At 35.4% G+C, this 72,089-nt stretch overlaps 4 protein-coding genes across 12 annotated transcripts in view; all 4 read left to right on the forward strand.

Moving 5' to 3' along the window:
* The window catches only part of LOC128230221 (carbohydrate sulfotransferase 1-like), an 8,304-nt gene extending 6,300 nt beyond the window's left edge, over positions 1-2,004 (forward strand). For all 4 annotated transcript variants that reach the window (XM_052942312.1, XM_052942309.1, XM_052942310.1 and 1 more), the window contains exon 6: positions 1-2,004. This exon is cut by the window's left edge and continues 28 nt beyond it. In XM_052942312.1, the coding sequence (XP_052798272.1) occupies positions 1-807 (807 nt within the window). In that variant the 3' untranslated portion in view covers positions 808-2,004.
* An 8,386-nt stretch (positions 2,005-10,390) lies between these two features.
* LOC128230222 (uncharacterized) lies at positions 10,391-16,040 on the forward strand. The gene is made up of 6 exons (XM_052942313.1): positions 10,391-10,635; positions 11,064-11,146; positions 12,065-12,172; positions 12,379-12,465; positions 13,590-13,806; positions 15,497-16,040. Exons 1-6 carry the CDS (start codon positions 10,616-10,618, stop codon positions 15,792-15,794), a joined length of 813 nt encoding a protein of 270 aa, XP_052798273.1. The 5' UTR covers positions 10,391-10,615; the 3' UTR covers positions 15,795-16,040.
* Positions 16,041-24,377: 8,337 nt separating this feature from the next.
* Positions 24,378-51,919, forward strand: LOC128230223 (protein mono-ADP-ribosyltransferase PARP14-like). Of its 4 annotated transcripts, none has more exons than XM_052942314.1 (25): positions 24,378-24,676; positions 27,641-27,973; positions 29,481-29,636; positions 30,482-30,814; positions 31,029-31,286; positions 31,491-31,727; positions 31,941-32,094; positions 33,898-34,168; positions 34,631-34,960; positions 35,225-35,315; positions 36,015-36,603; positions 36,920-37,269; positions 38,203-38,631; positions 39,574-39,656; positions 39,866-40,105; positions 40,221-40,442; positions 40,973-41,075; positions 41,285-41,470; positions 41,631-41,816; positions 42,498-42,698; positions 42,795-42,964; positions 43,656-43,806; positions 43,965-44,098; positions 48,428-48,599; positions 49,132-51,919. In XM_052942314.1, exons 1-25 carry the CDS (start codon positions 24,568-24,570, stop codon positions 49,341-49,343), a joined length of 5,700 nt encoding a protein of 1,899 aa, XP_052798274.1. In that variant the 5' UTR covers positions 24,378-24,567; the 3' UTR covers positions 49,344-51,919. The 4 variants fall into 4 exon arrangements, with proteins under 4 accessions (XP_052798274.1, XP_052798275.1, XP_052798276.1 ...); XM_052942315.1 differs by having other exon boundaries at positions 43,977-44,098; XM_052942316.1 differs by having other exon boundaries at positions 42,795-42,940.
* A 14,249-nt stretch (positions 51,920-66,168) lies between these two features.
* LOC128230225 (carbohydrate sulfotransferase 5-like) lies at positions 66,169-71,955 on the forward strand. 3 transcript variants are annotated; one of them, XM_052942319.1, is made up of 6 exons: positions 66,169-66,468; positions 66,904-67,422; positions 67,992-68,074; positions 68,270-68,377; positions 69,340-69,556; positions 70,818-71,955. In XM_052942319.1, the coding sequence occupies exons 2-6, from the start codon at positions 67,355-67,357 to the stop codon at positions 71,701-71,703; spliced, it is 1,362 nt and encodes a 453-aa protein (XP_052798279.1). In that variant the 5' UTR covers positions 66,169-66,468; positions 66,904-67,354; the 3' UTR covers positions 71,704-71,955. The 3 variants fall into 3 exon arrangements, with proteins under 3 accessions (XP_052798279.1, XP_052798281.1, XP_052798278.1); XM_052942321.1 differs by having other exon boundaries at positions 66,946-67,422; XM_052942318.1 differs by having other exon boundaries at positions 66,169-67,422.
* Positions 71,956-72,089: the final 134 nt, after the last annotated feature.

Below are 72,089 nucleotides of genomic sequence, written 5' to 3' on the forward strand. Positions count from 1 at the left end.
CCCCAGTCTCTGTTCCGAGAGTGTTTGGACCCCTGGTTTCATTGTGCATTCCGGAAAGTCGACACCGCTAGTATTTTGGACAAATTCCATTTATACTACTCAAAATCCATGAAACCATTTTTATTGTGCGTTAAACAAATCAAATTCTTAAACCCTCTCACGAGATATTCAATCAATCACTGCATTGGTCAAACGGAAAGGAAGTGCAATTCAGCTCATTTGAGGGTTATAAAAACAATACGTCTTTCCATGGAGATGGCTCACTCATTGATGAAAGAAAATGAGAATATGAAAATCGTACACCTTGTTCGGGACCCCAGAGCAATGTTTTTGTCACAGAGTAACTACAAGCTTATTAAAGGCAATAACAAAACCAGTCAATTTGAAAGATTGTGCTCACGCATACGTGATGACGTTTATTTCACGCGCCAACTTTTAGAGACCGGAAACAAAAATGTGAAACTTGTTCGCTATGAGGATATTGCTTTCAATCCAATAAAAATGACAAAAGAATTGTACAAATTTATAGGTGAACCACTTACCAAAGAGGTGCTAAAATATGTGACTCAAAGTACTTCTCTCAACCTGAAAGACGGTTGTCCGTTTTGCACACGGCGCGGAAATTCTTCACTAACAGCAAGCAAATGGAGATCTAGGATTCAGCCATCTTTTCTGAAACTTGTGGACGAACATTGTAAGGACCTTTTACAACCCCTGGGATACCATATTACAGAGGATATCAATTATTTAAGAAACACTTCATTACCAATTTTCCAAGAGCACATTCCTTTACTAGAACAAATATAAACCTAAGTCTTTTACAGCACCAAAATGTGATTATTGAAACATTCCAGTCAGCAAATTTGATTTTTGGAATATTAGATTTGTCGTGTACGAAGATTTATATCTGATAATTAATCCTCAGGCTAACTAACCAATTATTAATTAGCTTCGTTCAGGCCAATGGCCAGAATTCCTGATGACTTCGCTTTTTTCGTCAGTGCATATGTGTGTAGGTTAATGGAGATCTGTTCGTTAATTTGAAATTTCTAAAGTAATTATATTCTAATTTTGTCAGACTTCTTTTTTAAGTTCTGCCCAGAAAACAAGAACAAATTGTGTCGTTTTTATTTTTTCTGAATGAAAATGTACAATTGTGTGCGAAAACAGTAGAATGGACATAGCTACGCACGCCCGTAGCGGATGTTCATTTATATAGCAAAATACGTCATAATAGTTGGTGAATAAGTGACTGAGATGGTTTGATTGCATAATTGCAGTACCAAGCAACACCATCGCCATTCTTGCGTCATCAATTCCATGTCACTGTTTAATACTGCATTATATTGTAATTTCCGTTTTGTTTAGCTATTTTTTATCTCTTTAATCAGTGCTACTGTGGCTGTGAACTCTAAGAAAATGGATATGTCTACTAACATATTGTGGTCTCATGTATTTAGTAACACATACATTTGATGGTATTTTTCAATATTGTGTTTTGTTATAATAGTAAAACCTTTTATTAGTCTAATTGAAGATCGATGTCATTTGGAAACAGAGCGTGTGACGCACACTAAAAACAAGCATAAACCATACGTATTCACGTTGTTTCCTATCTGTTAAACAAGAATTGAAGCAGCTCGATGGGAAACGAATAAGGAGTTTTCGTGACTCGAAGTCGCTTGTTTCTTTTTTTATTTGGCTAGAAGTGTACATGTATTCATTTTTAACATTTAATATCTCAGATGAAGTACCTCTACCGATAACTCAAAGGTCAACTGTCCAGTATGATGTACATTATGGCATCACTTTTACTTAGAGTCTTGAACTTTGCTTTTATTATTCACGGAACTGCGTGAGAATACGTTGGTAGGTGCGTTTGATAGAACACCCGTCAACATCCGAATGGTCAAGGTCATAATTTAAGGTCAAAGCATCCGTAAAAAGACTCAGTCAAATAATGCATAAAATATAACGTTGTAAATAAATAAAAAGTGAAGCGACGTAACATAAAAATTTACTATTGTATGTGACACAATCCAAACATCCAGGCCACGGGTTAAAATGACTTGAAGATAGAAATCACGTTTTATTTCAACATGATGATGGGTTAAGCGTGGCAGTGATTAAAGCCTTACTGTAAATTAACGATGTTGCTGTAAATAATAAAACATGTTACATTATTTCTCACGTTGTTGCATTTTTACCCTTGGCATGGTGTTAGCAGATCGCGTCAATTATGTAAAATTGTTGGTCATTTGGTCGAACACATATATAAGGTTTTGCAGGCCCCTCCCGTTCACTTATAGGTCAAGGTCACACTTAAAGCAATAGTTGTTCCTCTTTCATTATGGGTCACTCCTGTAGAGGGATGAATGAAATTTAACTTCACAAGGTTATTTTATTACTTCAACTCATGTTTGCACCATGGTATGCGTGTAGCGCAGGTCACTCATACTCGTTATCAGCGGTCAAGGTTTCACTTGGTGGTCAATGCCATCTGAATTCGTCGCTCTTTTCTGGGTGCAGGGCTACTTTTTACTATATATGTCTATAATTTGTCCCATTTTTAAAAAAAAAAGTACGAAACAACATTTCGATCAGATACCATATGTCATTTTATGTATGCAAGGAGGTGCTATAAAACACATGGTACCTTTCTGCATAAAATTATTGTTACACATTAGATATTTTGTACGCAAATAGGTACCTTATGGCATGTGGTACCTTCTTCCATAAACTGATATAAACTTAATAAGTTTAAAAAGTGTGCACTAAGTGCCAAAGTGGCATATGGATCGTTTTTGTGTTAATGATTTAGACTAGGATGTTAAGATTTTACAATATAACATATGTGTACACGGTACCGTCATGTACCGCAATGCACAACTTTCTACTAGTTAAAACTGATAGCTGTAATATCAAGTAATACGTGTTCTAATGGTAGTTACCACTTTCTGTAGGATATGATTACACCATATTTTTTGTACCGGAAAATGCTAGTTACTTAAGTAGAACTATTATAATTATAATCGTGATGTATAAGTGGTTATGTTCGCTGGTCAAAAACTCTTTGAATTGAAGATTTCCGACGTTTCTCTGGCAGAAATGTTCGCGAATCCCATAATATGACTCTGCGTAATATTTACACGTTGTGAAAATCGTGAGACGATGCTCGAGTTTATGGATTCGAAAGTGATTTCCTACATTAAGTCCGTAAGAGAAATTATGCCAATTAAAAGGTATGTTCTCAATTTTTAGTAATCGGTTACTTTGGTTTATAAATAATTATAATTATCTAAATATAAAGGTATAGCAATCTCAGTTTGATAACAGTTATTTTGTGCAGTTCAAAACAATACTGAACAATACACATTTCATTTAAAGCCGATATGTGGTAACAAAGAAACAAACTAATCTGTAGCTTTTGTTTGTTTGTACAGATGTGATCAAGCTGCTCTGGCTGTATTTGACGTTTTCACGGCACACCGCAGTGAGAGGGTTAGGGTTAGAGAAACTCAAGACAAATAACGTCAATGTTGTTTTCGTCCCACCGTCATGTACAGCCTCTCGATGTCATTTCAAACAAAATCTTCATGAAATCAATATTTCAGAATTATTATTCTGAGCAGTTGCCGTCAAAGTCAAACACAACCAGTCTGTGAATGACATTGACTTATTTACAAGTTCAATAAAGCCTATTCATGCAAAGTGGCTCATGAAAGCACACGATACACTACACGAAAAAACAGAAATGATTAAATCATCTTTTGAAAATTTTGGGAATTTGAAATTTTGATCAATATTTTGCATTTTGCATTTATTCAACAATTAAACATATTTGCATACATAATGTGATAAAAGTAATAAAATGAGTTAACTAATTTGAATTTATTTGTATTTGGTCAACATCTGATAGCATGGATATTTACGCTTGTCAATGTATTCGCGAATTTTGTCAATTCGCGAAATTCGCAAACATTTCCACGTTGCGAACTTAACCACATATACAGTATGATTTATGTGCAGAACACAGTGAGCACTATCTTGTGTCTACCAATAATTAGTGTGCAGTGCAAACCGTTTACATGTTAAACGATTAAGATAAACGTTGGCATTTTCACTCATTTGGATTTAATAATCATGATACATAACCTTGTTCTTTGTAATTGGTTCAATCTGTTGCACCATGAATTATGATACTATTTTCTAATATAATAATTAAATATATACCATCACTTATATTAATAATTTGACAACGTGTACCAAATGTTGCAATATTAAAGATTAATGAGCATCGCTGATGTTTTGTGTTTGACATTTGTGCCTAAAAGCAATGACGTAATTAACCCAAATATCGTCGATCTTTGTACTTTGTGCATTGTACACCCAAACATCGGCAGGTTTTGTTCCATGTTGCCTATTCAACCCAAGTATCGATGACCTTTTGTTTGTGTCCATGTTGAACAAAATATCTGCGGCCAGTGTAGCTTATTACCAACTGTGACTTTTGTATAATGCTGTTGGAAAGACAAATTACGATATCGATTTCTATATTTTGTTTTATTACGGGTGTCATCAGAAACATTGACCAAATTATCGGTAGTTTGTATTATATGACCGATTGGATACAAATATGGAGAATATTTTGCCGCCTATTGAATCCATATATGGTAGATATTTGTACTTGGCTGTCAAGTTGATTCATATACAATGAGGCGGTTGATTGTGCATAACAGTCTATATTGATACTTGATGATTTGCTTTCTCTAACAAAACCGTTATTTCCTTTATTAGTTCGCATTGTCAAGTTGTTAAATTGGCTGTGATGTATAAAACCTCGATAAAACAAATATTTATGACTCGATAAGGAACTTGTCGCCCAAAGTTCCCAGAGAAGTTAGTGACAGCTAACTGGCAACAAATGTGTTCGTATGGATCCTTTCTGTTCGTTTCGAATTAGAACGAGGATCTTGAAATGTTATTTTCTGTACGCAAGGATAAATCTCTCTGGCTGATTGCTTAATTTGCCATTCATACGAAAGAGCATGTTTATGGAAAAAAAACTCACGCTTAACGGGACGGTAAATGAAATGCTTAATGTACTTTTAATTTGGCAAATGAATCGTACAGAACTTGAAACATTCATTTCAAACTAAAACATAGATTTTTTTCTAGTCCAAATTTGTCAATGATCACCTTTCAGTTAACTGACTCATGTCCGGCACTTGAGACGGTCATAAATTCTGCTTTTGTATTCGGTTAACAATAACTTCAACTGAGTTAGTACTGTTTAAGCGATCGGAAGTTCTCTGACATTTTCCATCAGAAAACAACATATGTATAATGGACGGTATACAATGGCACATTTCATAACATTTAACTACGATGCAAGTAGATCGCAAAGTAATTTCAATTCGGCAGGTAAACTTTAAGGACTTTACTCCTAGGACTATAAATTATCTATGAAATGGTGCACATCAAATGGAAACAAGTTGAACATAGTTATACACTGTTCACGTTAAATTTCTACAATTAATTAATTTTTTTTTATATATATATATATTTGATTTTATGGACCAGTTCAATTGATGTTCCAGCATACAACATCCGAGGGTGTTTTTTTTGATAGTAAAAGACCGATTTCCGATTGTTGTCAAAGGTGTCGTTTTAAAATCATAATGATTTTCACCCGGTATATATCAGGGAACATGACATAATGTAACTTTAAATTTCCTCGCGACATTGATATTATCGTATATAACTACTATTTAAGCCTTCAAAATTGTCCTTTGATTAAGTAATTTCATTTTCCATTCATTTCATGGTTTCCTTGGTGAATGAAACAACTTCAGATTGAAACTATTACTTGATTCCTATAAATGTTGTGATCGTTCATATTGGTGCTAGTCGAACCATTTGACATCAACAATACCAACATCTTAAAAAGGGCACGTTAATTAACCTGTATACGCAACGAGTGTACACTCAGTTGATTGAATTAAAATTGTCAGTCCAAATTATTTCAAACCGGAATAGCTCGTGTTTCGATATAATTATTTTCCGTTTAAGATCCGATCTATATGCATCCAAATATTGCACAAGAGATGACTTGTTTTATTTGTGTATTTAAGATTTAGTGTTTTGATGTATGAATGGAATTCTGTAGTGGGTACAGCATTTTTTGAAGGAAATTCTAATACTGAATTTAGAACTGGTATGGTTATAGTTTTTACTTAATTTTTACCTCGGTTGTGACGAAAGATGATAGTCTGGTTGGTATCGATTCCACAGCCATTTGGGTATGAGGCGGATACCTTTTTCACTGCGCACTTTTCACTTTAGTCGGGACCGGACCGACAACCTCTTGGGTGATAGTCGGACACCTTTACCACTAAACCATTCTCATCCTGGTTTACGAACGAACCGACAACCTCTTGGGTGATAGTCGGACACCTTTACCACTAAACCATTCTCATCCTGGTTTACGAACGAACCGACAACCTCTTGGGTGATAGTCGGACACCTTTACCACTAAACCATTCTCATCCTGGTTTACGAACGAACCAACAACTTGATGTGTGAAAGGCAGACATCTATACCGCTTCACCGCTCTCGCACTTTCGTGTATGGCACGGTGTTAATATTCAGTTGGTAAAAAGACTCAGACGCGATCACAATGACATAGGTCATCTTGAGGGAATATGCCCCGTTTTCTTCAGTTATGAATTTCGTTTGATTCTTAAATTAGTTTTCCTGATTATTACTGCGTCAGCTCATTTCTATCATTTGTTATCCAATATCAACATGTGACAAACCTCCCAGGGGAAGAATATAACAGTTTTCCCAAAGTAGATTGTTTTTACCGACTTACCCTATTGTATTGCCCAAAACTAAACAATGTAATTGCCTAGAGAAAAATTTGAAAACAAAGAAAGTTAAGTTATTGATTTAAATTAAAATTTGGATTTGGATTTAAGCAATACAAGTGATGCTAAAAGTGATTGTATAGATATTCTTAAGCATATACTAAATATATGTATATAAACAGAAAGTTCTACAGAAACAATATGCCTACAAAAAATCGATTTATCTACCCTATATTCTTGTGCATGAAACCGGGAGCAAAAATTTTTCTACGCCAAGTTGCTTAGTGAATTCGAACCAAACTGATGATTCATTTGCGTTTTACGTTTCCTGTTCCAGCTGGTCGAGCGATCTATTGCCCTTTAATGACCCTACAGAACATACATTGAAAACATAAAAAAGACTTATTTATTAATACTAAATAATTACATTCATTATTATTCAGAAAATTGAATGATAACAGGGACTGAAATCAATTGTTATCACAATCTTTAGCTTGAGTTGCCTGTCCTGATTAATTTATATCGTAAAATTATTATACAAAGTAAAGCATTTTTTTCCGTTTTTTTGGCAGCATTTACATAAATCCGGAAGTGTGTTACCGTAAGTGCGCATCGGTAAATGCCTATATATCCGTAACTGCGCATAAGTAAACGCGCTTACATACGAAAAAACGCATAAACAAACGCGTAACCATCCGTAAATACGCATCAGAAAACGCGTCTACATACGAAAACACGCATAAGCAAACGTGTAACCATCCGTAAATGCGCATCAGCAAACGCATCTACATCCGTTATTACGCATGATCAAACGCTTATACATACGTAGTAAATGCGTGTCAGCAAACGCGAATACATCCGTAATTGCTCACCAGCAAACGCACAAGGGAATGTCCGCACGAGTCTTCCATATGTTAGTTTGTGCAAACGCATTCTTTTCTTATTAGCTCTTTTTAGAAAAGCATGTCCACTCAAACTCCTCAGTAAATAATAATTTGTTGAACAATTGTTATTTTTTAGGGATTTATCTTGTTTATCTTGTTATAACAACGATCGGCTCATAATGGCAGAGGTGTGAATGTGATGAAAATAAACTATCCAAGCGCCATATGTCATTTAGGGACATATATTTTGGTTCTATAAACATTCCCTGTAAATTTGCAATAACTGCCGAGACAAGTGACATTAAACAAGTTTGAAGAATTTTCGGTAAATTTAAATGACCATGTCAACTTAGGATTTAAGGAATCGGCCTTCACATGTGTTGTCTTCTCCTTCTTCCAATAAAGTGCATCACCAATTAATAGGTATCATCGCACTGTTAACTGTCTTGGATGCATATTAAGCTGTGCAACATTGCTCAAATCGCCGTAATGATATGAATGACATGTGTACAATAATGTTATAACATGCATGTGCTTTAAACTGTTTTCAATGTTTCGATACAATGTTTGTGATTTAAAATGTAACTGTATAGTATAGCGTTTTAAGATATATTTCCTTATTGATGTACACTAGAAGAGCCCACATCCTCTTTAATATTCGTTTAATCGTTTTACTAGTTTCCGCGTTTTTCTTATAGTTATTTTCAGTAGAGGTCAATCACAGAACGAGGCTTCTTGTCCTACGGAAAGATCCTCCATTGGCGCATAACGCCATTTGACCAGGAATCCATCTAATAACAAATTGTTTAAAAATATGAAGACAACGTAATTGAAATTATTCGATTTTGATTTTTGTTTGTTCCTAATGTAACTTTTTTTTTCTTTCTGAAAATGGGGAATTCAAGAGACTCATTTAGGGAAATGCCGCGCGTACTAGATTCGACAAAGTATGGTTAAATTCCCCGGCTATTACTTATTATATTATAATAATTGTTTATCACACCTTCTAAAAGATATGTTTTAGTAATCGAGTATTCGAATATTCGATCGAAAGAGTCAACGAATATTCAAATATCAATTTTGCCATTCGTTTGCATCCCTATTAATTTTGGATTTCCATGTATTTCTCACTACAACAGTGTCCTTGTACTATGGCAATTTAGCATCATATACAATAGGGTTATGTCTCATTAGTTGGAACAGTTTTTGCTAGTTTCTGTAAAGTGGTATTTTCTTTCTGGCATCTTATAAATATGACCCGTCCTCAGCTTGTCCGCATCGGTCAAAAATGACGCACTGACCAGTTGATCACGTACGCATGGAAAAACTTTCTACTTTGTGGACACGGGTGCGAATACGGAAGTGCGGTTGCAGACTTCTTGAAAAGCGGCACCAAATTGATATCGGTTTTGGTAGATCAGTGCCAGTCCAGGGATGAAACGCGTGACAGAGTCAACATAATGGAAAATAGTTGTTGCTGAAATACTAGGTTCATTTTTGGACTAAAGGGACATAAATGTACCGACATTTTGATTGTGCTCGGAACCAATATTGTTTTAACGCAATTGTAATAACTTAAGATTTCATAAGCTTTACACACATTTATTCTCGACAAGCATCACAGTACAACTGAATACATTTAGACAATGCAAACCATAAGTAATATCAACCTATAGTCTATTTAACATTACTGCAGCAATCTTCATGACCATAGTTGCATGTTGCAATCATAAATCAATGTGCTATCAACAACCAGGAAGAATGGAATAGGTCGCCAAGTAAAGTGTTTAACAACTTTTGTCTTTAAACTGAATATTTTATTATAAAATAGCACAAAGAGGACATGAAAGTATAAATTAATTTCAGTGAATATAGAAAACATCTAAAATTAAAATACGGAATGATAATTATTATCAACAGATAATTGCTCACTTTTTAAACTGGAGTCTGGTGCGTTATATATGCTTACCAAATTTAAACGGGTAACAGGACTATATAAACCTCCAGGTGGCGCTGGGGCAAGCTTTTGTATAATTTTATGCATGTTTCACATCAGGGACACTTTTTCCAAATTTATGCAATGCTTGCAAAAAGTTGAGACATGAAACTTTGCAGGCATGTAGAATGAAGGTTAAACAAATAAAAAATCCTTAATCTGTTTTTGAAACATTACTAGAAACATGACTTTAAGAAAAATCCAACTGTCAGATTGAAAATTTGAATTTGCCGGGGGAGTGGCTAATTGGTGTTCTGGGGGTTATGAACTCTCTGATGTAAACATTACCACGTGCTGGTGTTTACATCCCTAGCAGCTTGCTTGTAGCAGACGACATGCCTCACTATCAAATACTGTAGTAACAAAAGTGAACAAACCTTGATAAGTTTTTATTCCACCTGAATATCCCAAAATTATTGATAGATATCATCAGCTTCATATGCTACTTTTTCCTTTTAAAGCGTTACGTAATTAATAAGTCTGGTGAATCATTCCCGGGTTTAAATATGTAACATTGTTTTCATATTTGTCGTTTAAAAAAAAATAATTATGAACCTCATTGTTTAAATGTTAGCTGCTCCTTCGCTTTCTATCAAAAGCTCGGTCATCATTAATATTTATATATATATTGGTAAGCAAACATTATTGCAGGAGAAATGTGTAGCGATTGTTCATTGCCAGAAATACCGTTACTAGGATTTCAAGGTTTGCTTCAATAATTTGAGACCTGTAAACTCTGGATTATTACGTCTGCTTGAGAGACACGTTCCATTACTAGACTCAACTCCACAGGGAATGTATGCTTAGCTGTAAATGCAGTCTGCACGCTTTCTAAGAAACATGTGCACATTCATTAAGACAAATACATGGATAAACGCAAAATGAGGTCAGTGTGCTAAGTTTTTGATACAACTCTGTCATTATTTTCAGATTTCTTTTACATAAGTTTATATCGTATGTATAAATAATGCACTTATCATGCTTCTCTCAGATGTAATAGAATCGTCGTTCACTTTGTATTAGGCAAACAGCGTGTACAATAAGATCTGCAAATGTTCGATATAGAAATATCAAGTTGTTATCCTTATTCTTATCATAAACTTTTCAGAATCACTCTAAATTTCTGGTGCAATTAACTAAGCAGTACATGTTAATGCGCCTACTGTAGGTAAGTTTGTTGGTATATGTATAATTATAAAGGTTCGAAAATAATATACAGATGTGCATTTCATTACTTGATTTTCCATAGTGTGTACGCCATAAAAATATCTGCTTACTTTATGCTTCCAATAATGCATGTTTAACGTTTTTCAGACAGAGAAAATTAGCTACCATAGGTCTGACGATTCTGGTTGTCACGGCAACAGTTTTTTATTTCACACCAGGAGAAATACCAGGTTTGATTGACAAATTTTGTATTACAGTTTCTTCATTGCAATATTACTGATTTACTGACGAGTCCTGTTAAATGAAAAATGGTAATGTCATAGACGTGCAACCTTTAGATATGAGTAAATAAGTAAAGGAAGTCGTCAATAGTTCGCAACAGATATTAACAAAAGCATTTAGCACCTCAATTTGGATGTAAATCTAAATTGCAGTTCAAAGAGGTCTGACTATTTGAAACATTAGTATTGATTTGAAGAAATGTGTGACATATATAACAAACTAAAATCTTCGTTCGTAACAACTTGCTACTGAGAATATCTATAATAAAATCTAGCCTTTTGCGACATTTAAGACTGGATTTAGTAATGATAGAAATCGGCGCTTGTAACCAACTAGCTATGCCAAAGGCCAAAATTTGTAATTAAACGGTGACTCACAGCAGTTTGTTTGAACCTTTGGCACATATTTGCCTTATTGTTCAGGCCTTTGTTAAGTTAACAACGTTGTTAACGTCATCGTTGTTAACTTCCAAATCTGAATTGCTCTGAAAGTTTCATTGATACACTTGTGATATACAGTATTCCTTATAAATATTTAGTTCTTTGAGACAAATGTTAAGCTGTACTTGTTTCATTTAAATATGTGTGCACATCATAATTAGTTCACGTTTAAAAGTTAATAACGATGCCCTTAATTTCGGTTTTAATTTTCAAAGTTCTGAAAATTATGGCCACTTTTTTCAAAATATTGCTTTATTTTATTAATATATGGGGTGATTTAATGGGGTCATTTAAGGAGACTCACAGACGCATGAATCTCGAATTCTTAAGTACGAGTATATATAAAATAATATTGTATGTTTATAAATATTATACTGTGCTTTAATGAAGCATTTTGACCAAAGCTTAATGTTTTCTACATTTTAGCCAGCATGCTCATCAAGAATGTCAACAAGTGGCAAGTAAAAGAAACGCGTAACACTGAAGTAAAACTGAAACGAGGTGGGATCCCATGGCAACATAATGGTGCTTCCGGTGAGGATTTAAATTACAATTATTGTTTCCGGTCTTTCATAATTCTTTCAAGTGAATAATTTGTTGCTGATATACTAGTAGTATTCTGTCAACAGCCATCAATTCCCACTGAAAACAATACACATACATAGACCTGTCTATAAACTGTAAGGTTATAATAATAAAACATGTGAGGTTTTGCCATTCATGAATTGTGTCATTTACAGGTCAGAATCATTCATCGCAAACGTTGACAGAAACGTCCATGGAAAAATATCCACCTTTTTCAAGAGGAATGGATACTGAAACAATTGGTACAACTATAAGTAGCTACTAAGTATAATGATGTAAGAGTGTTGCAATAAACAGTAATATATAATTGTCATACTGATAACAATCGTGCGAACATACACGCGTATTTGTCAGTATTAAAACGTATGTAATTTTAGCTTTGAGCTCTGCAATTGGTGAGAAATCTGAGTTTTATGATATCTACTCATGTATGATACATGTATAATATGTGTTGTTTCAATGTATTTCTTAAACTAAGTAATGCCTACACTTACCTATTCCCCAAACGCCTTTATGGTTATGGTAAGCATAGTTTGCTTGTTCAAACTCGACCAATGTTTACAAAAGATATAAGTATAACCTAACCTCACGAAGTTGCATTCTCTAAATGATTATGGTAATGATTTATGGGTCATGAGGAGTCTCTGGGTCAATATTGCTTGTACAACTCAAGGCCAAAACTTTTTCATGATTGTATGAACATTTGGAAAAACCAAGATTTATATTTATGTTTATTGTGATTTGAATATAAAGTGGTTATGAGTTATAACTACTCTTTGTACAATGAAAAATCAATTTGATATTTAAAAGTCATTATTTAATGTAATGATTCTCACTCATTCACCCAATACTCTTTTAACACAATTTCACTGCGCTTAAACATATTAAGCTTACACAGCGTTAACTTACCTTTCTGGGAGAACATGGAGCATTTTCTGTCCCATTTTCTAATGATCATTAACACTTCCCGCTTATTTGAGCATTATTTTTTAGTGATGTTTTATAGGTTCCATTACGTTTCTGACGCTTGTTAGCTGCTATACTGTTAAGTCTCAAATTCATTATATATGACATATAATTTTGCAAATTAACTGAGTGTTAATAACCTAATTTGTGTACGTTTGAATAATTTGGATAACAATTGCTATACTTTTGCAGAAACAACAGATGTACTTGTTCCAGACGATATATAAACTATTATGGCAATTATGATAAACTGTATTACTGCCATTTATCTAATCGATTTGTATCATGCCATTTATAGAACATTTGGCTAATGGGCTTTGACTGTCGTCGACATCGTTTAAATAATTAATTTATTTTTGAAGACAACTGAACTGAAATAAGGTCATACTCGTTATTTTAGGTTCTCTTCCAACAAGCCAGATAAAAGGAGGCCTCAAACCAACCCCGGGGAAGCCAAAGCTGCTGCTGATTGTAGCCTACCTTCGCAGTGGTTCTACCTTCACATCGAGCCTGTTTACCCAGCAACCAGACTCATTCTATGTTTTCGAGCCTCTGCATATGGTTGTCGAAACAGTCAAAAAGCACATGGCTCTGCGATATGTCAATGGAACGGTCAGGTATGAATGTTGAAGCTGATGTTGTTTTTAGGAAGACTAGCTCGAGGTAAATCCAAAGTCTTCGTTATTGATAAGTTTCCTCAAGTGAATGCATACTTTGATAAGATTTACCTTTTGCGTTTTATCTTTATTAAGGATTGTTGGGATAAGAGTGAGGTTTGTGCATATAAACTGGTTTAAACCCCCAGTAAATTAACATTTTACTGACCGTTCCAAGGCGGTTCCTAACAATTCTTGATAAAGATACCAAATATATATATATATAGTATTTATGCACTGTGCTGTTTGTAGAGTGTTGTGCTGTTCTATGTTTCTTATTTGTGATTTTGTGTTCTATGTCTTTGGCGTTTGCCCATTGCCACTAAACCGGGTTTATGTTTAAACTTTTTGCTACTGAGCATGTTTCTGTAGCTTTTTTGCATAAATATTGGTGTCGACGGCGGAGTTGTGGCAGTTCTTTGACCTTTTGCCATCACTAAAATCCTTACCAAATCTGGCTACCGTATCACAAAAAAAACTTTAAAAAAAAGTTAAATCTCAATCTGAACTATTTTTGGGTCATTTTATTTTGGGTCACCAAAATACACTATTTTGGACCGAGCCTTTGTCTAGGAAAGAAAATTCGAACCGCCCTACCATTATTTAAACCATATTAAGTTCGGTTTTGAGGGAGGAGCATGTCTAAATTTGGATCCGCTCCAGAAAATAGTTATTGAGTTACTGCCCTTGACCTAAAATGTTTCAATGTTTCATCCGATTAATTTTAAGGGAGTAGAGGGCGGTTTGAATACAGAATATTAGTAGGAACTTCAATTATCTTTAATCTGTATAAAAGAACGTTACACATTTCATGTTTTTTCCTCATCTTTAGGTTTATTTTCAATAATGGTAAATATGTAGCCAAATAGCAAAAATAAGACACTACGATAATTTCAATGACGACTTAAATCGACCAAGATCTTTATCTAATCGAGCTCTTGTTGTTTTACACGTGTTTGCATACGAACATTAGTTCCGAGGTTGTTTCTTTAATGCTTCATGGTTGTATCGTTATTTAAACCCGTACAGTGTATTCATGTATTAACCATTGATATTAAGAATCAAAAATGGAATTAACGGCGCTTGCTATTCATACGCTAGTGATAACTTCTGGCAATCAGACAATATGTTTCACATTGTTATGTCTGGTTTTGAAAGATGTCTGTCCTGGGTTTGTTTGTTACCTTTAATTTCCATGACATTTTGGCATATCTACTGGTATCGGTTATTTAGACAAATGAAAAAAAAGTTAATCTATATAACTGTTTAACTTTTCATCGAAATTTAGCTGTACTAGTCTAGAAGAATATGTAGCACAATTTACTGGTTTCAGTGAGTTATGTGGATGTTGTACCAATCGAAACTTTAGTCTTATTTAAACACATACACTTGTTGTGATGTAAATATTCGCAAATGTGTACAAGAAGTCAACTCCAACGTTATAACGAAGATGGCACGAATAATCAACTGACATTTTAATTATATTTTCAAATGCAGGACTAATAGTCTATATGATAATTTTATTTATTATTTTCAGAAATTTTGTGACCAATTAGAAACGTTATTTAGTGAATGACATCACTAGACAAATTGTTTATGTTTTGAAATATCCAATACATTTTCCTTAATTGCAATGTGTATTTTGTTCCAGGCGTTTCCCTAAGGGTATTACAGACGACCCCCAGTCTCTGTTCCGAGAGTGTATGGCCCCTTGGCTTCGTTGTGCGTTTCATGAAGTCGACATCGCTAGTCTTTTGGACAAATTCCATTTATACTACTCAAAATCCATGGAACCTTTTTTATTGTGCGTTAAACATATCAAATTCTTAAACCCTCTTACGAGATATTCAATCAACCATTGCATTGGCGAAACGGAAATGAAGTGCAATTCAGCTAATTTGAGGGTTATTAAAACGATACGTCTTTCCATGGAGATGGCCAGTCATTGATGACAAAACATGAGAATATGAAAATCGTGCACCTTGTTCGGGACCCCAGAGCAATGTTTTTGTCGCAGAATAATAACAAACTTATTAAAGGCAATAACAAAACCAGTCAATTTGAAAGATTGTGCTCACGCATGCGCGATGACATTTATTTCACACGACAACTTTTAGAGGCCGGAAACAAAAATGTGAAACTTGTTCGTTACGAGGACATTGCTTTCAATCCAATAGAAATGACAAAAGAATTGTACAAATTTATAGGTGAACCACTTACCAAAGAGGTGCTAACATATGTGGCTCAAAGTACTTCTCTCAACCTCAAAGACGCTTGTCCTTTTTGCACACGGCGCGGAAATTCTACACTTACAGCAAGCAAATGGAGATCTAAAATTCATCCATCTTTTCTGAAACTTGTGGACCAACATTGTAAGGACCTTTTGCAACCTCTGGGATACCATTTCACAGACTACATCAATTATTTAAGAGACACTTCATTGCCAATTTTTCAAGAGCACATTCCTTTATTGGAACGCATAAACCTTAATCTACTTAATGCGCCAAAAACATGATAACGAAAACATTTCGGCAGATTTGATTTTCGGAATAATATATTTGTCGCGAATGTAGATTTATATCTGACAATGAATCCCTATGCTTCCAAATCAAGTTAAATATATATATATATACATATCCACTGACAAAAAATGAGAAGTCAACGGGCATACGTTAGCCTGAACGAAGGTAATTTATAAATGTTTTATATATTAAGTTATACTTTGTACTCATTGTTTTTTGAATTTCTTAACAGAAATTGTCACATAAGTTTATTGTACCGTTAAAACTGCCACTATTGAAAGATATTCTGTTCTGATTTGTTTGTTCAATTGAAGATGGCTGTCATTTGAAAACTAACATGTGACACACAATAAAACAAATATATGTCATTTCTTTCTTATATTATTTATAGAACTTTTATTAAAATAAAATAAGTTTGTAGGTGCGTTTGTCATATGGTAAGGTCGAAGCAGCCTAGAATTGACTCGGTCAACCCTCATTGTATAAATAAGTAAATGTATAAATAAACGACGTAACATAAACTTTTTAATGTATGTGACACAAACTGCGATATCCAGGCTACAGATTAAAACGACATGAAGATAGGAGTCACGTTTAATTTGACATGATGTTTAAGATCGACAGTGATTTAATTCTTACTGTAAATTTCCAAAGATACATTAAAACTAAAAATATGTTACGTTGTTGAAAAAGCAAGATTTTTTTATGGCATTTCATCCTTACCCTGGTTTTCACGGATTGCGTCACATATGTATAATATGAATTCAATTTTTGCCCGTGCAGATTATTTCTGCCATCAACGTTCACCTTTAAGCCAAGGGCAAGGTCACGCTTGGAGCAATAGTTTGCGCCTCTGTCAATATTGTTCACATATAGAGAGCGATGTATTGAATTTCAAATACTCTTCACACGTTTTTAATTACTTCTTCTCGTCATATCACCATGGTAAACCTGTAGTGCATGACACTAAAGCTCTGAAATCAGCGGTCAATGTTTCACTTAGTGGTCAATGCCAACTAATTTTGCCTCCCTGTTGTGATTAACTGATCACATCAAATTTAAATTAAGCCATTTTGTATCACGATGGAACACATGTTCTATCAGTTGTTTAAACACAAAGTGCTCATAGTGAGTTGCTTTTATGATCACATTTTTGTCCGTCAAACATCGATCGTCTTCAACTTCCGCTTTAAATAGTTACTAATCATATTCCCCTTCTTCAATTTCAATTGAATAGAATGTTTCTTAATTGACCCTCCTTGAAATTCCTTTAATTAAAATGGTATAAAGATACGCATTGATTCAGAATTTGCCAGACAGATTACAAAATGGTTTTACAGAAAATATCTTTGAGTGACCCTCACTACTAAATGAAGGTATATGCGGTCCTAAAAGGCCCAAATGACCATTTCCTTCGTAGTTTCTGGCTTAGTGTACTCAAACATACTTGGCCTTTGTACTAAACTGCTTAGTTGGCCTAACTGTCTGTGGCTTTTATACTTATTGGCCTATTGAACCCATACATCAATAGCCTTAATATTTTCTAGTCAAGTGAACCAAAGTATCAGTTGCATTTGTAATTTCTGGCCTAGTGGACCCAAGTATCAGTAGCCTTTGTACTATGTTGCCTAGTGAACCGTATGGCTTTTGTATTTCATGGCCTTTTTACTATCATACCTAGCGGACACAATATCGATATTCTTTGTTATATGTTACCTAGATGACATGTGGTCTTCATAAGTCGTTGCCGTGTGTATCCAAAATTCGGTGATCTTTAAACTATAGTGCTTATTGGATCCCAACAACAGTGTTATTTCTACTCTCTGACCTAGTGGACCCATATATCCATGAGTTTTTGTTCTTCATGGCCTTGTAGAACAAAAACTATTTTTGAAATTATGAGAAAAGCTACGTGTTCTTCAATTCCTGAAGGTTTAGTGACTTCTTACTAGCATAAAATGTGTTCACGTGGATCCTAGTTGTTTTATTCGATCTAGCTTGAAAAATTATTCTTCACGCGAGCACAAAACTCTCAGTTTAATTGATTAAATAATAATCTGCATAAAATACGGAAACCAGGCGGTATATGTACTGCTTGATATACCTTTAAAGAGACAAATGAATCATTCAAAACTTGAAACATACATTTCATACTGAAACATATATTTCAATTCAGTCAGACTTCGTCATTGCTGACCTTTCTGTCAACCGTCTTATTTCTGGCACGTTGTCAGAGCAAATTGATATCCTCGGCAATTTTCCATCGAAAACAGCTTCGGATGCATAAGGAACGGTTTACAATGTCAGATTTTTTTATATTGAACTTTACCGCAAGTTGATCGCGAAGAAATTTTAATTTAGTAAGTAAACCTATGAACTTCACTCCTTCGAATATATTTATTATTTATGCAATAATTCCTTTCACTGAGACACAAATTGTACTTATACACATGTCACGTTAAATCTCTACAAATGATTAATAGTTTTATTATTCATTTTACGAAAATACATCCGAGCTTGTTTTCGAAAATGAAACAAAAATGACCGAAAATGACCGAGGAATTTCGACTGTTGTCAAAGTTGTAGTTTTGAAACCATTGTGTTTTTTATATGTTTAATTAGTTTTATATCCTCACTCTATATATCAGTGTAAATGGCATGATGTACCTTTAAGTTGCAATCAGATTGTATGTTACTTCGATTAAAGCAATCAAACTTGTCCTTTGAACAAATACTAGTACAGTAAAACTGCGATCGCTCTAGGACGCCAGGTCCGAGCTGAAACCTCGAGGGAACCGATGTTTCGAACTCCGTCAGTTTACCACGCATGTTGGTAACGAAAGTTTATTGCAAGAGAAATGTGAAGCGAATATTCATTACCAGAAATATCGTTTTCAGAATTTCAAGGCTTGCTTCAATAATTTGAGACGTGTAAACTCTGGATTGTTTACGGCTGCTTGAGAGATACGTTCCACTAGCAGGCTAAACTCCACACGGAATGGATGCTTATCTGTGAATGCAGTCTACAGTCTTTCTAAGAAACATTTGCACACTCATGAAGAACTATATCACTTGGAGTCTAACAACCTTGGCGGAATGTTTATTAAGGTGGTAAAGTTGTGCACACGTGTTTTCGTTCTCTGCACCAGAGATATGAGAGATGGATAGATCTTTTATGCTCTGGCCCGGAACAAAGCCGACCGTCTTATTGTCACAATGATGATACTTTACAATTTTATGGTTAAAAATTTCCTTAGCCAAATATTTGGGCGGAGTCGACATAATTGACCCAAAGATTCCTATAGTTTATAAACACTTCAAAAGGTTGACGTATTAGTGCACTTAATGCACTTAATGCAAAGGTATTACTTGTGTTCAGCTTTATTTTCTGCATATGTTTAATGCAATACCTATCAGCTGTTTCGAGCTTTTGTATGTCTGCTTTTAAATAATAATACCATGTCTCGCAACTATACAAAGATTTAGGCAATATGACACTCTTATAAACAGTCTTCAAAGTTAATGGAGACATCGACTTCGGATGGATTCCACTGTTGTAGATTTTGAGGTTCGAAGCTTGATAAACGCGGCATTCATGGAGCTTGTCGATAACAATTTGGAATTTCAAATTATTCCCAAATGTGTATACGCATCACATTCACTGATGAGTTCATTATCAGATGGAATATGACATTGCTGTAAACGGTTGTTGAATGTTAAGACAACACATTCGTTTGCACTGTATTAAACTCTCCATTTTCGGAAGTAATCACAACAAATGATCTTCATAGTGTCCATTCCATGTTTCTATAGTGACAACAACACCATATAATTGGCTACCGTTGGCGATCATATGGAAATATAATAAATGCATAGAACACATCCTCTGTCTTGCAACTCCTTTATAAAGTACATTATGGGTGACGTATTTCGGTCTTGGGGATTTCCTTGTAGGACGTCGAAGTTCCCGGACGATAAACCCTTAAATCTAACATGACTTTGAACTACTGTATACATCTCTTTTACTTATATGGTCCATGGCGGCTTGCAGAAATTTGTAGAAAATTGCCAGACGCGGTCAAAAGCTTGGCACCCATCCAGAAAACAAAGATATACAGTTAAGGAATGTTCCAGGGAGAATCATAAGCTTTCACGTAGCGCAAAAACACCAACTGTTCCTGAAAACCACCCTGTTGATTGTCACTTGGTTGCAAAATAACTGTTTCACAAACCTTTAAAATAACCGACGATAGAGTGATGGCTCGATAGTTGTTGGGGTCGTCTTTTATCTTATTGCCTCACTTATGTACAGTAGTTATTGTACATATCTTCATAAACACCGGGATATGGGACAACCTTAACATAGAAGTAAACATGTAAGCCAATAAGTGAGGGTTGACTGACTTTCCATAAATGAGATGTTCTTATAAAATCCCGTCACTTCTGTCTGTTTTGCACTAAGGTAACGTTTGAATGGCACCGTCATTTTTGACACAAAAACATCTGGGTCAGATTTTATGTTGTCAAATGCATTTTGGACAGTTCGTGATACGTGCTTCTTTTAATCATGGTCAAGGTCTTTAGAATGTGATGGAGAATAAATGTCTTAGAAATAATCATCATTCCCTGACTAGGTCGTTCCTGTCCCGTTAAACTGTTCCATTAAAATTAATTTCTGTCCCGCTACTTGTGATTGATATTTTTTTCGTTTTTAATTGATCGTTTTCCAAAATCTGCTTTAATCAATCCTTGCTGTATGTTCTAGGGTGTTGAATACTGTGTCCAGATATTCCTCGATACACCGTCTCAGTGCAAAACGGAATTTACTTTTGGCGCTCTTGTATGCAACGAACATTACATCGGTCGGCACTCTTGGTCTTCCCGCACGGCTACACAGTCTGCAAGCATCCCACATCGACCTGTGTTCACTCGTCATAGTCTCCGACTAGTACGATTTCAAAAACCTTTTAAAACGCTTCTTTGCATGGCCCCATTGCGTGGCCAAAAGTCATAGCCGAGCACAAGATCCGCCTCATTATTGGCGACTAAAACTAATTTTCAAAGACACTTGTTTGGATTTCTGTTCAATGGTACCACTTTGATATTAACCAGTGTTGGACCCTTGCTTTTTATTACATTAGAAATAATTTTCACGTTAACGTTTCTGTTTAAGCCTAACACACAAAAGCTGTGTTTGTTTTGTTGAGCAACAAAACCTTCGTCACTTTCACTATTAAGATCCTTTTGATACCGCAGTGATGGGATAACAGGTTGTTTATCTCGCATTAGACAGCTAATTCCCATAAGTACATTCACGCCGTTCCGGGTGGCTCGCCACATAGGAGCATCCACCCCTCGCATATCCTCAGTCGCGTCCTTCATCGGTAGCCGCGACGCGTATGGTATGCGTCTACGCCACGCTGGTCGCCGGATATATTATCAATCGCGTTACTGTGGTGCATATGATAAGCATTCACTCCATGCTGATCGCCGATCAAGTCTTCCTTATCGTGCCCGTTAAGAATATGGCAAGCTCCCATGCTACACTGATTGTTAATCACAACCTCCATCTGAAAGCCTTTGGGTGTATGATAAGCCTCTATGGCATGCTGGTTGCCGGTCACGTCCTTTGCCGAATGGCTGTGACACATATAGTCAGTGACCATGCTATACTGAACGCCTGTCACTCCAAACCACTCAGCCGGGGCGCATATGAAGAGCGCCTCTAGGACGTGTCCTACCGATAAAGCCCTCCACTTCGTCACCGAGTTGTCCATGAGTATCGTCTTTGCTACATCTTTGACGCATCGTTTTATGTAATGAGGGGTTGAATATTAGTAATACTCATGTCGCACTTTCTTCCGGATGAACTCCCTTTCGCTCTAACGGGTCATACGTTAAAAACATTCTCATGAGTAGTACATGTATCAGGGAATTTACTTTCAGGCAAGCCATTTTGCCACTTGGATGCGTTTTCACATTGCGTATCTTTAATGTCGTGGTAGTCTTGATGTTTTTGACAAGCTTCCCCATATTACTGGTCATCTTGGTTCTCCTAGTCACATAACTCTTCACATATTTTAGCAATAGAAACAATGTCTTGTGTGTCTAGAAACACTTCTAAATGTATAAAATATCCTCAAGATCAGTAATTTTGCTCATTAAAAAGCAAGTTAGATCACACATTAGACGTTTTGCTTCATTGAGTCTAGCATGTCCTTGGAATACTTCAAATTATCATGTATATTAAGTTTGTCACTTGCGAGTTTCATCAAAAGTACATTAGCTTGCAAAGAGGTAACGCTGTCTTTCAAAAGTTTAAACTCGACAACACTTACATAATTGTCCTTTGTCACTGTGGAAATCCTTTGTTGCTTGTTACCGGCGTAGATAGATGGACGACGCGCCGACTTTGCATTGCTCATAAATGGCTTTAAGATATTATAGTCTCCGCCCTCGGTTACCTCAATGATGGTATGTATGCCTTGTGCTAAACGCACCACAAGGGGCTCGCCCAACTGGGACACAATGCGTCCCTTTAATTAGGACCAAACGGAAAACCACTATATGTGTCCTTATTATTGTCAAAGAACATAGAGCGGATTCGCTCTAAATCACTTTCTCTGGCGGAATTACTCTGCACAAGTTGTGCAATAAACATATCCCGTGTGAGATCTCTGAAAAGTTTACTTTACCCCTATACTCGAGCAGAACCCGGCAGTTGGATTCATCAAGTCCCTCCATGTAAGTGTCATCCCCATGAACTCTCTCATCGCATTCCTCTCAAGACATATAATCACATGCCAGCTGGTCACGTGATATCAGGTCTTTAGTCGTATGACGAGAAACGCGGAAGTTTTTTTACCCTCAAGCCGATTAAAACTAATTTCTCCCAAATCCGCTAATTGCTCTGGCTCAGGGTATGACATGAACTGAAAACAAATGAGAATTTTCACACTTGAATTTGAATTTAGACAAAAGAAAATGAGTTTTTCTTATTTTTTCTCTTTTCACTTCCAGAATTACATACGTATTGTTCACATAATGGCATCCAGACATTTCCATGAACAAAGTATCCATTAACTCCAAGTTATACTACTATAAATCCAATGATAATGAGCGCGAAAAAAGAACGTCTACCCTCTGCATGTTACTGTTACATTGGGACATTTGGACTTCTTGAACTTGTGTTGCTCAAAACTTCAAAAATATTAGTCATACATTCATAAGAGCTTTCAAGATAGTATTTCATGTTTCATGTTATTAAGTTGTGAAACTTGAATTTCTATGAACATTTATGACAAATGGACAAAGCAATGACCGTTGTTTTGTGACATACGCGGCATATCGGGACATCCGTGTCTTATGGACACATTTCTAGTTTTAATATAGCATCATAATTGTCATAACATATTTAAGCATATATAATTGATGTTATAATTAATGTATTATATTCATGTTTCTTTATGTTTTCGTATAACATTTTAATACGTGCCCTTTTGAAATAACATAGATTTATTGCTTGCGTTTTCATTCTAAGCATTTATGTGTGTGTGCGTGAGTATGTTTCTTTCAGAAGGCCACATTGTAAATAAGTAGTGTGTTATGTTTGTTTATAATATGATGCCTATGTCTTAATGTGTTACCTTCTTTAAATAAAGTTATTATTATTATTATTATTATTATTATTATTATTATTATTATTATTATTATTATTATAAGCGTACAAATCATTAATATTGTTTCCAGATGTATACACATACAAAATACATAATATTGTCACAAATAATATCGAATTTCCTACGTTTACATGAAATTCATGTCATGTTTTGTCAAACATAAATTTCAAGTTTCTCATATTGCGTAGTATAGGAAAGCCTTTCAAATATTTGGTTTATGGTTCGAGGATCTAAATTTAGAACAAATTTTAAAACTGCGATCAACCGTAGCGAGATCGTTTTCTACTGCTTTTACTTATGTTAAATGAAATGTGGTACGGCGAGGGGGATATATATATATGTTAATATAAGTATCTATAATTCATCATGAAATTTTACTTCCCTTTTGAATAATCTAGAATGTTTTTTATGTTTTTTGATTTGGTTTAAATATGGACATATTTTAAGAGTGTAAATTTATTAAACAAGGACTGCTACGTTTACTTAACGAAAAAAGAAACAATTTAAAAACCGTCGACGGGATGACCGACGATGGCGATTACATGGATATGGATTTCGCACGTCGGAAACTGGCAGCTGTTGAAGATGAAAATCCACCTAAAGTGGTTACCAAGATGGAAGAAAATGAAGGTGAGCAAGAAACAGGACTTTACATAAGTTAACAGAGTAAGAAAGAATAAGTTCATTTAGCGATGTGTTGAAAATTTTGAAATGCTTTTTGACAAACCTTAATATTACAATAAGTGTTTGTCTGTACCACTAAGTTCTCGTTTGTATAACTATCTAGGTTTATACTTCAGTATCTAACGCCTATGCTTCTAATACCGACAGCGATTCAATGAAGAGTCCAAGTATGCAGACAACTCCCATTTAGTCAAACACAACAGAATTTAGTTTTAATAGCATTACCAATATATATTGTGTGTGTGTGTGTGTGTGTGTGTGTGTGTGTGTGCGTGTGCGTGTGCGTGTGCTTATTTATACTCGCACTCGGGCCTTGCCCATTCGGTGAGTTCTCAAGCAGTTGATTGACATTTTATTTTTCAACTTTTTAGATAACTGTTTCATCGTTGAATATGTGTTCATGCTTTTTCTTATTCTATAAGGGAACATAAACATGTGTTTCTAGACAAGCCACGAACATGTTCGTAACAATTCTCCTTTTTATCTGTTAATGTTATACATCGATACCGAAATATGAGTAAACGCCGTTCCCGGACAGTACCGGGCCGATACGCAAAAAGACCCTAGTTCAACATTTTTATTTGAGTCAATACAGTTTAAGGGATGGCGGAAAAAAATGGGCGGGCGGGGATGAAAATCAAGGAATTTTATTATAGTCGCCTAAGTGCCCTCTTTACTTGTATTTGCTATCCTTTCCTATTTACAACTTAAGAGGCAATTAAACCATTTATTGAATTGAATAAAATTGTTTAACTCAACAAAGTCGTAGTTTTGAAAGGTGCATTCCACCAGGTTGGTTAATAGTTAAAAGTTTATATTTGAAATAAAACTGATTTTAAAAGAAAAGCTAGAATGAACTCGAAGTTTTAAAGTTTATAAGGAAATCAGTATAATGTATTTTGCCATTTACTTCGGAAGTATTGGACATTGATGATAACTATATAAAAATAAATTATATCTTTCCAGACGTTAATAAAATATTAACAGTTAATTAAAAATGATATATCACTGAAATGACAATTTGATATGTTTTACTTTTTGGAAGTTTTATTCCGTTCAACAATCCAACTTAAACATCAGCGCACATAAGCCTGGGAAACAATTTTAACAACGTCATTTCCATGCGCATTGAAAATGGCGCGTTTTTTCTAAAAAGGTGTAAATAAATTTCTTTTAACTCGAATTTATTGCATAAAATAAAAGATAAAAGGTATGTTTCAGTATAAGATGAAAATATATTTCACTTCGTGAACACCAAACGTGGCGTAGCAAATCGTGAATTTATCTTTTAATGCTCACTCGGTGAAGTATATTACGATCTAACACTAAAACCGATACTTTTCCTCTTATCTATTTGCAAACCGGTTTTGTTTTCTTGGTATTTGTCATAAAGAGTATAAAGCGATATCCGTTCGCAAATAAATACGGTAAACCTATATGGTGTCGTATATTTGATATAGCATGTGTTTGTTTTTTGCCCTGATGTGCATGAAGCGAAACCGGTATCGTTTATTATTTACCACATGCTATACATTGTTTCCGGTTTAATATTACTTACTTAGTATTTGAATAGAGCATTAACTTTTCATTTTTACCATAGAGAAAAACGGGATGTCTCCATTTGATTTCATGTACAAAAGTCATCACTTTCTGTATTTAAAGGGACTCATGTTTTTGGACCAAAAAATAGTGTTCCCGGTTATGCATCTGAAAACACTATTTTATTATTATTTTACTCTATAATATTTAAATTGCAGAAACAACTATATTAATAGAACCCCCCCCCCCCCCCCATAAATTTTGGTTTTAGTTTGGTGCGAACCCGCGCCGGTATGTCTATAAATAAATAAGAAAACCGACGTCTTAACTTCAACGCCACAAGGGGTGGTATTCAATACTACTTAAGTAAAACTCGTGGTAATACATCATTGACTTCATTCACACAATTGGTCAGTTATTATTAACAAATAATCCGATTAGCTTTCTTTCTTAGATTTAATTAAGATCAAAAGTGAATACCAGTCAAGGACTTAATTAATTTTGTTACTTTTTAACAAAAGAATTACAACATCACGTGATAATGCAAATCAACCAATAACAAAACAACATTGCTGTTAATCGCGTTATCAACGCTAATGAAGATTGACGTCTTTAAAGGCGATATTTCAGAAAATATCAACGTTTGCTGATGTGTTCCAGCTTTTTGTATCTTAATTTTAACACTCCTTATGATTTGCCACACTTTATTTGTTATACAAAAAAAATCATCTTAAAAAACAGGAAATGACGGCATGAACATATTACAAAGTATGGCGTCCACTAATTGGGTGTGACGTCACTATTTAAATGAAAGCAAATTCGTTAAAATCTTAGTGTTTATGTTGTCCGACAGAGAGTTTTCCCTTTCTGTGTTCATAGCGTGCATATCCTCAAATCTGGGAAAAGTATAGCAGTTGTCAGTTATACTGGTCTCTGGTGAAATAGATACAAAAACTAGCCATAGCTATAAAGTTGTGGCCAAGGTTTTATGTTTAACTGTTTTTGTATAACTGTATTGTAACTATAACGAGTAGGCAGTGTTGCTCCAGCTGAATTTGTTTAGTTAATAAGTGTACAGAATTAGTTTTATTTCATTTTCTAATATATTGAAAAAGTTCTCCGATTAATCCCAAATTTTCAATTTTACAATTATTGATAAATGTTGGGTCAAGTTTAAGGTTGTGTACACATACACTAGTTAAAACACCCAGTGAACTGTTGTTTCGCTGACCGTTCCGATGCGGTGGCCAGAACAGTTGTGTGCCTCTTGTTCAGTTTTTGTTCGGCCTTAAACTTTTGTATATAAATAAGGTCTTTGTTTATATGTTTGCTACCGGGCTTTTCCCTGTATTTTCTTTTCCATTATTTCAGAAGCCTGGAGTCCACCATTACTTCCACCGAGACCACCGAAAGACCGTTATCGTCGCAGATCTTCGAGCCCCGTACGGGTTATAAATGATACCCTTCGTGAACCTCGGCGAAGGTCGCCTCGTCCATCTCCAACGCGCATTGGTAGATTGTTTGAAGAATCATCAATAATTACATTAAGGCGTGTAGTTGTGAAAGGCCTTAACGAAGGTGTTGATTTTGATATATTCAAATCATTCTTTGAAGACGAATTTCCACTTGAATCAGGTGATATAACATTCATGAAGAGGTGCGACCTTACACACGCTATCATCATCGAATTTCAAACACTCGAAGGTAATTAAGAATTGAAAATTACTTTTCTGCGTTTCATTGATGTATGAAGTGACGGAAAAAATAAACCTCAGTTGCCTAAACACATAAATTAGGTTTAACTTTTCCGACACTTCAATTACAACTACAAATAAAATATAAAGATAATTTTTATTTTGCTATTTTCCAAGAACCGCAATACATCACTCGATAATTCCAAATAGCATGTAGCCTTCCTACGCGTATGAATACATCGTCGTGTTGGAGACACGTGTTGCTAAATTTAGTAACAATAAGACCAGTAATGGCTGCCGACTTCTTCATTTTTTCTCATTTCGAAACGGATTAACATAACTTTTCTGGTAAGATATTTACGTAAAGGCGACTTGCTCAAACTCTGATATGTATCGTCCATTATTCCTTGCCTAAGACATTGTCTTTACCAGTATTTATTTGTTTCAATAAGGGTTTCAAATTGTGAGTCGAGACTATCGCCATGTTTAATCAGTGCTGCAGAAGAACTTTCAGCTTCCAGTCCTCCGTAATCAATTAATTGTCATTAAAAATAAAACATAAAACAAAATCAACTGGTTTAAACCCCAAGTAAATATACATTTGACTTACCGTTCCAAGGCGGTACCTAACAATCCTTGATAAACATACCTATTTTTTATATATATATAGTATGTATGCACTGTACTGCTTGTGGAGTTTTGTGCTGTTCTTCCATGTTTTTTGTTTGTGATATTATGTTATATGTCTTTGGCGTTTACCCAGTGCCTTTAAACCGGGTTTATGTTTAAACATTTTGCCACTGAGCTTGTTTCTGTAGCTTTTTGCATAAATATCAATATTTTTATAAGGTTACTTGTTTAGTTGTTGTTTTATTTTAACCACCAAATATTGTTTAAGAACGAAAATATACATATTAAACGCTGTATCTAATGTAAATAAATTTCTACTATTACGTGACGTCATAGGCTGTAAAAAGAAAGAAGTCCTATTATGAATATTAATAAGCTGATCTGCATACACGAATGTTTCATGGAGAAATGAATGAATGTCACATGGGTTTTATTACCCAAAGGATTTAAGCATTTACTCGCACCTGCTCAACATTGTAATTATAAAAACAATGTCAATACAATTACATTATAATGTGATTACATACACAATGTTTATAAATTATTGACGATTTTATTAATGAATCAATATATTTCCCCTAACAAATATACATTTTAAGCAGTTTAAAAAAAAACAATTTTACTAGTTTGAACCGGGTATCAATTTTCTTACGCCTTCAAATCGAATTTTAACATGTTTTAAAGTATATTTAATATAACTGTTTTGACAAAGGGTGTAAAATTTATTTTTATATCATTTGACACGATTTATACAATTATTTCGCTTTAAACAACATTTTTTCCATGTAATTAATATTTGCTATTTTGAGCATGGAGTCTCAAAACAAGAATCCCGACTTGAGTGAATGTGGACTCAGAACAATATGAAATAACTGTTTTTTTCGCAGCTTCTCAGTCCGTACTTACGAAATCACGATCAGGAAAAATCCGATATTACGTTTTTGAAGAATTCATTACGATAGAACCGTGTCCAGAACTATTGACCAGTGACATTCACACTGCATCTTCTGCGATGAAGGGAAGCGGAACGACTACCTTATCAAGTGAGTTTCTATTCCATTATCAATGATAAAACCCCCGTTATTGTTAAGTTTCCTCAAGTTAATGCATACTTTGATCAGATTTACCTTTTGCGTTTTATCTTTATTTAGGATTGTTGGAATAAGAGTGAGGTTTGTGCACTTAACCTGGTTTAAACCCCCACTAAATTTACATTTTTATGACCGTTCCAAGGCGGTGCCTTACAATCCTTAATAAACATACTTAGTTTTTTATATATAGTATGTATGCACTGTGCTGCTTGTGGAGTTTTGTGCTGTTCTTCCATGTTTCTTGTTAGTGATTTTATGTTCTATGTCTTTGGCGTTTACCCAGTGCCTTTAAACCGGGATTATGTTTAACCTTTTTGCTACTGAGCTTGTTTCTGTAGCTTTTCGCATAAATACTGTTCCTTGTTGAAATGGATAATAAAACTAGCCATAGCTATAAAGTTGTGGCCAAGGTTTTATGTTTAACTGTTTTTGTATAACTGTATTGTAACTATAACGAGTAGGCAGTTTTGCTATAGCTGAATTTATTTGTTTAATAAGTGTACAGAATTAGTTTTATTTCATTTTCTAATCTATTTAAAAAGGTCTCCGATTAATCCTAAACTTTCCATTTTCCAATATTGGTACATGTCGGGTTAAGTATAAGGTTGTGTACACATACACTAGTTAAACCGCCCAGTGAACTATTGTTTCGCTGACCGTTCCGATGCGGTGGCCAGAACAGTTGTGTGCCTCTTGTTCAGTTTTTGTTCGGCCTTAAACTTTTGTATATAAATAAGGTCTTTGTTTATATGTTTGCTACTGGGCTTGTTCCTATATTTTCTTTTCCATTATTTTAGAAGCCTGGAGTCCACCATTACTCCCACCGAGACCACCGAAAGACCGTTATCGTCGCAGATCTTCGAGCCCCGTACGGGTTATAAAAGGTACCCTTCGTGAATCTCGGCGAAGGTCGCCTCGTCCATCTCCAACGCGCATTGGTAGATTGTTTGAAGAATCATCAATCATTGCATTAAGGCGTGTAGTTGTGAAAGGCCTTAACGAAGGTGTTGATCTTGATATAGTCAAATCATTCTTTGAAGACGAATTTCCACTTGAATCAGGTGATATAACATTCATGAATAGGTGCGACCTTACATACGTTATCATCATTGAATTTCAAACACTCGAAGGTAATATATAATAATTTCTTTAGCCTTGAAATCGTATTTTAAAATGCTTTAAAGTATCTTCAATATAACTATTTATGGCATGGTGTGTAAAAGTTATTTTTGATATAATATGACATGATATTTACAATTATTGCTATTTTTAGTTTTGAATCTCAAAATCAGAATCACGACTTGAGTGAATGTGGACTCAGTACAATATGATTTTTTTTCGCAGCTTCTCAGTCTATACTCACGAAAGCACGATCAGGGACAACCCGATATTACATTTCTAAAGATTTCATTACGATAGAACCGTGTCCAGAAAAAGACAAAAAGTGTCTTCTGGTCAATTGTATCGATGTTTGCACAACAAAAGCGGATATTGCTGAATATCTTCATGACCACTGTGCCATTGCCAGAGAGACAATAAAGAGTATTCAGTTCGGTACAAAAGAAGAAGCTGCAGTTATTCAGTTTGATTCACCAAGACCAGGTACTATTTAAAAGTTTGAGCAGGTTTTATCTTTTATAGACGATTTTCTAGTCTTTCGATCTGGATAACTTGTCTTAAAATTGTGCCTCTAAACTGTCCTGTCCCTGCAGTTTAGATTATTATGAATATGAGGTTTGATATTCCTCATGTAATACAATGCATTAGTAATTCTCAGTTATTTAAAATTCTAATACTGTATTACAGATATCGGAACCATTCGGAAACGATTGAGTAAAAGGCCATTCAGAGGGAAATTGTTGAGATTTGATGAGGTGGATACATGTAGAAGCATTATTGTTCAAAACGGAGATCCAGGTCTGTCAGAGGATGCCATCGTATCATACTTCTCAAGAATGGGCCTTAGTAGTGGCGGAGAAATAGACACAGTCCATATTTTCCTTCCCCTGAATGCATATGTTGTTGTCTTTCGATTTGCTGAAGGTAATTAAGATTTGGTGTTGGTATTTTGTTGTTTATGAATCGTTTTCATGCGCGTATTTGGTCATTAACAGTTTAACTTGAATTAACCATTTTGTATTAGCTTTATTATACGAAGTATTTAATTTAAAAGCGATTGGAAGTGTTTGTAACGACATCAACATATCAGGCAGTTTTAACATAACTATTCAAGATGATCATTTCATTTTGTTACAGTTGCTCAACGTGTTTTAGCACAAATTCCGCATATTATATATGCAAAAGAACTAACCGTTGAGCCATTCTTTGCAACTCTTCAAGCAACATCCATTAATGAGATCACTACTCAAGAGCCTCTTATTTTCAACGATTTGGACGGAAACATCATTAGGTTTATATTTTTGGTCTTCTTACGATATTATTTTTTATCGAGAGGAAAGAGGAATGTTGCATTATCTTTAGATGTGATCATGTGAACCAGTTACATGGACATTCATTCACGTTTTTTAGGGTCAGCTTTCATTTTTTATTTTGTGAGAAATGTGAAAAAAAGATAGTTACAATCATAAAACATCTATTGTTTTGCCTTATAGTGTTAGAAGCGCTATTGAAAATTGAATCTGTTTCGGCTTGGATATTGTTCAGTACGTAATATTACTCAATGTTAACAATTTTAAACAACAATGTTGCTAACATAAAATCTTTGAACGAGTCCTTTAAAACAACTCTCAAAGTTGGAATAATCAAAATCAATTATTCTTCAACCATTTTCATAATTTTGTTTATGTACTTAATAGCCGCGCGTTGCTCCGTAAGATTGACGTCGCCATCCGTAACACTAAGTGGTACGCACAACAATATCAATATTACGGATACGACGTTGATTTCTGCGTAAACGTCATGAATGTTTAAATTGACGTCATGTGAATTTTAAGGACGTTGCCGATATTTTGTAAAGAGATATTGCGGGTTTTCATTCTGAGACCCAGTTAGATATAAAACATTCAATATATTGGCATTTTCCTATAACTGATAAGCCATCTGACTTTATATGACCATTATGTTGTATAGACTAAAAACTTTTTTTATTATTGGTGTAAGACCAAATGAAGATTACATATTTGGAAAGGAACTAAACATCTGCACATGTTTATGTTAAAGCTGCACTCTCACAGATTGAACGTTATGACCATTTTTTATATTTTATCTTGGAACGAGCCAATATTTGCGAACATCCATGGAAACCAGTTATATAAGACTGCTGACAAAAATTAGATCGCAGATTTTTATATTTAAGTTCAAAAATTGTTTTATGCATTTTTTTAAACCAAAGTTCAACAGGTGACAATGAAAACAAAGTTATCAAAAAAACTATTTGAAAGAAAAATAAAAGAAAACACACATAATTTATTTTCAAATGTCTCATCCTCTATGTATAAAAGTTTTTAAATTATTATATCTTTAAAACGCTGAAAGAATTATGAAAATATTTTGAATTTATAAAAAGTTATGACATTTTTTATCAAATAATTCCACTTCGGGGCAAATCAGGCCGTTGGATATTCATCGCAATGTTAATCGGGATAGCAGTTTCTATCCTCAACCAGTAGGTTCTAGAAATTTTGTCACCATAACAGTTTAATTTATCAAAGAGAGTAAAACCGGTTTTTGATTTTTAAAATCACATCTACATTAAATTTTTCTGTGCATCTCTCTGTGCATAACATCCAGTTATATCGGCAAACGTATAAACCGAAAACTATCTAGTGAAAACTAAAGTAAAAAAGTGAAAGTTCAGTACTTCAAAAACTACACCTTTTAATGTATCCCGAATGTAAAGGGTAAAAACGCCAAAACGTGTATCTCGAATGAAATATATCTACATATCAATAATAGGAATTTATTATTGAAATATATATAAAATATTATATTATGCTTATTTGTAGACTTTCTCTTTAAAATCATCTTTATATCCATATTCACCATGGCAGTTCACGAACTTTACGGATTACCCTCGTATATACAATTTTCTACAATCAACGTTCCAAAAGTTAAATTTTACTATTTATTGCCTCTACAGAAAATCATTGGCCGCTTTTTCTGTAACTGTATATAAAGTTTCTATTCAAGTAAGGAGAGCAAAGAGGTCTGCTTCTACAGTTGCATCCCTTGTAATGCGTTTAAAATGTTTCAGATTTGTACGAAAATCAGAAGAATATCGCAATGATTTGGAATGTAAAATAGAAACAATCAATGGGACGGTGGTTTGGCCGTGCGAATCGTATTCTGATGGAAACGACGAAAGTGAAACACACCTGAAAGTTATTTGTACAATTGATCCGAGCAAATTGCCTGTTAAATCTCTTAAAGTGAGTCTTAAAAACTGGCAGCAGATTTGTTCAAGAAACATTCAACTCTTTTTCGAACAATTTGAGACGACGAGAAAAATTTTGGTCGCTGCCCAGGTGCGTATATATCCTTTTTCGTGTTTGGATAAAGTTTTTAAGGTTTTTTGTACTCTACAAATTGTCACTGCTCTGAAAATATCAACAATAGTCCGCAGCAGGAATTCGAATCCTTATGCGACAATTTTATATAGGTATAAATAAGAATTTATGAATATATGAACTTGTCGATTTAAATACTGCATGATATCCACATATCTGTTCTTTATAAGACTTAAACATGCAAACAGGTAGTCTAGTAAAATTGCTTTATAACAAGCTCATTATATGAAGGCAATGAAACACATCCATATTAAAATGACTCTACTTTATGGTTGGTATGAAATCAACATTGTTTATGCCAAAGTTAAAATATACATTTTACCTACCAATAACTCGCAATGCTTCCTTCAAGAGTTTAAGCATTGCACTGTAGTGATAATGTTTTGACTCAAATGATGAACGGTTTTACTCACCATCCAGGTCTGGAGCACCTTAACTCAATACATTGACACAACTGACGCCTCAAATTGGAGATACCGAGTTGCGTTAAGAAATAGCCAGTTTTTCAGCGTGAGAATAGTCGGACGAAAGGAATTTACAAAAGACTTGTACGCCATCATTGCACTGAAGGCGGATGAACTCGAAAAGGATTTTGTCGCTTCACATAAGACACATGGTGTACAAAAAGTTATCCAACTCAATTCCAACGAAATGTTTCTTCTTCGGAATTCAATAGCACTCGATGAAATAGGAAAGCGAGTGTCTACCGTTGTGATAAAACCGTTAGGCACAGATGGCCTTGAACTTTCGGTAATATGAATTAATGTGTTAAAGGGACTCGTTCAATTTTCATAGGGTAAAACAATTAGTTCGTGTACAGTATCAACAAAATGACTGTAGCAATGCTAAAACAAAATCACAAGTTCAATTGAGAGCTCTATCTGGTTTGGATATAAAATAAAACTAGCATACAAGAATATTTCAAATTTGACGTATTGAATTCTAGTCGAAATTTTAAAAAGAGCATACACAGTATGATAAAAATGTTATATGTAAACTAATGATTGCTTTCAGGGTCGAATTGATTCGATCGAAGAAGTACTAGATGAAATACAATGCAGTTTAAACAGTTATTCGAGGGAAGTGCTTAATAGCGCTAAACATGGTTAGTATCAATGTTAACAACGCTGTTAACGTCATCGTTGTTAACTTCAATTATTTCTTAATCCTGAAGTTTTATTTATGCTGTACTACTTACAAACTATGAGACAACTGGTTCTGCTCTACTTCTTTTATTTAAACTTGTTACTATATCATCGAAAAGATCACCCTTAAATTTTAAGAACGATGTCGTTCACAACGTCGTTAACTTGAGAATAATCCTGAACAAACGGCCAAATGTGTAATTTATATACCCCAGTAAACTTGTAAACTTTTTGCTACTGAGCTTGTTTCTGAAGCTTTTTGCATAAATATTGTCCCTTTGCAGTTCGATCATATATAGGTGCTGAAAAAAGAAGAGTATTTCAATATCTTTGGACATTTTTAACATACCATACTTGAATATAACTTTTTAGTCCACCATACATGTATTGATTATCATATATATATTGAGAAATCCATTTCATGACAATCTGTATATTGAATTTGAGCATTTGTGTTAAATTATTGGTATCAAAGAGAAAACATATTCCGCACTTGAGTTTTAAATGTACGATTTCATTTAAGATATTATTTGTATGTATTATCATGTATATATATATATATTCAATGTTTTTTAACTTTAATAAATACCAATGAATACTATCTGAACATCAATAATGAAACAACTTTGTTTACACGCACTTTGCTTTCCTGTATTAAGGAATAACTTATAAGACTCTTGACCTACTAAAGACTCCGGAAACTAAGGCCTACATCACCGATAAAATCGATGAAAAAATAGGAGGAAATTCGAAAGCTTGCTACGGTCTAGACATCGACAAAAACGTTGAGGTTTGGGCTACTGATAAAGAATCTCTTAAGAAGGCCATCGTAATCATTAGAGATTCAATCGAGGAAAAAGAACTCAAATCACTAACTCCACGACATCGAGCTATGCTATTTGGAAATGACGGTGATATTTTGTTTACCAGTTTGCAGCTGAAACATATGGGTCTTTTTATTAGTTACAAAAACAAAAATGGATGGATTAGTTTTGTCACCGTTGATTCTTTGATTGAGGAGTTGGAAGAGATGATATCCCTGTTTATAGACAACCATGAAATAATTTCGGAATTCATCGAGGTTGGCAGTGGTCGTTTAGCCTACCTTTTGACGTATAAAGCAAACGAGCTTGAAGCAATTGAAGACGAATACCGACAAAAAGGTGTTGAGATAACAGTTATAGAAGGGATGAAGAATGGCTTTTCCATTAAAGGAGAAAAACAATATTGTCGGGAAGTAGGTTGGAGGTAAGATGTATATAAAATAATTTGCTTGTGTGAGTGTTTGGAAGATTGTTATAACGCGATTAGCCGTTGTAATTGGATGAACCATTGAATTGGTACATTTGATTAATGTATGTGTCAAGTAGGATCATTTTATAATAGCGCATACTATTGAACTAGGTTAAATAGGATTCTTTTGTTCAACTTTGATAATTTATACAAATAAACATACCTTGACAAAGGATTGTTTTTTTATAGAAGGACATTTCTATAGCAGTAATTTATACATCTCTGAAAGATAAAACTTGCTGTACTTTACTTTTTATTTAACGTCTGGCAGGCTACATCTGATGGTTGACATTATTATTGAAAGAAGTCATGGACTAAAATGGGATGGTTTCCATGAATGCCTTAAGGGAAACAAAGGACCCACCGTTCAGTCAAAGATTTCAACGATAGGGTTTGAAAACAAATGCGTGCTTAAGATATTGCCAAATAAAAGAGACAGGCTAATGAACGCTAGCGCCAGTTTGATCGATACGAAGTTTGTCACCACAATTGGGAGTCTAAACAAGTCTTTGTACTTGGTTGCGGGTGATATTACCGACCTTGATGTTGACATTGCTGTCGTCCCATCACATTCAAACCTCGAGCTTTCCGGTGGTGTCGGGCGAGTAGTAGGAGCTAAAGGTAGAAATGCAAACGTTTTAAAAAAAAAATTCTCTAGCACGAGGTCACTAGACCCATTTTTTTTTCATTTCCCTGGTAGTATGAACAAATAACCGAATGTATGTACTACATGTATATATTATATAAAGTTATCATCACACGGCTCGTTTCGTGTCTGTTTGTTTTGTATTTTGCGTCTTTAAACAATATCGTAGTAAATCAAGCTCTGCAAAAGGGAGAGGGGGTAAATAGCATTGAGCTTGTCGGTCGGTTAGTCTGTTAGTTTTTAAGACTTCCGGACGATAACTCATGCACTGAGTTATGGGCCCTTTTCACCTTAGAATTCGTCAAAAGAACGGTGACAGGACAATTACTTATGAAAGGGTTTAAGGATTAAAATTATTTTTGGTATACATGTTTAACACCATGAAATAGAAGTCAAGCTCGACTTTGGTTACAAACAACTATTTTTTAATAGTGTTGTGACCCGTTTTAAACTTACTTTTTTGATAACTCATGTTAGGTACAATGAATTTAAATATTTTGGTACACTGGTTTAATACTATAAGAAACAGATCAAGTTCGATTTGGGTTACAATACACCAAGTATTTTTAAGCTTATACATGACAGGTTATAATGCCCTTTTAACATGCATCTAGATAGAAGCTCATAGAAGGTCTAGGTTCACGCGATTAATTGTCTATGTATAATTCCTGTGTCCAGGCGGTGAATTGGGTTTTTAATCACTCCTGTGTCCAGGCTCTACTTTTGAGTCCTGGGCTCGTCACGGCTGTTTCCAAAGTGTTATCGACATTCTTAGCAGAGTGTATATTATTTTTCTACACATCACTTCTTTGCTCAAAATTACCACAGGTTTGTATCTTAATATAATGAAAAATGAGTTTATATATCGATGTTTTCTTAAACAGTTTTTAATATTGCTCTCATTCCAGGAGGTTTTGAAATTCAAAAAGAATGTTGTGACATAGTTAAAGCCAAAAATGGCCGTGTGTCATCAGGGGATGTGTTTGTCACAACTAGTGGAAACCTTTCTGTGAAAGGTTTACTGCACGCTGTCACCCCGTACAATGATGATTTCGAACAAGATGCTGAAGGAATTCTGGCGAGTTTGGTCGACCAATGTATTTCAAAGGCTTCAGCACTTGGATGGAAGTCTATAGTGTTTCCGTTGGTCGGAAGTGGTCATTTCAACTTTGCTTGTGATGCAGTTGCAGAGATTCTTCTCACGAATATTATTACGTTTCTAAAAGAGGAAAATAACACCGTTTTAGAAAGAGTTTACATTTGTGATTTGGACGAAGCAAAGCTCAAGAATGTCATAATGCTAGCTAAAAAAATGTTAGATAGCAAGGACAACGATGGCAAGTTTATTTTAAAAACAGAAAGAACTCAATATTTAGTAAATACTAATGTAATTGGCTTTGTAAAGGTAAAGGAATTGTGGGTATATTTTTGTTTATACGTAAAAGCCTTTTTATTGTTGTTGGCTCGATGAGACCTATATATTTTTTTATTTTTTTTTTATTAATGTTGGGAAAAAGGGGAGTTTGGTCGACCGTACAGCAGATGAGATGCCTCAGTGAGTTCTTTCTCCTTGTTGCTTGTTTTTTGTTTAGTTTTACTTTCTGCTTTTTTTTCTAATTTTGTTTTTTAAGGCAAATATCCCTGTTTTAACAGTACCTTGGATATGCTGTTCATCCCCTATCATTGATACAAATATTTGACGGTCCTGAGATTGTTTTGATTGAGTTTTATACAGATGTTAAATATTGTTAACCGGTTTTTCGCATGCTCCAATTGGTAATATACAAATGTAAGATATGGGTAACCGGTTTTTCGAATACTACAATTAGTAATATTCAGATGTAAGATATGGTTAATCGGCTTTTCGAAAGCTCCAATGAGTAATATACACATGAAAGCTATGGTTAGTCCTGTATTTCAATGCTCAAACGAGTAATATACAGATGATAAATATGGTTAATCATTTATTTGAATGCTCCAATGTGTAATATACAGATGTAAGATATGGTTAGTTCGATGTTTTAATGCTCAAATGAGTAATACACAGATGCAAGATAAGGTTAAACGGGTTTTCGAATGCTCCAATGGACAATATGAATATGCACGATATGGTTTATCGGGTTTTTAAAAGATCCCATGAATGCTTAGTCGACTTTTGTTTTGCTCTAATGTTACTATTATCTCCGTTCTTTTAGTCATTCACTGGGTATATTTACGTGACATGCACTAGTGTGATATAATTGTTTTTAAACACTGCCTCATGTTTAAGCCAAATTTAGATTCAGGTGAAATTCCAACAAACCGTCAATGTGGGAAGTCTATAAAATGTGATGTCACAATGGAGCCTCTAGCCGAACTGCAGGTTTGTAATTGGAAAGTTTTCTTATTCCTATAACGTTATTTTCTATCATAAAATGTCAAAATGTTTAGTCATATTGCCATGCAATCGCGCGGGGTAAAGTGTTTGGGTATGTTTTAAGAAAAATAATATTGGGTAGTGTGATTATGATTAAAGATAAACAATACAGTAATCAATAAAAATAATTTAGTCTGAATTATTGTGCTCTTCAGGCGGACGTTTTTGTGAATGCAGCTACCCAGGATATTAATCTTCGGGTAGGTGCTCTTGGGAGGGCTATTTTAGATGTTGCTGGAGATGAGGTTTTGGACGATATCAAACACGCTTATCCTGTTGGTGTTCGATATGGCGAAGTAGCTATTTCTAACACTGGGCGAATGAAAGACCGCGTTAAGGAATTTTTCCATGGACAGATCCCTAATTGGAGTCCGAACCATGGATTTGCAGAAATCGTAAATACGTACTTCATGATATCCTGCAGTTACAGTTAACTTAAATATACAGTAAACTGAAATACGTTTCGTCATTTACTGATTGTTGTGTGCAATACCGTTTCATTCTTATCAGGTCTTATCCAACTTTGTGACTGAGTGTCTACAGGAGGCCAGTCGGCGTAGTCATCGTTCAGTTGCATTCCCCGCGCTCGGATGTGGCAAGAGAGGATACCCACCTGACGTTGTAGTGACAACTATGCTTCGTGCAATTACCGAATTTTCAAGGAAAGCTCCAAGAACTACAGTTGATCTTGTGAAATTTGTTATTCCTCAAAATAGTACAGATCTTTTCAAGGTAACATTTTTTAAAAGATTTACACTCTTGAAATTGGGAGGACGTTTTACATGATACGAGATTGTGTTAATATTTTGTAATGTGAACATATAACAGTCGAACTTGGTTAATGTTTATGTACTTTTGTCTAATGTGTTATTTCTTACACAATTTGTGGTCTTTAATATTATAAAACACAAGATGGATCCATTGCTTAGAACTTTTTTAAAGTTCACAACTTGGTTAACATTCAAATCGTTGCTGCTAGATGTTTAATTGATACACTTGTGATCAGCTGTATTTCTAACAAGACTTGATACAACTGTTTCAGTTGTAATTGTTTATAATATATGATCGCATCATCAAATACTTCACGTTTAAAAGTTATCAACGATGTTATTTATCATATTTTTAACCTTATCAAAGTTCCGAACAATCGGTCCATTGTTAACCAAATAAGTTAACGGTCGTAGGTCAGTATTTCGTCTTTTTTCTTTAAAAATTTGAGTGTACATTTATTTTCAAACATCTTAACTCGTTTCCATTTAAAGGTGTTTAATGAGTTTGTATCTGAAAACAAATGTATTGAAACGAGAAGCTTTGTCAGAGAATACTTTGATCGTTGCCGGTCATTCAAGGACCTATTTCTTCAAAGTAAGTAAAGTTAAACCTATTACAGGATATCGCTTAAGCAAATTAGAATGTATTAAATCTACGAAAAATTTAGACTTGTTCCATAAGATCACTTCATTGTAAAGGAAATTGGGTTGTTGTATTTATGTATGATATGAATAGCTTTAAAATATGCCGATATGATCACCGAAAATCGTAATCACAGTGCTAATAATAAATTTCTATTTCAGGAGAAAGTCCCCAGATTCAAGTAGGTCCTGTGTCTATTAAGTTGGCCCTTGGAAACATAACCATGGAGAGCGCACACGCAATTGTTAATTCAACAAATGTCGCCTTGGATTTAAAGCTTGGTCGTGTGTCATCTATGCTTCTATTTACCGCAGGAAAGGTCATTCAGCTTGAATGCAACACTGACGGTATTTTATTGAGTTTCTAAGTAAATATCATAGTCAGCCATACACACGTATTCATTTAATTTTGTTATTATTCCATACGACGAATTTGCTTGTCAGACAGGATTGAAATAGCCCAAACGTTTTAACTAAATACTCTTATTTTTCTGAAAAAAAAAAACAGAGAAGAAAAAACAAGCCCAGGAAAATAAAATAGTTACAACAGGCCCAGGGAGACTATTATGCAAGAAAATCCTGCACTTGGTCGCCGGAAAAAACATTGACCAGTGGAGAAAATGCGTGAAACGTTGTCTCCGGACGGCGGAAGCGGAGAATCTGCCAACTGTATCGTTTCCTGCAATTGGAACAGGCAAGTGACGACTGTTTGATGTGTCTCTCGTAAGGTGTCCATAAGGCTTTGATCCATGTGGCTCATAAAAAAACACAGTTAAAGTGTGGCTGCTGGACTGTCAGAAAATATATCGCTCCGCGTATTTGTAAACAATTTTACGGACGGAATGATGTCTTAATTGGCAACGTTTCTGCTATTTGCATGGTTATATTTCGTTTTGTGTTTATTCCTAATTTTAGTAGATTTTTTTTATCAAAAACATTGATAGGTTCTCATGATCCTCTTATAAATATATTTCAAAAACGTTCATCACTCTATCAATATCTTATAGACATTTAATACCATCATGACGTTGTCAAACAAAGTGTGACGTCATGATTTAAAATAAAGCAATTAATCATTAATTGGCCGATAATGCTTTGATTCTGGATGGATATCATCTCAAATTTCTTCCGGTCACTGCATTTCTGTATTCAGTGGACGAAAATGCTTATGTTTGGTAGGATGTTTGGCTTTTTTTACCAGATTAAGCATTAAATGAAATGAACCTGACAGTCGTCATCATATGATACACTGTTTTTCAACTCGTCCAGGAACTGAGTTAGTGTTTATACGACTCCTAAATAAACAGTATATATAACGTTTATGAGGTGAAATCATACTAAATGGTTAAATGAATGTTTCCTTTCAATTGTATAGGTCAATGTGGACAATCTGCCAAGAACATTGCCGACGCGTTGGCAACAACTGTGAAGCAGTATGTTGAAAGCACTAAATATAGGGGCGTCCTCAGAGCCATTAGAATTGTCATCTTTGATCAGGAAGTGTTAGACGTGTTTAGAACAACCATCAACAAGCGGCTCTTTGCCAAACGGAGGGAGTCGAGGAATTCTAAATTCTGTAAGTTTAAAATATAAAAAAGCTCAATCGACTTCTATCCAAACTATCGATTTATTTTATTGAAACTATAAATCGGTGAATAATCATTTTATTCAGTCATGAGAGGGACAGAAGAAAGTTTTGAACGTGAAACTGATGTCAACTTCCACATATTTGCTGAGACAGCGAAAGAAACACAACGAGTCATTCAGGAACTTCATTCCTTGAAGACGGAGGAGAAGATCGCTTTTCCATCGTCGGTTGTAAGCCGTCTTTCAGAATCACAGGTTATTAATTTTAATACAGTAAAACAATGACACATACAGAAAGAGGTCCAGTAGACAAAATGTATACAGCTGTGACCTTATTAACAGTCACAAGGTTCAATAGTGAACATTAACAAGAGACACTCAATAAGTGATGGGGTTATTGCTTTGGAACAACCAGTGTAACCAGGAGTTCACTTAGGGAGCTAAACCAGTACACGGGTACTCAATGTCACACTTTACCCTTAGAAGTATATTAAAACTTAATCTCATACTTTACCCTTTAGGTGTAAATTGAATACTCAATGTCACACTTTATCCTTTAGGTGTACATTGAATACTCAATCTCACACTTTACCCTTTAGGCGTATATTGAATACTCAATCTCACACTTTACCCTTAAGGCGTATATTGAATACTCAATCTCACACTTTACCCTTAAAGCGTATATTGAATACCCAATCTCACACTTTACCCTTTAGGCGCACATGGAATACCCAATCTCACACTTTATCCTTATGGCAAAGTGTAGCGTAAGAATGTGAGCATGATTTATGCCTTTCAAGATTTTATCTTTCGTCGGAAAATATTACACGTATCAAACAAATCAAATAAAAATGTAATACATAACTATGAATTGAAACGTTTACTGATAGTTGACAAAATATCATCCAAGTGTTCATCTTATATGAGATATGTCGTCTTGTTTTAGGAACACGCAGTTACAGATATAGGAAAACGTAGAAGGACGGTTATAGTTGGTATAGACAGGAAGGATGGATGCATTGCCGTGACTGGCCTTGACAGTGATGTTGCACAGACCAAACTAGAAATAGAAAGATATCTGGCAAACAATTCAAAGGGTATTTCATGTATAATAATAGTTCGACTAAACGAACAACACTGTTGTTATAAAGTTTCATAAACATATAGTGTTCATGTTGTTTTACACACATAGTTGTTTTCTTCAACGTCTTCCTCCTGTATTTTAAACAGTGTATTAAACGATATTGTTTGAAAGTTGCACTTCCAGACCATTGGAACATGAATGTATCCGAATCTCCAAAACTGGTTGAGCTGCAAAAAGATGACTCCGAATACAAGATGGTACAGAGTCTTTGTGATCAGATGCTTCATTCTGGTACATATGTCAAGGTATGAACATGTAGAGCAGAATATCGTTGAATATCTTCAAGCCTCTTCTAGCCGGGTCATATATTTTTCTTTTCGGGGCAATGGGCACATTTGGTTAATATTTTAAAACTTGGTACACTTGCAAAAACTAAGAATATGCTATCAAAAAGCTTAGGAATCTCTCTGGGTGCAACCAAAATTCAACATATCATCAATTACCATACTTATGTTAAAAAACATAGTTGTGGTACTTAGTGTAACTTAATAAATGCCTTGTAAATGTGAGTAATTGACTATTAAAATGTTCAAGGTGAACTGTTCCAATAAATAGTCCTCAAAAACGTTGTTTTAGTAAGTCAATACTTATAACAAAAACATGAAATAAACAACCATTTAATCGTTTGCAGTATTGTTGAAACTATAATTGTATTGTTATAAGTTGTTGAACTTGATGTTGTGCAGCTTATTCATAAGGAAGACCAATAAATCCATTATTGCGTTCAATATAGCCCCAATAAATTTCTAATTGATTCGTTGTTATCCCTTAATTTTTAACACTTTTAAATACAGAGGGATATATGTTTCAATGCCTGGGTTATAGTACAAAGACATTTGGAATTCCTGTATACTTTTCTAGTATTTAATGATATGGTATGGTATAATTGTAATTTCAAAATTACTTCAAACTTTTAAATGGAATCGTTAACTTGATTTAGTTAACAACTAGTGATATGGTACCCTCACAGAATATTATGGCCACCAATTCCATATGGCCACAATGTGACATTGAGTTCTAGGCTTTGTTAAAAGAGCTGCGAGTAGGTTTGTTTGGCTCTGAACGGGGCATTTTGTTGGCTTAAATGATGTAAATGTTTGCACATAAAAGGCTTTATTAGAGGTGCCAATGCGTTTGTGTTTGCTCTGATTGTGCTGAATTGTAGTCACATTGAAAGAGGACTGCACTGACCCTTTGAGGGATGTTTGTCTTTAAAAATGCTTGACTGCAATCGGAATTGTCAGATTCTGAAAGGGTTTAAACCCCCAGTAAATTTACAGTTTACTGACCATTCCAAGGCGGTACCTAACACTCCTTGGTAAACATACCTATTTATTTAAAGTATATATGCACTGTGTTGTTTGTGGAGTGTTGTGCTGTTGTTCCATGTTTCTTGTTTGTGTTTTTTTTTGTGTGTGTTCTATGTCTTTGGCGTTGAAACTGTGCCATTATACGGGGTTTATGTTTAAACTTTTAGCTACTGAGCTTGTTTCTGTATTTGTGTAGCAACATAATGTAGTAAAGCATGCTAAATAAAAACGGCTTTAGTGTTTGCTTGACATACGATGGACTTGAGTGTAGCAGCATTTGTTTTATTTGGAACTGAATTGGACGAGTTGGATGTAGAAGAGCCTTCCTGTATGGATTGACAAAATTGTTTTTTTTAGACATTACAGTTACGCTGTGGTGACTATACGGCAGAATTGGGTGGATGGTAGCAAACATAGGGTTAAATGAGTTCGTTTTATATATAAAACCTTTTAGGGATATTACAAATGTTATGACTGTTTCAAATTAAATGACGCTATAAGTAATAAACCTATCGATATTGACATCTTTGTATTTTGACATTCAAACGAGGTTGAAATGCTTGGTTTTGTTTTTAAATTATAAAATAGTTTACATCTATTCATTAAGATATTCTTACGTTTATATGCCACGCGGCAAATATGCACCTGGGTTATTTTATTGAATCGTTATATTGTAATTGAGAAATTTAAATACTTCCAAAAAATGCCAAATAGTTGTATTAAGAAAACTCCTATACGACATAAAGCTAATATTACTTAAGTTTATATCAATATCTGTAATTAACACATCTCATATTCACTTTGCGATATTAAGCTGCAGTAATTTAAAGTAGCGTATAAAGATGTACGTGTCTTTCTAAACTAAAAATGCCATACTGTAAGAAAACAGATAAACTGTACTTATTTACTCACTCTTGTCTTAGGCTAAACAAATAAGAAGCAAGAATGGGTTAAAAGCTAAGTTGATAACTTCGAAAATAGACGGTTGAAATAGGAGTGGAATTGCCGTTTTTGAGAGATTAGAATTACGTTTTGATAAATTAATATGATTCTCATCGAAAGACTAAAACGTTAAACTTCTATTTCTAAATATTTGTCAATTATGTACTGTAAAACCCTTCAACATTTAAATTACCCTCGCGGCAAATGAATCAAATGAAATACCCACAGGGGTAAATGTATCCCACTAAGACTCGGGGCAAATGTCGTTTCGGTACGTTATAACTCACTACTCACTTTATTTTAGATTTTGGATACATTATTTCCATATTCAGAAATATTTATGAATGTATTCATCCTTATCTAATTAAAGAAAATTGCCATATTTTACCATAACATGAATTCACTGAATTGTCATTTTATGGCGGCCATGTTGGACACCATTTTGGATTTCTCGGTTCTCACTATTCGTTTAAATATTATACCATCACTTCCATATACAAAATACTCTGCCCTTGCTTGTCCACCAACTCCTTAAATATGCCACCTTTTATTGACAGTCAATTATTATTTCTAGTCTTTTCAAATGATAATTTGAAGTATTAAATAAAAAAAGGTTTTTATTCCTTTCGGATATTTTTGCATTATTGTTTGAAACCACAGTAGTAGTAGTAGTAGTAGTAGTAGTAGTAGTAGTAGTAGTAGTAGTAGTAGTAGTAGTAGTAGTAGTAGTAGTAGTAGTAGTAGTAGTAATAGTAGTAGTAGTAGTAGTAGTAGTAGTAGTAGTAGTAGTAGCAGTAGTAGTAGTAGTAGTAGTAGTAGTAGTAGTAGTAGTAGTAGTAGAAGTAGTAATAGTAGTAGTAGTAGTAGTAGTAGTAGTAGTAGTAGTAGAAGTAGTAGTAGTAGTTGTAGTAGTAGTAGTAGTAGTAGTAGTAGTAGTAGTAGTAGTAGTAGAAGTAGTAGTAGTAGTAGTAGTAGTAGTAGTAGTAGTAGTAGTAGTAGTAGTAGTAGTAGTAGTAGTAGTAGTAGTAGAAGTAGTAGTAGTAGTAGTAGTAGTATTTGTTGTTGTTGTAGTAGTAGTAGTAGTAGAAGTAGTAGTAGTAGTAGTAGTAGTAGTAGTAGTAGTAGTAGTAGTAGTAGTAGTAGTAGTAGTAGTAGTAGTAGTAGTAGTAGTAGTAGTAGTAGTAGTAGTAGTAGTAGTAGTAGTAAGTATAGTAGTAGTAGTAGTAGTAGTAGTAGCAGTAGCAGTAGCAGTAGCAGTAGCAGTAGTAGTAGTAGTAGTAGTAGTATTTGTTGTTGGTGGTGGTGGTGAAGGAGCAGCAGCAAAAGCAGCATCAGTAGCAGTCGTAGTAGTATTGAAAGGGTACGTTTTAAAAGTCAACGAACGAAATAAAAACTTGACTCGAAGTATTGATTATTATATATAAAATACGTGTGTTTACATTTCTAAGCTGAAGCTCTTTCAAATGCACTAATCGAGGTATTATCCTATTCATTGAGTCAGTGTCGTCAAAACTCATTAAACGTTGCATGAACTTACTTTAAACTTAAGCATATGTTCACTTGTCCAAAACGCTTCCACGTATAGCAAGCAACATAGCTTTGGTTTGAGTAAAATGATGCTTTTTATTATGAAACTTTATGATCATACAGTTTTAAACCTTTTATTTTATAAGACAGACTGTGTGGGATATTTATAGTTTCTAACAATGACTGCATCGTACCTTTGAAATGTTTTTGCATTAGGTGCTATGAATTGTTTCCCTCCGTCTGCAGATAGAGTTGGGATCTCTAATCATAGAAGTACTTGGGGTTTACCTATACGTTTATTTTTTATTTATTTTTGATAAGTTTCCTCAAGTTAATACATACTTTGATAAGAATTACCTTTTGCGTTTTATCTTTATTAAGGATTGTTGGGATAAGAGTGAGGTTTGTGCATATAAACTGGTTTAAACCCCCAGTAAATTTACATTTTACTGACCGTTCCAAGGCGGTACCTAACAATTCTTGATAAACATACCTATTTTTTTTATATATAGTATGTATGCACTGTGCTGTTTGTGGAGTTTTGTGCTGTTCTTCTATGTTTCTTGTCTGTGATTTTGTGTTCTATGTCTTTGGCGTTTGCCCAGTGCCACTAAACCGGGTTTATGTTTAAACTTTTTGCTACCTAGCTTGTTTCTGTAGCTTTTTGCATAAATATTGAATAGTTGTCAAGTTATCCTCCTTAACCGACGAGATAAACTGAAAGGTGTTGGCACCTGTTTTCTCTACTTGATGCGTTACAAAGAAAATGCTACTTTCATTTTTGGCTATTTTCAGATTGAGCGCGTCCAGAATCCTTTGCTGTACATACAGTTTGAAGAACGAAAACGTGAAATGACGCCAAAAAAAAGTTGCAGAAGTCGAACGAGCTCTTTATGGTATGGTGGAAAAAGTGCTGAAGATGCCTCGTATATTTCAAATCATGGATTCGGCAGGCTTTGTGGAACAAGTAAGATATATACTATTTAATTATATCTCATTGTGTGATGCATCTTGTCATCACATTTCTTTTTCAGATATTTATGTTTCAGGTAATTATTCAATGTATCCTCATTAGTGATTTTGGGTTACCACTGTAGTTTTTCGATTTAACCTCATAATTTATTAAACATGACCTCATAAGTTATTAAATGTAATCAGTTAAGTTATCAAAAGTTAGCTTTTCAGTTATATAAAGTAACCTCATTATGTTTTCAGTTATTCATTGTAACTTCATTAGGTTTTCCGTCATTCATTTTTCCCTCATTAGGTTTTCCGTCATTCATTGTTCCCTCATTAGGTTTTCCTTTTTTTGATTATAACCTCAATAGAAATAACGTCATTGATTGCAACACCATTATGTTTTTAGTAATTCATTTTTAACCCCATTAGGTTTTCAGTTATTCATTGTAACCTCATTAGGTATTACGTTATTCATTGTAACCTCATTAGGTTTTTAGTTATTCAATTTAACCTTATTGAATTCTTATGTTCTGCTTAAGGCTCTTCATACGGAACGGGAGTACATTTTACCAAACACGCCCGCACTGCGTATGATGATTTCTGCAGCCAGGATCTCACAGGAGTGAAGGTTTTGATGCTTGTAGATGTGCTCGTCAGCGATCGATCCTCAATTGACTTAGATGTAGTTCAAATAACGGAGTCGAACCAGGCATATCCAAAATTTATCGTTTGGTTTAAGCAACAGTTTTAAACGAAAGAAATTCTGGGCAGTGGTCTTATCGCACCCTTTAAGTATTTATTTGCAAATATGATGTAAATGTTATGTCATGTTAAAATATTTTTTTTAGTCAAAGATTGCAAAAATGTTACTGATTTGTCAATAGTTTTCCAATTATTTCTATAAACCAATCAAATCATTTAAAATTGCACCTAACCAAAATATAACCTGGTGACAACTAATCAAAGTGTTAAATTGTCGTTTTGAAGATGTGTCCATTTTAGTCCTTAAAAACCACTCTTTAAGGTCGCTTTGTCATTTTTAAAGGCTATAATCTGTTTTAAACACAGAAAAGCAATTAGCATACAGCTAATTATTTAATATGTACCATTTCTTCAGTTTACTTTTAATACAAACTGAGTTTTTGTACATGTATTTATTTATTTGAAATTTCAGCCCACTCTCACATCCAAATCAAACATCAAGCGCGTACATGACTGAAACACAATTTAAGCGACATCATTTCCGAAATGACGTTACGTTTGCAAACACTTCAGCACGCATTTTAAAAATATATATATTATATCCCTTTTAGGTACATAATAAACAAGTTTTTGGTTCAATGTAGGATCGCATTTTTTTTTTATCTCATTAACAAAAAGTAAATATTTGAAATATAGATTTTGGTACTCTCTTGATATCTTACACGGGAAGCCTTTTCTTATGTCATGGCTTGCGTGTAAGACTTTTCATCAACATTAAAAGAAAGGAATCCATTCACCCAAGTTCATATTTCAATAATAATTCTGTTACTTGATAAATTGTTCTTAAAACTCCTTTTGCAACTTTTAAAACATGCTCGAGTAGCTTCAAATAGAACTTGAATTTGAAGAATTCAACCATGATATAGAGTTCCCATTTGTACACTTTTCCCTTTTTATGTTTCGGTATTTTTTGTCTGTTTCTGCTTACTGTATCTATTTAAACACTCTAATGGATGTTTTTATTATGAATATATGAGCAATTTGAACACATTGTCTGGAATCCAAATAGATGACTTGTCAGTAATGTCTTTCAGTGTTGTCCGTAAAGTATGTCCTATGAAATGAAGACATATTATATTCCAAAAATGTATAGTTTGGTAATCGAGTCATTTATTGCGTGAATTTTGTCGCAATTATTAAAAATCTTCAAGCTTGATGAGCTGTCTAAATCAGCTCTATGCAAACCGTTTTATGCAGAAAGCATTTCATTTATGTATAGTTATTCAATTATAAACATTTTGCACACATAGTATTGTCATAAATTGTTCATGTGTAAAGGCCAAATGTAAGTTTGATAGCTATGCAAAGAAGTAATTGCCGTATTATTCTCATGTATATTGCATCAATTTTTCACATGTTAGTAAGATAACTATACAAACAAATGTAAATTTCTAACCAGTTTTCACGTTTGCCACGTAGCATTGTCATGCATTATTAATGAGTTGAAGACAAACTGTAATTTGGATACGAAACGGAACATAAGTTTTACCAAAATTATTTTTTTAATGAATATTTTTCATTTATGCCAATTTTACACATTTGCCACGTTAGTATTGTCATACAACGTTAATTTTATGAAGGCAATATGTAAGCTTGACTTAAAAAAAGTCAAATTACCTTGGATAACTTGTGTTATAAACACAAGGGTTTTGAAAATAATCCCCTTTTTCTTCACTAGTATACTGGCATATTTGTTTATCGTGCATGCAAAACTGTATACAGCGGTTACCTCCCTTTGCCGTATAGTAATCCCTGCCACCAGCTCATCATAAAAACCATGACGTGACATCATTCAAAGGTATTGGTTCTGTCCTTGGAAACAAAGAAAATGCTTTTCAACTTTAAAAACAACGCCTTTGAATAAAATGTTGATAAAATATTTCATAAATATGTGTAAATTGAAACAAAACAACAAAATAAAACTTTTTTATTTGTTGTCTTGGAACGTGCAAATTTTTGCGTAAATATCTGCAAACCAGTGATAAAAGACTGCTGACAAACGATCAGATTGCACCTTATCATATTTCCGTCTCAAAAATGATGTTATATGCATTTTTCTTTAAGCGTTAGTAACGGTTTAAGCCATAAAACATTAAATTTGGAATGGAAATATGAAAATCTGCGATCTGATCTTTTGTCAGCAGTCTTTCATCACTGGTTAGCATATATTTACGCAAAAAATTATGATTCCAAGACAACAAAAAAAGTTGTCAAAACAGTAAATCTGTGAGGGTGCAGCTTCAAATCATGATTCTTAGCTATTTCCGTAAGAGGTGGCAGTGGTCTTAACTGCTCGTCAAGGGAGATCTTTACATAGGAGATCACGTACATGTTAATGTTTATGGTAGTGATAAAAGTATGTATATTGAATGTTTTCAGTCATCTCCTTTATGGTATACAATTGCTAAGGGTGTTAATAAATTACCTTAGCAAACAGTGTACGCTTGAGCTAGAAGGCTTGTACAATTACGGTGAAAAATGATGTTCTGAAATCATAACAGTTGTTTGAATGTTTATACAATTACTTCAATATACTTATGCATATTTGAAATAAACAAAATTCATAAATAAATCATACTTATCCTTTTGAACCTATATCGACTTGTACGTATTAATGGGAACATGGTAGAGCTTAACATTGTCTTACGGCTTACACAACAAATGTCCAAAATGTCACAACACTAGTCCTATTTCCGCACACGCCAGTTTTCTTTAACATGTGACAGCCGCGAGGCGGACCGCAAGCCTGCACCCGAGATCCAACTACGAGCTTTTTAACTGCAGCAACTTTAATATAAGCTATCAGATCATTATACGTAGGAGTATGCGTATTTGTGAAAACTCGTTTTGAAAGATTGCTCATGCGTATCGCGAATCTCACCTTACCGTTCGCAATCTATACGTGGTATTTGTCCTGTTGAAGAATTTTTTTGAGCCAGTGTCGGAAACACAAGAAACAACAGACCCAACTTTTCTCAATGAAAATAAAATTCTAGATGAGCTTGAGCTGCAATTTCGGTTATTGTAAAGGCGTGTTTCTTGTTGTGTGTCCACATCGTCCGATACCTAAATTGTGGCTGTGATTTATTCTTGGTTCGAATATTAAAAGTCAAAATATACCACTAGGCATCTTTTACAGCTATCTGGATCATTTGTATTGCCCATTTTTATTACATAATCCCCCCGCCGAATCGAAGGTTTTGGGAAAGGGGATATTGTTTTGGCGCTGTACGTCCGTCTGTCATTCCGTCCGTCCATCCGTACGTCCGTCCGTCTGTCCGTCCGGAACCATATCTTGGTAGGCATTGATCAGACAATGTTTAAACTTGGTCAGAATGTTCTCCTTCATCCAATCTCGACCACTTGTAAAAGTGGGTCACATGGGGTCGAAAAACTAGGTCACTAGGTCGAATATTAGAAACATCTTTGGAACAAACCAGAGGCATTATACATGGTCAAATATTCATGAAACTTAATTAAAATGATTTCCTTGATGAACTCTAGGACGTAAATAAAACTGGGTCACATATGATCGAAAATTAGGTCTGTACGTCAAATCTTAGAAAAATCTTATAAGGAACCATATCATGGTAATGATTGGTCAGATTATGTTTAAACTTGTTCAGGATGTACTCCTTGGTGAAATATGGAACGCTTGTAAAAGTGGGTCACATGGGGTCAAAAACTAGGTCACTAGCTCAAATCTTGAAAAAATATTTTGAACACATTAGAGGCATTATGTATGGTCTAATATTCATGAAACGTGATCAGAATGTTTACCTTGATGAACTTCTTCACATGTATAAAACTTTGTCACATTCATAGAATCTATTACAAATGTAACTCTATATACAAAACTTTTATTTCAAATAATTCCAAACAAACTCAAACTTATATCCAGCGTTCATAACGGTCCAGTTCTCTTCACGGTAGTGAGTACCAGACCCAGGCGAAATACAAATTTGGTACAGGTTAACAACCAAATCTTAATAAACGAACATATGTGTGTATAAAGGGTGGTTATCTTAATTTGGTTAAAAGTGGGCGTGTCCTATCAAAGCTTGTTGATGGTACGAGATTCAATAAAATGGGAACCTATTTGGTAGGTGGGCGTGTCCCCTACAACATTTAGTAGATGCTATTCTGCCTCCTTCACTCTATTAAGTACCAGACCAAGTCGGAAAACCGGGTTTGTGTGGAATTTTGGCCAATCTTGTGAGTGCTTTTAACGATTAAACGAGATTAACTAGGGTGATGACTTATAAGGGCAGTACCTTGACGTTTCCTCATCTATGCCTACCATACGGTACTACGCCTTCTTACCTGATTGAGAAACAGATTAACGAGTAAACGTGTTTTCATTGGAATGGTGACCTTTTAGGGATGGTAGGCGGGCCTGTTCCCTACAACACTCTGTTGATGGTACTCTGCCTTCGCCATTATTGAGAGTACAAGACCCAACCGAAGCACGTTTTGATGCGATTTTGGACTGAATTTGAGAGTGTTTTAAATGAGTTACCGAGGTTTCAAAGAAATGGTGACCGAAACGGGATGGTACGTGGGCGCTTCCGCTATAACAACCTAATACGTGGTACTCCGCCTAGTTCACTCTAGTGTATACCAGACCAAATCTGAAAAAAGGGTTTTGTTGGGATTTTGGAACAATTTGCTGAGTGCTTTTAACGATTAAACGAGTGCTGACTTATATGTGGTGATAGCTTGGCGTGTCCTCTACTACATCGACTAGACGGTACTCAGCCTACTCGCCTTATTGAGGAACAGATTAAGCATGAAAATGGGCTTTGTCGTTCAATGTTTATAAAATATGAAAATGTACTGTTAAACTTACTTGGGGATCAAATTTTACTACGATGGTACAGTTGAACACTCAATGAACAAGCCTTAAAGCTTTTAACAATCTGTTATCTATACTTAGCTGAGTTACATTTGATGTTAATACTAAACTGCTATTACAACTTGACTCTTTAGTTGTACCTGTCCATACATATGGATCTGAAGTCAACAACTGTTGTTTTCGGTCTTTCTCTGACCAAATTAAACGACCGACGTATATGATGTGTTGGTAAAATGTTATTTCGTCTACAGCAATTAATTCCCACAGAAAACAATTGTATTGAATTGTATTGAAACCACATAAGGTGCCATCGATCTGTCTGAAAACTGTGTGTTTATAATGAAATTGATATACACATGCCTCATATGATGACGTGTTGTTTCAATATATTTCTTTAATAAATACTGCTTACACTTACCTAATTCCTAAACGCCTTAATAGTTCTAGTAAGCATAGTTTGCTTGTTCAAGAGTCTTTATATCACAACTTGTGAACGTTTGAAAATGTTTGATACCAAACGTTATTCTTTTACAGTCACAACACATGTTCGTGTTCCAGACAATATTTCAATTATTTATGGCAATTATGATAAGCTGTGTAGTTGACATTTATCTAATCGGTTTGTATTATGTCACTTGTAGAACGTTTCACTAATGGCCTCTGAATGATTATGTTTTGGTTGAACCATCATCGTAACAGAGTTAAGTAACTTCATATCTCTACGTCTTATTCTTCATAATTTAACCTGCAGACGATTGTTATGTGTTGATTTTAAGAGACTTGAAGACAAAAGAATGTTTAAATACCTTACACAGATCGGAAAGCTTCTAGTATTGTTATTAATTTGAGAAAATCAACATGACCATAAACAATTATACTAATCTGTGAAATGCGACAAAGTCACGTATTTCTTTCAATATTTTTATAGCATAAAGCATAAGGAACATGCATTTTGATTAATTAAAGTGCTAACTGCAGATTATGTTTGTTGTCTAAAATCAATTATAAGCCAATTCATCATATTTATAGCCCCTTTTTTTAGTTATGATTGTGATTGTCTCAAATAACCAGGCTTTTTCTGTATAAAACTGTCATTTTATTTTTGAACACCAGATGTATGTTGAGATAAAAATAATTTCATACCTAGATATTATCGTCAACGACCCTCTATGTTAAAAGCTATCGAACTTTTACAGTCAGAAAACGAACATTTACTACTTAACGTATCCATCTTTGTGTACAGGGCTTTTGAATTGAGAAATAGAAATGCTCAACTGTTACACTAATTGTTGTTCCCTTACCTGTTATATTGTAAATTGCACTTTTTTCATAATGTATAGTTTCAAAGAATTGCATATTTAAATGTACTTCGTTGATTATAATATGTTATTGTTTGTGGATGACATTAGTACTAATACCATCACGTAGTGATATCTACACAAGACAACTTAAAGAAATAACAGTATATATTTAATTCTAATTTTTTCTTCTTCTTTTTTCAGACTTTCATTCATTTTATATGTATATATGCAGACTATTCAATTTATCTATGACCAAGGGTCATCTTTGACCTATATCATTGTCTTTATTATGTAAACTGTTTTATACAAAATAAACTTTGTTATGTTCTGTCATTAATAAGGAAACCTTTAAAGGCACATTCATTGAGCAAATCAGATGTCAAAATCGAAAGATTGTGCTCACCCATGCGCAATGACATTTATTTCACGCGCCAACTGTTCTAGGCCGGAACAATTGTGAAATTTGTCCGCTACGAGGATATTGCTCTCAATCCAAAAGAAATGGCAAAGGAATTGTACTAATTGATAGGTAAACCACTTACAAGAGGGGTACTAGAATATGTGGCTCAAAATACTTTTCAAAATCTGAAAGACGGTTGTCCTTTTTACACACGGCGCGGAAATTCTACACTCACTGTGTGATTGTTGTTAAGGTACCTCGATTCCCTACGAAACGCGACCACCGGCGTATCTTTGACGTTCTGGCGTTACCGTTTCTATTCGCGTACAAGTTTCTCATATACGGTACAAAAACACCAAACTATACCTACGATAGGGTAACTAGTTTCGAAAGAACCTCGGCATCCCCGCCAGTGCGGAAATTGGGAACAACTTTATCCTTTAGAGTTCTCTGTACCCTACGTTATGCAACATTCTGTGTGCCTGGGACGTGATTTGGTCACCGGTCTCTAAGGCCACAAATTGCGTCAAAAACGTTACTTTTCAACGGGTTCCGCCATAGCTTATAATGGGAAGTTAATGTCAAAAATATCTCAAGAAACACAAAAGCCAGGTGGTCGAGGTGTCTTGGTGTAGGTCTCTCGATCTCATACGCGACCGTCGGCGAATCTCTTACATACTGGCGGCAACGTTTCCACTCACAAGTGTAAAAGATAGCTCAGCATCTCCGCACGCGCTGCAGTTTGGATCAGTTTTATCCTTTCGGATTCTCTACACCTCATAATGTAACCTTCGGGGCGCCTGAGACGTTATTCGGTCATCGGTTTCAAAGGCCGCAAAGTGCGTCCAAAACGTTACTTTTCAATGGTATCTGCCATACCATATAATGGGAAGAAATTGTCGAAGATATCTGCGGAACCTCGAATGTCAAGTGGTCGGGACCGGTCTTGTAGTTTAGGTCTCTCGATTTCTTACGTCACTCGACTTTGGGCGCATCTCCGACGTACAGGCGTCACCATTTCCAGTCGCGTACAAGTTTTACTCAGCATTCCTGCAAGTGCGGAAGTTCGGACCAGTTTAAGCCTGAAGTGTTCTATAAACATTACGTAACGCGACCTTAGGGGCACCTAGGACGTTATTCGGTAACAAGTTTCTGAGGCCGAGAAGTCCAAAACGTTTCTTTTGAACGTGTTCTGCCATACCATATAATGGGAAGATAATGCCAAAGATATCTCCGGAACGATAAGTGCGGGGAGGTCGGGACCGCTCGGTTCCGGTCTTGTTGTTTAGGTCTCTCGATTCCCGACGTAACGCGACCATCGGCGTATCTCTGACGTACCTGCGTCAATGTTTCCAAACGCGTACAAGTTTCTCCTGTACGGTCAAAATGGCGCCAAAATTCCTTTTATGGGATACCTTGTGTCGAGAATAACTAAGCAACCCAACATGTGCGGAAGTTGGGACCAGTTTTGTTATTTAGGGTTCTATAACCCTATATAACGCAACCATCTGGGCCAATGAGACATTATTTGGTCACCGGTTTTAAGGCGGCAAAGTGATTCCAAAACGTTACTTTTAAGGAGGTTCTGCCATACCTTTTAATGGGGAGTTCATGTAGAAGATATCTCCGTATCTTCATTCCCGACGTGACGCGACCGTCGGCGCATACAAGTTCCTCGTTCGCGATCAAAATGGCTCGAAAATACCGTTCAATGTGGTATCTTGTGTTGAAGATAGCTAAGCATCCTTGCACGTGCCGAAGTTGGGACCAATTTTGCTCTGTATGGATTTCTAAAATACGTGGTGATGTGACTATGACTTATTCGGTCACCGGTTTCTAAGGCCGCAAAGTGCGTGCAAAACGTACTTTTTCAATTGTGCTGTGTAGGGTTTTCTACGTGGCACAATTTTGGGTGTGCATGGAACGTTTTTCTAAGGCCGCAAGTGCGTCCAAAACTTTTTCAACGTTTTTTGACATACCTTATAATGGGAACTTAGTGCCGACGATATTTCCGTAACCACAAATGAGGGCGGTCGGTACCGACATTGTCGTTTAGGTATCTCCATTCCCTACGTGACGCCATCATCGGTGCATCTCTGACGTGCTGGCGTCAACGTTTCCTTACACGTACAAATATTTCGTTTACGATCAAAATAGCGCGAAAATACCGTACTATTGGGTACCTTGTGTCGATTAATGGACCCAGATATTGGTGGCCATTATACTCTGTTGCCTAATTAACTTAAACACCAATGGCCGTTATAGTTTGTTTCCTAGTGCATCCTAACGTCGATGGACTTTGTGCTTTGATGCAGCAAATATCTGCGCTATTTAGCTCACATAAGCACACAAAGTGTTCAGCGAGAGCTATTGTGATACGTTTAGTGTCCGTCGTCGTCTGTCGTCCTTCCCTCTGTCGTCAACATTTTCCTTCGAACAACTGCTTCTCCTAAACCACTGAGACTAAACTTCACATGAATGTTTCTTGGGTAGTCCTTTTCCAGATCCCTTCAATAACAATGGTTCCATGCAAAACACTTGTTGCCATGACAACCGAAAGGACAAAAACTTTAATAACCTTCTTTTTAGAAACCGCTGACCCGATTTTAAATAATGTCACATGAATGTTCCTTAGGCTACCCTGTATCAAATCTTTCACTCCAAATTTATTCGAAAAAAAGTATGGCCGCCAATGGGCAGGGCTACTTTTATAATAAAATTATGTCTGTAAAAAGATAATATCGTCCCATTGATTCTAAAAGGTACCAAACAACATTTTGACCAAAATTGACTATTCATTATTTTAGAAAGAATTTTTTTATTTCCGACCTTGTCTAAAAACATCTCCACTGAATATAGAATATTGACTGTGATATGGGTTCATGCAGTTTAGGAACAAGTGAAATATGTGCTTTAGTTTGGTGGGAAAAGGTACAATATGCTATCTGTGTGTGCAATAAGGTGATAGTAATTATTTATGCAATCATCCACTTCACTGAGACATAATTTGAACATAGCTGTACGAATTTCTCATGTTTTTAAAATGTTTAATTATTTTAATTTTCGCCCTCTATATATCAGTTAACATGACATGCTGTACCTTTAAATTGCTCGCTACATTAATCAGATCGTATATTACTACCATTAAAGCATTCAAACTTGTCCTTTGAGCAAGTGCTAGTAATTGCATTTTTCCATTGATTTCATGGTTTCCTTGGTGAATGTAACAACTAGGAATTGAAACTATTGATCGATTCCTTTATAAGATGTGACCTGTCATATTGGATGCAGCCAAATAATTTGACATAAAAAATAGCGACATTGAAAAGGTCACGTCAATTGATTGAATAAGAGTCCCAATTGTTTTGAAATGGGCACCGGAAAATCTCGCGTTTAAAACGTACAAAATGAGCAGTGGATAGTGTTTCTATAGTCATGCAATTATTTTTCTTCATAAGATCCAGTCTAGATGCAACCAAATATTGCAAACAGATGACTGGTTTCATTGGTGTCCTTGTGTGTTCTGATATAATATGGAATTCTGATGATAACGGCATTATTTGGAGATGATGTTCTGATGATGAATTAAGTATGGTATGATTTTATTTTGTATTTATTTATTTCACCTCGGTTGTGACGAAAGTTGATAGCCTAGTTTGAATCGAATCAAAAGCCTTTTGGGTGAGAGGCGGACACCTTTACAACAAGACCAGTCTCATTCTGGTCGGAATCGAACCCAAAACCTCTTTGGTGAGAGGCGGACACCTATACCATTACATGACTACAACCCTGGTGTGATCGAACCTTCAATCATTTGGGTGAGAGGCGGTCACGTATACCGATGTAACGCTCTCGCACTTTAGTACGGTACGGTGTTTTCGAGAACACCGGATAGGCATGGTGACGCCAGCCGGCACCATCTGGCACCCTCATGCCGTAATTATTTTTATTTCTTTTATTATATGCATTATGTAACCATTATTACGAGATTGCAATAGATGAGTTCCATAAACATCATCGCACGCGCTTTTTTGTGAAATGTACAAAAATGAGCATGTTTATGTATTTTTTTCACAAAAAAAAAATGAAATTTATCAATACTTTAACAAATTTCAGGAGCTGTAGGGTGTATTAATGTTTGGTGTTTATGGAATAACTATACAACTAAATTTTGTATTCCATTTATTCATCTACATATGTACACCAAGAACGCAGCAAGACAACTGTGTGCCTAGCAGTATAACAGTATAATAAAACTCTAGAGGTGATAGTATCATATTACTTAAGCTAAACATTAAATATCAGAACATCTCCCTTCTTTATTCTAATTTAAATATTTTTTAAACTCATATAGATAAAAACAAATGATCGTGTGCCATTATTTTTATCAGTTCATATTGTTGGCTAGAAACGTCTGTTCTGTTTAACAACCGCAAAGTTCACAGTGTAAATTTTTAAATAAAATTCCATTCACTCAACAACACTTAAAATAAACATGAGAACAATTTTCATCAGAAACACTTATTGCCAATTTTCTTGCAAAATGTCATACAACAGTTTATCAAAACTAGTGTGATTATTATTGAAACCATACACTTTCACATAGAAGTAATTACTCTGGGTTTAACCTGTCTGCCATATCTTGTTATATACACTGACTTGACAGATTCTTTCACAGGCTTGGTTGGAGAATTTGGCGTGTGAACATTTTCACGTGGTGAAAAAACGTGATTAGACCCAAAAAACCCTATGTTTCCGGTAACCCGATCGACCCTATTTTTTCCTAGCCGACCCTAATTTTTTTTAGACATAAAAGTAAAAAAAAATAATATTTTTTAAAATACATCGTCATTTGTTTTCGTTGTTTGTCTTTCAATGTCATCGGAGAATAAACTTTCATTCCTGAGTATGTATTACCGAGACACTTTGTCAACAGGAAAACAAAATGGCGGAGTTCGCCGAACCATGTCCGATATCTTCAAATTGGTCCTAACACGTGGTTGATCACAGCAGACACATTTTGCTGTCTTTATAATGAAAATATTAAGGATATAGTTCGCGGTGTTATTTATCCATCTCCAAAATAAAACCTACTTTTTTTAAAATTTCATTAATCTTACATTAATTTATCCTCAATTATCAATGGTTATTTATTTCGCCTAATTTAAGTCCCATCAACTGAAATCCAAACAAAAACCTGCAAAAGTTAGCAAAACATTTATTGGAATGTGTCGGCTGCAGATCAAACGGTACAATTTGTGACGTCAGAGCACGAGCGGTGATAAAATCAAAAGCGCGTGGCTATGGTTTGTATTTAAATCGGTCAGTCGGATACCGTTTAATTGCCAGGATTTCGTCTAGGCTGGTAAGGATATACTATACGATCGGAAAAATAATAATCAATAATCGTCGTCTGAGAATATTAAAACAATGACCGAAATGTTTGAATTCACTATAAATATGAATGACACTTTGAATGTACGAATATAAGATACGTAAAATAAATCCATATCCGCGTTTACTTGTTCTATTATTTAACTACCTCCACATAAGAAAGCTCATAGTTGACAAGAAAATCGGCAAATTAACAAATTTAGTTGATAATTGACTGTTGGCTAGAACAATATCACAGATTTGTAAAAATTGAAGTGCTGGATTTTTCTTAAGACCGATCGCGTCTTATTAACGAGTATTGTATAAAAAAAAACATATTTCATGGGCACAATTGGCGGGAAAATACGGTAGTCGAAGGTAAGGAAATGATATCAGACATTAAACAATGCTGTTTTTTCTGACTTTTCGTGAATTATGAAACGTTTAGATATAACATAATTGATCTGATGCATCAGAATATTGCATGATATCGAAACTGTTAAAAAAAAATCCCGCCCGACCGACCCTATTTTTTCGCTTAGTTACCGCAAACACAGGTATTTTTTATTTGGCCTTATCAAAGTTCGAGGGTGTCACAGGTTGTTTTTGCTTTTGCTGAATTTGCGTTTTCACTGTTACTCTGAAAGTCAATCTCTGATTGTGAAAAAAGTGCTCATTTGATTTTAAAAGGTGTTTTCTGTTACGCCTATAACTATCACCATCCTCCGTTTACACAAATACGAGCGATCATTTTGCTTTTCAGTGAGAAGAGCTTTACGCCAACGGTCATTAGAGCCCTGAATTCAAGCTGAATCACCTTCATTCAATATCAGCATTTTTTATAGCATTTCTATCATAAAAGACTTTGTCTTTCTTATTTTCTTCTACTTTTATGTAGTTTCACTTTCTGAGTTGGAAGAAATGGCCTTAATTACCTTCCCATCAACAATTCTGCAGGGGAGTAGCCAACATTGAAATGGAGTGGACCTGTAGTCTAAAATGGAAATCTTTCTTTGACCTTTTGGCTTTCACTAGAAATGTGAAAAGCTATTGTGAGTGTCTATTAAGAACAGAAATGTGGAATTCAAAATCGTCCTAGTCGACGTATACAACCGTAAATGAACACCAGCAAACACGTATACATTAGTAAATGCGCACCAGCAAACAAGTATACATCCGTAAATGCGCACCAGCAAACACGTATACATCCGTAAATGCGCACCAGCAAACACGTATACATCCGTAAATGCGCACCAGCAAACACGTATACATCCGTAAATGCGCACCAGCAAACACGTATACATCCGTAAATGCGCACCAGCAAACACGTATACATCCGTAAATGCGCACCAGCAAACACGTATACATCCATAAATGCGCACCAGCAAACAGGCATGCATCCGTAAATGCGCACCAGCAAACAGGCATACATCAGTAAATGCGCACCAGCAAACACGCATGCATCAGTAAATGCGCACCAGCAAACACGCATGCATCCGTAGATGCGCACCAGCAAACACGCATGCATCCGTAGATGCGCACCAGCAAACACGCATACATCCGTAAATGCGCACCAGCAAACACGCATGCATCAGTAAATGCGCACCAGCAAACACGCATACATCCGTAAATGCGCACCAGCAAACACGCATACATCCGTAAATGCGCACCAGCAAACACGCATACATCCGTAAATGCGCACCAGCAAATACGCATACATCCGTAAATGCGCACCAGCAAACACGCATACATCCGTAAATGCGCACCAGCAAACACGCATACATCCGTAAATGCGCACCAGCAAACACGCATGCATCCGTAAATGCGCACAAGCAAACACGCATACATCCGTAAATGCGCACCAGCAAACACGCATACACCCAGCAAACACGCATACATCCGTAAATGCGCACCAGCAAACACGCATACATCCGTAAATGCGCACCAGCAAACACGCATACATCCGTAAATGCGCACCAGCAAACACGCATACATCCGTAAATGCGCTCCAGCAAACACGCATACATCAGTAAATGCGCACCAGCAAACACGCATGCATCCGTAAATGCGCACCAGCAAACACGCATACACCCAGCAAACACGCATACATCCGTAAATGCGCACCAGCAAACACGCATACATCCGTAAATGCGCACCAGCAAACACACATACATCCGTTAATGCGCACCAGCAAACACGCATACATCCGTAAATGCGCACCACCAAACACGCATACATCAGTAAATGCGCACCAGCAAACACGCATACATCAATAAATGAGCACCAGCAAACACGCATACGTAAGTAAATGCGCACCAGCAAACACGCATACATCCGTAAATGCGCTCCAGCAAACACGCATACATCAGTAAATGCGCACCAGCAAACACGCATACATCCGTAAATGCGCACCAGCAAACACGCATACACCCAGCAAACACGCATACATCCGTAAATGCGCACCAGCAAACACGCATACATCCGTAAATGCGCACCAGCAAACACACATACATCCGTAAATGCGCACCAGCAAACACGCATACATCCGTAAATGCGCACCACCAAACACGCATACATCAGTAAATGCGCACCAGCAAACACGCATACATCAATAAATGAGCACCAGCAAACACGCATACGTAAGTAAATGCGCACCAGCAAACACGCATACGTCCGTAAATGCGCACCAGGAAACACACATACATCAGTAAATGCGCACCAGCAAACACGCACACGTCCGTAAATGCGCACCAGCAAACACGTATACATCCGTAAATGCGCACCAGCAAACACGTATTCATCCGTAAATGCGCACCAGCAAACACGTATACATCCGTAAATGCGCACCACCAAACACGCATACATCAGTAAATGCGCACCAGCAAACACGCATACATCCGTAAATGCGCACCAGCAAACACCCGTAAATGCGCACCAGCAAACACGCATACATCCGTAAATGCGCACCAGCAAACACGCATGCATCAGTAAATGCGCACCAGCAATCACGCATGCATCCGTAAATGCGCACCAGCAAACACGCATGCATCCGTAAATGCGCACCAGCAAACACGCATGCATCAGTAAATGCGCACCAGCAAACACGCATGCATCAGTAAATGCGCACCAGCAAACACGCATGCATCTGTAAATGCGCACCAGCAAACACGCATACATCCGTAAATGCGCACCAGCAAACACGCACACGTCCGTAAATGCGCACCAGCAAACACGCATACATCCGTAAATGCGCACCAGCAAACACGCATACATCCGTAAATGCGCACCAGCAAACACGCATGCATCCGTAAATGCGCACCAGCAAACATGCATACATCCGTAAATGTGTAAATGCGCACCAGCAAACACGTATACGTCCGCACATGCGCACCAGCAAACACGTATACATCCGTACATGCGCACCAGCAAACACGTATACATCCGTAAATGCGCACCAGCAAACACGTATACATCCGTATATGCGCACCAGCAAACACGTATACATCCGTATATGCGCACCAGCAAACACGTATACATCCGTACATGCGCACCAGCAAACACGTATACATCCGTACATGCGCACCAGCAAACACGTATACATCCGTACATGCGCACCAGCAAACACGTATACAACCGTACATGCGCACCAGCAAACACGTATGCATCCGTAAATGCGCACCAGCAAACACATATGCATCCGTACATGCACACCAACAAACACGTATACATCCGTAACTGCGCATCAGCAAACACGTATACATCCGTAATTGCGCAGCAGCAAACACATATCTGCACAAGGCTTTTATATGAGTGCGTTGGTGCAAACGTATATTCTCTGAAAAGGACAGCATTACAACTCAAAGTCACCATGATAATTTTTTGTTTTACAATTGTTGTTTTTTAGATCAGGACTCCGTTGTAACTCAAACGTAACGTAAGTAATACCGTTTGATTTTGATAGCATTTGCAATGGATAACCAGGTGTTTCTCACTACAACAGTGTCCTTATACTCTGACAATTTAGCATCTCAGACAACAGGGTGTTCCTTCAGTAGGTTTTGCAAGTTTCTGTAAAATTTGCTTTTTGGCAGCCGTCGTCTATTCGTCCGCATCCGTCAAAAATGAATCATTCGGAGGTCGGTCATGGCAAAGTTTCTATCAGTTTCTACTTTAAGGCCATGTGTGCAGATATGGATGCACGTTTGCAGACTTATGGAAAAAACGGCACCAGAAGATATATCTGGTGGTATATCAGTGCTAGTCCAGACATGAAACGCGCGACAGAGACACTTTTTGTTAAATCTTCATAAGCAAAGTTGCGTGGTGCAATCATGAATCAATCTACTAACTGCAACCAGGAAGAATGGAATGTGTTGCCAAGTTTAACGATATTTGCCTTTCTACTGAATATATAATATTATATAATATTAGAAAAGATTGTAACCGTGTATTTAATAACTAAATACACACCATGATTAAATGACTGGTGAGCGCTAAAATATTTACTGGGATCGTCTCATAAGGTAAAACTACCATGTTTTCTGCACCTTTCTTTTAAATTAAACTCGGTATCCTTTATAATTCCTGATTTCGAAATTTATTCATCCTATATAACTAATATTAAAGCATTCAAACCTGCCCTTTGAACAAGTACTAGTAGTTGCATTTTTTCCATTGATTTCGTGGTTGTCATGGTGAATGTAACAAGTAGGAATTAAACTATTGACTGATTCCTTTGTCATGAATTTACATGTAAGTTTAAGACGAAGCATTTGATACCAGCAATAGCAACATCTTAAAAAGAGCACGTTAATTGACCTCAGTGCGCAACGAGTGAACATTCACATGATTGAGTTCCCTTTGTTTCAAAATGAGTACCGGAAAAGCTCGCTTTTAAAACTTACAAATGAACAGTGGATAGTGTTTCGATATGATTATATTTCCGCATCAAATCCAGTCAATATTGCAAACAGATGACTGGTTTTATTTGTGTTGTTTCGTGTTTGGATATAAACTGGAATTATGTTAATGAAGTTAATGAGGAAGTTCTGATGATGAATGATGATGTGTCTATCATTTGTAATCCAATATCAATATGTTACAATTTCCACAGGGGACGTATCCATCGGTTTTTTTATTGAAAAATCTACCATGCAATGGCGGTACACCAAAAATATGAGAATATGTAAATATCACAACAGAATAGTGGACAATACGTATAACGAACTTAATGAATTGTAGAAATACAAATTACAATATAGTCCTAATCGAAAAATAGAAATCCTAGTCGAAAAATATAAAAGAGTTGACAATTAAAGTTTCCTTTTCTTGACTAAGGCGTAAATTATTGTTCCCCGTTTCTCGACCTACCCTATTGTTTTGCTCCTTTAACCCAGACTATTTAATTGCCTTGAGAATTATTTTAACAACTGTTCGGGTTCGTTTTGTTTTTAAGATAAAACAAGGGTTTCGGTTTCCACACCCACCCTGTTTTGTTCCGCCCCTACCGTTTCATGTCTAATAAAATGAATAAAACTTTTTTTAAAAATCGATTGTTTTTAACATACATACATAAACCATTAATTTGGATTGTTGTGTTTTTCAATCTTAATGAACAAAGTTTTGTGGTGCAATCATAAATCAATCTGCTATCAACAACCAGGAAGAATGGAATGTGTTGCCAAGTGTTAAACCACATTTGCTTTTCTACTGAATATATGATATAACTAAAATAGCTCAAAAAGAACATGGACGCGTATGTAATGCAGTGAATATCAAAATCGCAACAACGGATAGTTCCTCACTGTTTAAACAGGAGTCTGGTACGTTATATGCCTTGACTGACTTCTGACACAAACCGTGATTATATCAGTTTACCACGCATGTTGGTATCGAAAATGTATTGCAAGACAAATATGTAGCGAATATTCATTACCAGAAATACCGTTTGTAGAAATTCAAGGCTGATTTCAATCATTTGAGACGTATAAACTGTGGATTGTTTACGGCTGCTTGAGAGATACGTTCCACTACCAGGCTTAACTCCACAGGAAACGGATCCTTATCTGTAAATGCGGCCTACACGCTTTCTAAGAAACATGTGCATATTCGTGAAGAAAATGGGTAAACACAAAATGAGGTCAGTGTGCTAAGTTATTGATACTTATGTCATAAGTTTTTATGTTCAATATTTAGTTTGGCTTTCCTCTCTCTTATATCTCTGGTATCTTTTAAATAACTTTCTATTGTTTGTTTGAATTTTGCACAAATCTACCTCCTCGGTATCCCGGTATTGCATCACAAATTCAACACGTGTGCTTAAGAGAAACAATATATGTATCACAATACAGGTGAAATGGAAGTCAAATATTCAGGGTCAAGTCGTCACCCTTTACAAAGATAATAAAATAAAAAAATATAAAAAAAATGCCAATTTTCACAAGTTACAGTTACCACATCATATTCTTACTAAAGTCTGATAAAAAAAAATAATAAAAAAAGGACGGGGGCGTGGTGTGTCAAAACAACGCAACCTGCCCCTGTGGTACAAACCGTAAGAGGGCTTGTACAGACAAACGCTTCAAGCCCGTATAAAGATATCCATTGACTCCGTCAACTTTAATAACATGTTTTTCATATATATTATGTATACCTTTAAATAGCTTTCCACTTAATGTTCCCACTAAAACCTGTTTAACCCTTTTTCAGACTAAAAAGAATAGCTATCATAGGTGTGACGATTCTGGGTGTCACGGCAATGGTTTTCTATTTAACCATCGGAGAATTACCAGGTTTGATCGACAATCTGAATATTCGGGCCATTATTTACAATATATTGATATATTTCATTAGTGTTTAGTGGTCTTCAATGGAGGGGGCATTTAAAGAGACACACAGGTGCAATTTCTTACCTATCATGTCCAAATATATATATATATATATATAAATTGATCATTACATTGTTGTATATATATTTTACATTTCAGCCAGCATGCTCATCAGAAATGTCAACACGTGGCAAGTTAAAGACACGGGTCTCACAGAGGTGAAACTGAAACGAGGAGGGTCTCCATTGCAACATTATGATGCTTCCGGTGAGGATTAGAACAACAATTATTGTTTTCGGTCTTTCATTGTTACAAATAAAACGGCCGACGTATATGGTTAGTTGCTAAAATGGTATTTCGTTTCCAGCACACGTAATGAAACCCCAGAATGTGCCATTGATCTGTCTGTAAAGAGTTAGTTTATAATGATAATGCTCTACTCAATCCTCATATAAAGATGTGTTGTTTCAATGTATTTTAGAAAAAATATTCCTCAAACTTACCCTTTATCGTTCTAGTAAGCAAAGTATGCTTGTTCAAACGCGATCACTATGTTTTGTGATTTCAATTTGTAGAAGTAAAGCGTCATAACCTCTCTAAGTAAAATGAAAACTGAAATCCATCTTTAAAATTCAACAATAATTTACAAGCTTTTCGTACTCGTACAAGTTTACTTTCTTTTATGGAAATAAATCAAAAAGCAAATAAAACATTCTCACTTCACCCATTCACCAAACACTCTTTTAACACAATTTTAAAAACTTGTGCTGAAAAATATAGCATTTTCTAACGCTTTTGGGAGAAAATTGAGCATTTTCTGTCTCATCTTCTAATAATTATTTACACTTCTTCTCTTATTTGATCATTTAATGATGTTTTATTGGTTCCATTACGTTTTTGACGCGTTTTAGCTGCTATACTGTTAAGTCTCAAGTTCAGTTTATTTAAAATATAATTCTGCAAATTAAATGAGTGTTAATATGCTTATTTGTGTACGTTTGAATAATTTGGATATCAAATGTTATACTTTTACAGAAACACCACATGTACATGCTCCAGACAATGTATAAACTATTTGTGCCAATAAACTAAACAGTTGACATATATTTAATCGACTTTTATGTCATTTTAAGAACATTTCGCTAAAGAGCTTTGACTGTCATCGACCTCGTTTAAACAATTATTTCTAAGCACAAATAATCTGAATAAGAGTATACTCATTATTTCAGCTGCTCCTCCAACAAGCCTGATAGAAGGAGACCCCATGCCGATCCCGGGGAAGCCAAAGCTGCTGTTGATTGTAGCCTACCTTCGCAGTGGTTCCACCTTCACAGCGAGCCTGTTTTCCCAGCAACCAGACTCATTCTATGTGTTCGAGCCTCTACATATGGTTGTCAAAACAGTCAAAAAGCACATGGCTCTGCGATATGTCAATGGAACGGTCAGGTAAACATATTTAAGCTGGTGTTATTTTCGAGGAAGTCTAACTCTAGCGTCAGCGGTGGAGTTGTGAAAGTACTTTTACCGTTTGCCATGACTTAAATCCTTACCAAATCTGGCCGTATCGCGAAAATACTCAAGGCAATTCTCAATCTTAACTCATTACGGTGTATTTAATTTTACACCAAAAGGCGCCTTTTCAGACAAAAACATCCAAAGTTGCATGGGGGATACCCTAACCATCCTACCAAATTTTTAAGCATATTAAGTTCGGTTTGAGGGAGGGAGTGCACGTCCAATGGTGGGCCCCTAAGTTACACCCCCTCTATTGCGAACTCCTGATCCCGCTCCAGGAAATAATTGCTAAGTTATGGTCCTTGATCTACAGAAATAAACGTTTCAATTTTTCATCCGCTCCCTTTGCTCGTATTCTTTTCAAAGGTTCTGGGGCTGTCTTAATAAAGAATTTAAGTCGTTACTCCAATTGTCACATTGTACGGCTTTTGGTTTCTGAACTTTGTACTTGCTTAAGCTCAATTCAAACAAATATGAAGTAAATAGCGGAAATGGAACACTTACATAATTCTATTTACGATTAAATTCGACTTAGATCTTTATTGAAGTTGTTTTACGCGAATATGCATATGAACATTAGTTCTGATGTTGTTTCTTTAATGGTTCATAATTGTTTCGTTATTGAAACCCGAGCGGTGTATTTATATATATCACTGCGAACCCAAAATGAAAATAAAGACTTCTTTTATTCAAACGCTAATGATCACATCTGCCAATCAGAAAATATATTTCACATTGTTATGTATGGTTCTGGGTTTCTTTTCTACCTTTAAATTTCCTTGACATTGTTGCATATCTACTGGGATCGGTTTCTTTGACAAATAAAAGAAAAGGCTGAACCAGTCTGGAATTATATAGAAGAACATTTTATTTATTTTTTTATTTTCATTTTTTATTAGAGTTAAATTTAATTAAGTTAAATGATGCTCTATGCGATGTTTTTTGGTAATCAACGTTATCTTTTATTGTCAATATTTCAATTATGAAACAAACTTCAGAATTATGGTGTACAGGCATTACTGAATATTCTAATTCATGTTTAAATACTAATCTTCATGCTTAGTTTCCTTATTATTTTCAGAAAGGTGACCAAATTAGAAAAGAAATTCGGTGTATGTCATTACCACAAACATTGTTTATAACATGTGCATTCAATGAAGTTTATATTAATTGCAATATGTATTTGTTCCAGGCCTTTCCCAACGGGTATTCCAGACAATCCCCAGTCTCTTTTCCGAGAGTGTATGGACCCCTGGCTTCGTTGTGCATTTCGTCAAGTCGACACCGCTAGTCTTTTTGACAAATTCCATTTACAATTCTCAAAATCCATAAAACCTTTTTTATTGTGCGTTAAACACATCAGATCCTTAACCCCTCTGACGAGATATGCAATTAATCACTGCATCCGCAAAACGGAAATGAAGTGCAATTCAGCTAATTTGAGGGTTATAAAAACAATACGTCTTTCCATGGAGATGGCTCACTCATTGATGGCAGAAAATGAGAATATGAAAATCGTACACCTTGTTCGGGACCCCAGGGCAATGTTTTTGTCGCAGAGTAATTACAAGCTTATTAAAGACAATAACAAAACCAGTCAATTTGAAAGGTTGTGCTCACGCATGCGCGATGACATTTATTTCACGCGCCAACTTTTAGAGGTCGGAAATAAAAATGTGAAACTTGTTCGTTACGAGGATATTGCTTTCAATCCGATAGAAATGACAAAGGAATTGTACACATTTATAGGTGAACCACTTACCAAAGGGCTGCTAAGATATGTGGCCCAAAGTACTTCTCTCAACCTGAAAGACGGTTGTGCGTTTTGCACACGGCGCGGAAATTCTACACTAACAGCAAGCAAATGGAGATCTACGATTCATCCATCTTTATTAAAACTTGTGGACGAACATTGTAAGGACCTTTTACAACCACTGGGATACCATTTTACAGAGGACATCAATTATTTAAGAGACACTTCATTGCCAATTTTCCAAGAGCACATCCCTTTACTGGAACACATAAACCTTAGTGACAGCGCCAAAGGCGTTATAACGGAAACATTGCAGCATGTGTGATTTTTCGGAATATTATATTTGTCGTGTATGTAGATTTATATCTGATAAAGACTCCATAGGCTCCGCATTTTTTGTCAGTGCAAGTGTATGTATGTGTTTATATATATATATATATATATATATATATATATATATATATATAAACACATACATACACTTGCACTGACAAAAAATGCGGAGACACCGGTCATACGTTGGTCCCAGCGAAGCTAATAAAGATTTCTTTTATATATTAAATTATATTTTTCTTCATTGTGTTTTGAATTTCCTAACAGAAAGATGTTCAAAATATGGCCTTTTTAAAAATTATTCCTCAGGAAAATGCATACATGTGTGGGAAAACAGCAAAACGATAATATTGGATAAATCATTGGTAATTTGAATTT

Source organism: Mya arenaria, chromosome 4 (genome assembly GCF_026914265.1).
Source record: "Mya arenaria isolate MELC-2E11 chromosome 4, ASM2691426v1".
Lineage (NCBI taxonomy): Eukaryota > Metazoa > Mollusca > Bivalvia > Myida > Myidae > Mya > Mya arenaria.

Coding starts and splice junctions, on each gene's coding strand:
- LOC128230222 (XM_052942313.1), top strand. CDS start 10,616: ATGGATAAACGCAAAATGAG. Junction 11,147..12,064: donor CACACCAGGAGAAATACCAG/GTTTGATTGACA, acceptor TCTACATTTTAG/CCAGCATGCTCATCAAGAAT. Junction 13,807..15,496: donor TATGTCAATGGAACGGTCAG/GTATGAATGTTG, acceptor ATTTTGTTCCAG/GCGTTTCCCTAAGGGTATTA.
- LOC128230223 (XM_052942314.1), top strand. CDS start 24,568: ATGACCGACGATGGCGATTACATGGATATGGATTTCGCACGTCGGAAA. Junction 31,287..31,490: donor GTTTGATTCACCAAGACCAG/GTACTATTTAAA, acceptor ACTGTATTACAG/ATATCGGAACCATTCGGAAA. Junction 39,657..39,865: donor AGCCTCTAGCCGAACTGCAG/GTTTGTAATTGG, acceptor TGTGCTCTTCAG/GCGGACGTTTTTGTGAATGC.
- LOC128230225 (XM_052942318.1), top strand. CDS start 67,355: ATGCGGCCTACACGCTTTCTAAGAAACATGTGCATATTCGTGAAGAAA. Junction 67,423..67,991: donor ATGGGTAAACACAAAATGAG/GTCAGTGTGCTA, acceptor ACCCTTTTTCAG/ACTAAAAAGAATAGCTATCA. Junction 69,557..70,817: donor TATGTCAATGGAACGGTCAG/GTAAACATATTT, acceptor TATTTGTTCCAG/GCCTTTCCCAACGGGTATTC.